The 72,089-nt window shown below is 38.9% G+C and overlaps 2 protein-coding genes across 24 annotated transcripts; one reads left to right on the top strand and one right to left on the bottom strand.

Moving 5' to 3' along the window:
• Positions 1 to 26,116: 26,116 nt before the first annotated feature.
• On the bottom strand, positions 26,117 to 69,669 carry ARMCX3 (armadillo repeat containing X-linked 3). Of its 12 annotated transcripts, none has more exons than XR_012127543.1 (9): positions 69,278 to 69,646; positions 68,665 to 68,772; positions 68,342 to 68,402; positions 68,016 to 68,086; positions 67,677 to 67,736; positions 33,475 to 33,541; positions 28,818 to 28,984; positions 28,548 to 28,612; positions 26,118 to 28,012 (listed from the first exon to the last, which is right to left on the bottom strand). XR_012127543.1 is itself a non-coding variant. In XM_017649503.3 (5 exons), exon 5 carries the CDS (start codon positions 67,589 to 67,591, stop codon positions 66,452 to 66,454), a length of 1,140 nt encoding a protein of 379 aa, XP_017504992.1. In that variant the 5' UTR covers positions 67,592 to 67,736; positions 68,016 to 68,086; positions 68,342 to 68,402; positions 68,665 to 68,772; positions 69,278 to 69,438; the 3' UTR covers positions 55,187 to 66,451. The 12 variants fall into 12 exon arrangements, 5 of the variants coding, with proteins under 5 accessions (XP_017504992.1, XP_017504994.1, XP_017504993.1 ...); XR_012127544.1 differs by having other exon boundaries at positions 26,119 to 28,012; positions 28,931 to 28,984; positions 69,278 to 69,511; XR_012127541.1 differs by having other exon boundaries at positions 26,121 to 28,035; positions 69,278 to 69,519.
• On the top strand, positions 33,138 to 37,584 carry ARMCX2 (armadillo repeat containing X-linked 2). Of its 12 annotated transcripts, none has more exons than XM_073227959.1 (6): positions 33,138 to 33,263; positions 33,520 to 33,590; positions 33,912 to 33,930; positions 34,480 to 34,543; positions 34,857 to 34,935; positions 35,296 to 37,584. In XM_073227959.1, exon 6 carries the CDS (start codon positions 35,411 to 35,413, stop codon positions 37,178 to 37,180), a length of 1,770 nt encoding a protein of 589 aa, XP_073084060.1. In that variant the 5' UTR covers positions 33,138 to 33,263; positions 33,520 to 33,590; positions 33,912 to 33,930; positions 34,480 to 34,543; positions 34,857 to 34,935; positions 35,296 to 35,410; the 3' UTR covers positions 37,181 to 37,584. The 12 variants fall into 12 exon arrangements, with proteins under 12 accessions (XP_073084060.1, XP_073084059.1, XP_073084061.1 ...); XM_073227958.1 differs by having other exon boundaries at positions 33,859 to 33,930; XM_073227960.1 differs by lacking the exon at positions 34,857 to 34,935.
• Positions 69,670 to 72,089: the final 2,420 nt, after the last annotated feature.

The following is a 72,089-nucleotide window of genomic DNA, read 5'->3' as shown; positions in this document are numbered from 1 at the left end:
TTATTACAGGTTTTCTTATTACAGGTCTCTGTTCAGTGCCAAGTCTCTCAGAGCAATAGTCACCGTCATCCTTTGTGCTAGTTTCCCTTGCGCTTCCTTGATAACGCATCTGTTAAGCCAAGGCTGCTTCAAAATGTCAGTATTGAATGTCAAAAGACTGTTTTTGAGTACCAAACTATGTATGCAGCAGCTATCCCTGACCCTCACCCTATACTTGACCCTTTCTTCCAGAAAACAGACCTCTTTTCTCTTAACATTTTTCACTTTCAATGTCTGTGGTCAGTAAGCCTCTGTGGGATCTGGGGCTATTTTTCAGATGCTCTTTATCCAGTCAGTTTTATCAGTGGAAAGTCATGACATTTCCCCCATCATTCACATTTTGATGAGACCATTAGCATTTCTCCTGCATCTGATTTACATAGTATAGGGGATTTACACTTTCCTTTCTCTTCGACACATTACTATTACCTAAAGTTCATACTTAATTCAGATTTCCTTAGATTTTGCCTAATGTTGTTTCTATTTGGGGATTCCACCCAGGATACCACATTACATTCAGTTGATGTTTCCTTAGGCTTCTTTATGCTGTGACAATTTCTCAGACTTTCCCTGTTTTTGCTACCTGAGAGTTTTGAGGATTACTGGGGAGGCATTTTGTAGACTATTCAGAATTGGGTTTTCTTTTTTTTCTTATGATTAAACTGGAGTTAAGGTGTTTTTTGGGAAAAAGGCCACAGAGGTACATCACATCATAGTAAGACTTCATGCTACCAGTGTGACATCATTGTGGATATAAGCTGTGATTGCCTGGCTGAGGTAGTGTTTTTCAGGTTTCTGTGATATAAACTTACTCTTTTTCCTCCTTTTCATAATGTACTCTTTGGAAAGAAATCACTGTGCATAGCTCACACTTAAGAGGTAGAGATTTATGCCCATTACCCCCCACTTTGAGGTGGGAGTATCTATATAAATTATTTGGAATTCTTCTGCAGAGGAAATTTAACTATTCTTCCCTATTAATTAATTAATTCATTTATTTATTACTCACTTAGTCATAGATATTTATTTTATACTTTATTTTATTATCCAATACTATGTTATTAATTTGCTCCTCAAATTGTCCACCTTTGTCCATTGGGAGTTCTTTCAGTTGGGTTCTGAGTTACATGAGTTCTTTAAATGTTTTGGATATTAGCCCCTTATCAGACATACAACTTGCAGATATTTCCTCGCATTCAGTAGGTTACCTTTTTGTTTTGTTGATGGTTTCTTTTGCTGTGCAGAAACATCTTTTTTTAAATATAGTCTCATTTGTTGAATTTTGCTTTTGTTGTCCAATTTAAAAAAAATCATTGCCAAGACCTGACCAATCCTTGACAAGTTCCATTGTCAAGTAGCTTATTCCTTATGTTTTCTTCTGGGAGTTTTAATAGCTTCAGGTCTTATGTTCAAGTCTTTAATACATTTTGAATTAATTTTTGTGTTTGGTGTAAGGGATTTTGTAGACTATCTCTGAATTGGATGGTTCAGTTTCATTCTTTTGTATGTGGCTGTCCAGTATTCCCAGCACCACTTACTGAAGAAACTATTCTTTCCCCATTGTATATTATTGGTTCTTTTGTCATGTTGTAAGTTAGCCACATATTTGTGGGTTCATTTAAGGATTCTCGATTCTGTTTCTTTGATCTGTGTGCCTGTTTTTACGCCAATATCTTACTGTTCTAATTACTATGGCTTTGTAATGTGGTTTGAAATCAGGAAGCATGATGCCCCTAGCTTTGTTCTTCTTAAGACTACTTTTGCCATTTGGAATTTTTTTATGGATTCACACTTTCATATCAACTTTTTTTCTGAAATACATCATTTATTGAAAATAGCTTTTGGTACAATTTATACTGTCACCAAGGTCTGCCTTCACCCTTTCAAAATGTCCCATATAATTTTTCTGAAATGATACCCTCATCTATACTGCACAGAGTCAAAAAAGAATTTATGTAATGTTAAAATTATTGGATATTATAAATCTTGACTTCCACTAATAGACCCCAATAATTTCTGATTAAAATACTGTCTCATTCTTTAATTTTTTATTACATAAATAGTACATTTTCATTGTAGAGAATTGAGAAACACATAAAAGCAAAAAGGGGAAAATAATGCTTTTACATTTCCCAGTTGAAACATTATTAATATTTTATGTACATGTTTCATTAATTTGAGGGTGCATGCATTTACATATATTTTTTACAAAACTATTACAACTTTGTTGCATGATTTTTTGCCACTTAACATATATCTTGGCAATATTATTGTCAGTACAAAGTTTATTTCTTTTTAGATCTGTGAAATATTTTATTTTTTGAAAGTACTATACACCAATACAACTATCCTTTCTCCCATTGATAGAAATTTGGTCACTTCCAGCTTTTCAGTATCTTTTTCTGGTGTTTCACTCTTCTAATTTTTCTGTTATAGCTTTTACAACAATTAATTTTTGTGCATACATATCTATATATTTAAAAGGAGGATTTTTGTAGGTTAAATTCCTAGAAGTGTAATTTCTTAATCAAATAGTATGAATACATTTTATTGCAGTAGATGGTGCCAAATTATTTTCCCCAAAAAGCAGCAATTCATATGTCTTTAACATAGTATGAAAATGCCTGTTTTACCACACCCTGCATAATGCTGGCTATCATTTACATTTTTCATCTTTATCAGACAGATAGACACAAAAAGCAATTTTATTTTCATTTATAATTTCTGAATTATTAGTGCCATTGAGCATCTCTTGAAATTGATTTTTTTCTCTAAATCTTTTGTTCATTCCCTTGACCAGCTTTCAGGTGGGAAATGTGAGATACTTACATATTAAATATATTAACCCTCTGTCTGTTACATGATGCAAGTATTTTGTTACTGTTTTGTATGCATTTCAATGGTGTTTTAGGCAATACAGAAAGCATATTTTTATTTGTTTATTTACTTTCTGATTAAGAAACATATCTCATTGTAAAATATTTAACAATACATTGACACTCATTAAAAAATAGTGTTTTTAATGTATAGATTTTGTAGTGCTTTAACAAACCCCATATGAAAGTGAGACTAGATTCAAAACTGGTGATTACAAAAATGAGGACTAAACTAAACTTCTGACAGTATGTAGGTGAATATCAGCCCATTGGACTGAACCATATTTAATATTAATTTTCTGCTCAGGAACTTCTTAGCTAGGTGACCTAAATCAAGGTACTGAACTTTTTTAAGCCCTAGAATCCTTATTACATAATGGAGATATAATATCTACCTCAAAAACTTGTTGTGAAAAGACATAAAATGTAGGTGCCTCATAAATGTTAGCTTCCTTTCCCCCATGCCATTTTCTCTCCTTCCTAAAACGATTTACACATCTAAAGGCCATGGAGACCATCCAATGCATGTGGCCCAGAGATCTAGATTTCTTAATCCAAGGGGCAGGATTACAAAACCACCACTGATATCAAGAGATGCTTATTCAGTCATTCAACAAATATTGAACACTGCTGTGTGCCTAGCAGCACCTCCTGGGTGCTGGAGGTATAGCAGTAAGCAAAATGGGAGCACATCTGCCATCTTAAAGGTTATAGTCTAACTAGGTAAAACATACAGTAAACGAATACCTATTTAATAAAATGTTGGAGAGTGAGTCACTTCAGTGTAGTAGTTAAGAGAGAAAATTATGGTATGTGGATTCAAACCTTTCAGAGGAATAAGCATAGCCCAAAAAAGCACGATTCAATAAGCAGAGAGTTATGAGGTGTCTGACAGCTGACCTATTAAAGAATATCTTAATACCTCTCTTACTTTTACTCTTGTTCTACAAGTATTCATCCATTCATGCATTCCAAAATATTTATTGAGCACATACCATATAGAGGGCACTGTCTTAAGTTCAGAAGATATACAGAAGGGGACAAGATACGCCTAGTCTTAACCCTTTTGTGTGTTATCTAGCTTCTGGGATAGGGTCATAAAGTAAAACAAAAATTTTTAAATAAAAAGCAGTAAGTACTATGAATATGAAGCAAGGTAAAGGCTAAAAAGTAACTTTGCCTTCTTTAAGTTAGATGGTCAGGAAGACAATCTCTGAAAGGATGACATTTAAACTAATACCTGCATGACAAGGAACCAGCTAAGTAAAGATCTGGAAGAAGAGGGAAAACAAAAGGAACAAACGTGCCAAGGCCTTGAGGCAGGAAAGGAAAGGCTTGTGCGTATAGAATGTAATGGAAGGAAATAGACCAAAATAGTAGTTATTAGTGGGTGGTGGGATGATTGGTTATGTACATTTTCTTCTCTAAACTTGAGCCTAGATGAGATTGAATTACACAGTTGTGTAGGTGAGAGTGAATTACTTTCATAATCATAAAAATCCATAAAAATGTAAACAGTAAGAAGACCTGGAAAATGTAACCTAGAGGAAAACACAAAGGCTTTTTGATATCAGACACAGGTTGGATACTCAACTGTGTCAGTTACTCACTGTTCACCTGAGTCAAGAAACCTAAACTCTCTAAGCCCCAGTTGTCTGATCTAGAGAATAAAGATAATTGTTCCATGTATTGCATGTGCAGGGACATCAGCACAGTGTCTCGACAAGAATGTTATTACTTACTAGTCATGTGATTGTTAATAAGTTTTCTCATCCTTTCCTAGACTTAGTTTCTTCAAATATAAAACTGGATATAATTTAAGGGGTTAATGAATTAATGTATGCAAAATGGCAGCATAATACCACTGTAGACAGACATAAGCGATACATAAAATTGATTATGAATGAGAGATTTGGTGATTTTTATTCTTTTTAAGCCTTGATTTATTACTCAAATTTTTAAATAACCACATTTTTGTACTAACAGAAAAGTGATCTTTTTCTGTCATTAACAAAGTTTATTTCTAGCTCTTCAAATTTGTCCCACAGAAACACACAAGTTACAAAAATGTTTACTGCAGTATTTTCTGTAATTGCAAACATTTGTACACAAATATTCATCAACATAGGAGAGTTTCATAAACTACAGTAAATCCTTGCCATGGAAAAATGATTAATCAATTAAAAAGAATGAGGTAGACTACAATATGGACTAACATGGAGAACAGTCCAAGATATATTAAGTTAAAAAATGAGGTCGCAAAACTACTATGAATATTATGAGCCCTTTTTCATAGTTTTATTATATACAGTATATATAATACTATACATATTATATACAGTATTATTATTGTGTATACAATATATTAGTTTTGGCATAGAAAAAAGTCTGGAAGAATAAACACTAATGTGTTAACAGTCCTGATTGTTGGGGGATGGGATTACAAGTCTCTTCCATTTCTGTATTATATATATTTCTTAATGTCTACATTTTTTTAAAAGGATTATAGAGTTGTATTGTATATAGAAAAAGAAAAGTAACTTAGAAACAAGGAGATGACTAAATGCTAGCACGAGATCACTTAGATCAGAAAACTAAGAGTTATCCATTTGATTATGCAATAATGAAGTCATTAATGATCTTGGTAAAAGCAGTTTCATAGGAGAGGTAGTGATACAAACCAGACTGGAATAAATGGGAGATGAGAAAGTAGAAACAGAGAATGTATATAATTCTTTATAGTAGTTTGGCTGGGAAGGACAGGAGAGAGAGGGCAATAATTTGTGAGGGGTGTAGGGGCAAGGAAGGGCTTTATTTGGTTGATTTTTTTTCTTCTTTCTGTGAACAATTTGAGTATATTTAAAATCGATTTAGAAAGTTTCTGGGAGAGAGGTTGCAACTACAGAAGAAATTGAGAAAAATTGCTGGAGTAAGGTCACAGAGGAAACAGGAAGGAAAGAATCAAAACAAAGATGAAGGTCTTAACACTAGACAAGAAGAAGGATGAGATGGTGGAGAAGGGTCAGAGGTTTAACAGGAGTGGGGAAAGTCTGACGTGGTTACTGTGAAAATTGACAGAGACAACAGCAATGGAACACTTGAATAAACACTGAAATCACCTGGACATTGAGACCAAATCTTGAGGTTGTGTGATTTTTCTTGGCAGAACAGAAACAATATTAGGAACAAAAGGTTGGAAATTGGATTGATTAATCTGTGGATGGAATTTTTCCAGATGGTTTCAAATTAGGACAAAGAAGCAAGGGAGTTGGAGAAACTGGCTTGTCCAAAGAAAGGGCTAGCACATGTATAAGGCTTGTGGCCAGATAGAACATGAACCATTTTAGATCCTATAAGTGTATCATGTGGCTGTTGTGCAGAATCAAAGAAAAGCAATATAAGAGAAGGTTGGAGAGAAAGCACATGAAAGGTCAAGAAAAATAATTTAGAGTTTATTCTACGTATGACAGGAATCCATTGGAGTGTTTAGGAACACAGTGACATGGTACAATTTAACTTTTTAAATTATTTCTCTGGATGGAGAATGAATCAACAACAAGATTAAATTAAGACTCTAAGCTCAAGAGCAAGACAAGGATCTTCACTTTTGCCATTTCTATTCAACATTGTACTAAATGTTCTTACCAGAGAAATCAGGGAAGAAAAAGAAAAAGAAGTCATCCAAATTGGAAAAGAAGTAAAACAGTGTTTATTTAGAGATGACATGATCATGTATATATAAAATCCTAAGGAATCCATGAATAAACTATTAGAATTAATAATCAAGTTCAACAAATTTCCATGCTAGAAGATCAGTATGAAAAAAATCGTTTGTATTTTAATATACCTGCGTGAACAATCCAAAAATGAAATTAAGGAAACAATTCTATTTATAATAGCATCAGAAAGTATACAATGCTCAGCAATAAATTTAACCAAGTAGTTCCTCAAAAAACTAAAAATAGAAATACTATCTGACCCAGTAATTCCACTCCTAGGAATTTACCTGAAGAAAACAAAATCACTGATACAAAAAGATATATGCAGCCGTACGTTTATCTCCACAGTGTTTGCAATAGCCAAGACATGGAATCAACCTGTATCCATCAACAGATGAATGGATAAAGAAGATGTAGTACATATACACAATGGAATATTATTCAGCCATAAAAAGAAAAGAAATCCTGCCATTCCATTTGCAACAACATGGATGGATCTAGAGGGTAGTATGCTCGGTGAAATAAGGCAGGCGGAGAAAGACAAATACCATATGATTTCACTTCATTGTGGAGTATAAAAACAAAGCAAAACAGAAGGAACAAAACAGCATTAGACTCACAGACCCTGAGAAGTGACTAGTGGTTACCAAGGTGGAGGGGAGTGGGCAGGGGAGGGAGGGGGACTTTTGAGCCATTGTGATGTACATTTGATAATAATGTTTTTTTTAATTTAACCAAGGAAATGCAACAATTGAACACTGAGAATGATAAATCATTGTTTTAAAAAGTTTTTTAAAGATGTACAATGTGGATTAACCTCAAAAAATTATACTGAGTGAAAGAAGGAAGGAAGCAAAAAGGAAAGAAAGAAGTATAATAGAGAATTTGGTTAAAATTAGGGGTTAAGAAAAGTGAGAATTTGCTCTCTGCAATTTCTCAGTTAAAAGAAAAATTCCATGTATGTACATTTTTCCATTTACCTTAGACATTTTAGAAGAGGAAATTATTGTTTATTTCTAAAACCAGAAAAAGAAACATTAAATTTGCATTCTGAATTCTAGACTCCTATCTATGTACATGCTATATCAGAATAGCTAAGGTTTACGTGTGATCGCATGTCTAATAATATGTCCAAAGCCCAAAAAATTCTAAATTGTTTTGTGAGATATTTTGGGAACACCCAATTTTTTTTTTCAAAAATGTTAATATTACAATGTTCAGCACTTTTCTCTGTTCACCCTGACAGCTTATTAGTGACATCTTGTTTCAAAAAGTGAAAGTAAGTGTCTGGCATGTTTTAATATGCAAAGAAGTATAACAAGGTTAAATATTAAGAATAAGAATAATACAAAATGGGGATATGTGGTGTTTCTATGTGGATGATGATGTAATTTGCCTTGTGTTTTATGTTCCTGGAAGTTCATGGAATAGATCCCATTTACTCTGGAAAAAATGGGTAAGGAAAGTCAGTTAGGAGGTCTTTATAGTAGTTTGGCTATGAAAAGATATTAGTTTGGACTAGGATGATAGCAGTGGAGTTGGAGAGAAGTGAACAATTTAAAATGTGTTTAAAATATATTTAGGAGATAGAATCGGTAGGCCTCGGGATAAACTGCAAATGAAAGTGACAGACAGATGGGAGTCAGTTTCTAGTTTGTAAAATGAATGAAGTTTCCTGCCATTCACTGAGGTAAGGAAAGGTGAGGGAGGACCATGTTGGAGGATGGGAGAGAGCAGAAATAATGAGTTTAGTTTTGGACATCTTGAGTTTGAGATGTTAAGGTGAAAAGTAGGTAGCTTAATATCAGGCTTGAAAAATCAGAGAGGATTCTACACAAGAGATAAAGTTAGGAGTTACAAGCATATAAATAAAGTCCTTGGCTTTATATGTATCCTTTCATCCAGCAAATCCCATTTCTAGGAGTTCATCCTAAGAAAATACTTAAAGACATCCATAAGGATAGAGCTATAAGAAGGCTCATTTCTGTAAATCCTCAGTTTTGGTATCTGGGCACAGACATTAGAGGAGTGATTACCACATCTAGGCAGTTGCAAACAGCAAAAACACAAACACACTGCAACTTTCAACACCACCACCAACACCAGTAAACATTGGTCAGGTCCTATTCTTTAAATCCTACGATTTACATGTGTGATTTTGATGAGGGGACAAAAACTTTAAAAAATATCTTGACACATGATGTTGCAAGGGGTGTGGAAAAATTGTCATTCTCATAGACCTTCGGTGGGACTATAAATTACTTAAAACTTTTGAAACCAAATTTAAAACATACATGCTCTTTGAGACAGCAATTTCAGTCATAAGACTGAAATAATGGATGCACTTAAGTAGATACAAGTGAAAAATGTCCACTTCAGCATGATTTGTAATAGCAGATGATTTTAAAAGAACCTAAATGGCATTTATAGCTGATTGATTTAATTTTAAAAATATAAGTTCAGACAATTCTCCTACCCGGTTAAAGAAAATTAGGTAGACCTATATGCACTGTCGTGGAAAGATGTCTAATATACATTACTAGTAAAATAAAAGCAAGTTGGTACATAATATGATCCCAGTTTTTGCAAAGCATTGTGAAAGGAAGAGAAAGAAAGAGAGACTGGTGTTTTGTGAAGAAAAAACTAGATAAATGGACACCAATCTCTATCTTGATAGGGAGAGAAGAGATACAGGGAAATTTCACTTATTAATTTATACAATTTTGTATCACTAATTTTTGCAGGAAGCATATATAATCTGTAATCAGAAAAAAATCTAGGTTAAAAATTTCAACTAAAGAGGAAATCTTACAGAATAGTGAGTGATTCATAGAATGATGTAGAAATATATTTATTGACCTGAAATATCTTCACAGTTCATTGCTAAGTGCAAAGAGCAAACTGCAAACATTGTAAGCACGTGACAGAATTAGAAAGATATGTGTAGAACAATGTTTTTAGTATAGTCTCACTTTTGCAATAGGTATGTGTGTGTATCCCTAAAGAAAACTCTCCAGAGAATGTTCTCCAACCTACAGAGAATATTTCCACAGATTTGACAGGTGAAGGAGATGTGAGACAATGTCCTTTTCTATGTTATACATTTCGATTTTATTTGCTTTTTACAAAGATGTTTTGCCTTTGAAATCAGAAAAAAATAGAGGTCAAAGTTTGAAACCTGAAAAGTTTTCGTTTTAAAGTGATTCACAAAACAAGGTACAAACACATTTTTTGACATTGAAAGACATTCACACAACATCATGAATTTTAAATAGTTGTTACAAATTGTAAATACATATATATTTACGCAGAGAAAAATTCTAAACTCTAGAAACATCACAAAGCACAACTGAACATCTGAATTACAGGATTTCATGTAATTTATATTTTCTTTTTACACTTTTCATAATCTTACAGATTTTTCTCAATGGGCAAGTATAGCTTTTATAATCAGACAAAAACAAACAACATTATCTTATTTTTACTTTAAATGGTACACACACACACACGCGCACACACACACACACGCACACACACACACACACACACACACACACAGAGCTTCTCTTTAGCTGAGGGTGGAAGATTCCATAGGACTGAGTGGTTCCCTGCCGGGCTCTGAACAGACCTTGGCATTTGTTCCCACCCTGATTTGTGTATGTTGTAGGAGGAGCAGGCTGCTAAGGAAGGGAGAGGAAGAAAGAGATGGGACAGAAGGGGGAGAAGGAGGGGAAGGAAAAGGAGGGGGAGGAAGAGGAGGAGAGAGAAGAGGAGGAGGTGAGAGCAAGGGGGAAGGAGAGAAGCAGAAATCATAGACTAGAGGCCTAGCTGACCTACCTGGATAAAATCACCACAGAGTCTACCTGTCCCTTATGTGTTTCCTATGCCACACAAACTTCTGGAAAGCTCTGTCTGGATATTAGAGCAGCAGTCCCTCCTTCCTACCTTTCCTACCAGCATTCCCGTGCTGTGATATTCAAGCTGCAGTTCTGATTCCAGACTCCAAGTGGCACTCATTTTTATTTTATAAATACTTCCTAGTTCTCATGTATCATTAGTAGAGGGAAAAAAAGCAGTGAAAGTTATTTTCTGAGCAGGCTATGAACCAATATGTACAGGAATTATTAATTCTTCTTTAAATAAAGATAGAAAAAACTAGAAAGGTAAACATTGCTCAGTTGATTGGTAGAGGTTGAAAAGAATACTAATGAAAAGCACCTAACTTCAGTATTTAGCACATACGTGGCACTTGGTAATAGTACCCTTCACTATTATCCTGAACTCTTCCCAACCAAAACTGGCAATTTGTTAATGAACAAGGCTTACTATGCCATCCAAAACCTTCAAAATATAACAGCAAAATGGAAAACTACCACTCTCATCTATACTAGGTAAGAGAGTCAGTACGATTTCTATAATTCAGACTGTGTTGTCTAACAAGGTGGAGGGAAAATCCTCACCTTTTCCTATTGAGTCAGGGTTACTTCCTGCTCCTCTTAAAATATGCAAATGAACTGGATGTCAACGTTGTCATTGAACCTCAGAATATTAGATACTGTAGGGGCCACAAAACACGATCATGATCTGATGGACAAGACTAGAATGAGAGTCAGATTATATAACTAGGTCCTTGAATTCTCAGGAATGTAACTACTAACTTACTGTTTAAATTATTTCATGTTGAAATTTTTTCCACAATTCATTCTAACTCAAGTCAGATTATGCAGCATCTTTTTATACTTAAAAGGCATATTTTCTTGCTTGAAGAATAAAAATTTTTACCCCACATTACAGAAAATCAATTAAGTCTATAAAACTGCCAACAAGGCAAGGATTTCCAAGACCCAGGCAATGCTCTGCTTCTCAAGAATTACTTGGTAGCCATGTTAATGACTAGGTAACCATGACAACCATCAGGACATCAAACCCACACTCCTGACTAGTAGATTATGCTGCATCTTAATATACATGTCTAGGAAGTCCCTGCTAATAAGCTCTGGCAGACAGAATTGCACAGACAGCCTGGAAGAGGAAAAGTAAAGGAAAAGGAATCTGCCTTCCTCTAACGAGGGAGCCAAGAGCCTTCAAAGGCACAAAGAATACAAGGAGAGCGAAAGGATGACACTCCCCCACCCAGCCTGCCCCACCTCCAGAAACACAAACAGTAAATAAGAGAATGAAGTAGTGAGGAAAGAAATTATACTGACTTTGGGCTGCTACAGAAGTCCTCCTCTTGTACACCACGGGATATACATGAGGCCTGTGCTGTCTGAGCCTCCGTTTTTCTCCGTTTCCCATTTCTCTTCTCCATTTTCATGGCCTGGCTTCCTCCAGCCAGCTGATCCACCCTTGGGGTCTGTAAATTGACCATACCCACAGCTGTGTCTCCTGGCACAGACCTCGTGCTTGGACTCCATACCTGTGTGATCCACTGGTCACTGAAGAGCTCCATTTGGACAGCTCACCGGCTCGTAAAACTCAGCTTTTCTCAACCTGAGCTCCTTCCTCCTCCAACTGTTCTTCCTCCTCCTCCTCCTCCTCCAAGGGGTCTCACTCTCAGTGAAGGGCATCAACAATTCACCCCATTGCCCAAGCCAGAAGCCCCTCCTCTGCCTTGCCCCGTGTCCCACCACTTCCCTCTGAGATATTGATCAACAGTCTGCACCTCCCAGTTGCCACTCGTGTCCACCTTGCCTGGCCATGTCTCTCCTGGATGACCTCAGCAGCCTCCCCACTGGACTACCCGACTCTGCTGCGTGATGAGGGTGGGAATGGCTCCAGTGTGCTCTTCAGCCAAAGAGATCTCCCTCAAATCTGAGGTTCCTTCACGTCTGGCTTAAAACACCCCAATGGCTGGCTTCGCACTGTGTCCACGAGGTCCAAACCAGCTTATGGGCAGGCAAGGCCTTCTGCTCCCCGCCCCTGCCTACTCCTCCTTCTTCACTGTGTTGGCCATACCAAACTTTCCTTTGAATGCATTACACTCTCACTTGCCAGTTTTGGCACACGTTGTGCCTTCTGTCTCGGAACATGCTCTTTCTTCCCCTTCGGTTGGCTGGTCCCCACTCAACCTCGACTGGCACTTGAGGTGTGTGTAGGTTCTGCTATGATACCTGGGCAGGCTGTCCTTTGGTTGTGTCCTACTCTTCACTTCCATTGTGGCTGGCTTTTACCTGTTTAGCTTTCAGAGGGAAACCTGTTTTCAAACTCTTGAATGTGCTTGTGTGTATGTATGTCTAATTTCCTTCCTTAAAAAAATGTTGGATATATAGATTGATTTAGAAATTTATTGCAGACTGTGCTTGGTGTTTTGTCTCTAGGCATGCACCCCTTTACCCATCTAGTGTGCTTTCTCATTACTGGTCTTTATTGATACTGAAGAATATTGGTCTTATATTTCTTGTAAGAGTTGCATAATAGTTATGAATTTGGGCTGTCCAGTTAGAACACATAGGTACAAACCCTGATTTTATTGCTATGGGTATGACTTTGAGCATGTCACTTTATCCTCTTTGTGCATTTTTCGTATGTGAAAAATTAGGATAACAAACATCCTTTTTCATAGGGTGTTTGTGAAGTTCATATGGTACCATGAGTATAGAATGTTTGCAACAGTGCCTGGCACATAGTAAGTTTTTCCTAAATTTTAAGTAACATTGTCATCCTGGATGTTGCTTTTCATTGCATATCCCTTTTCTTTCAGAGAACAGAACAGCTACTCTCTCTGTATTTTAGGGTCTGTAACCATTGGAGCTCTTTCAATTATGTATTTTTAAACATATCTTACTCTCTCAACTTCCTGCCCATTTGTAGGTTGAGAGTTAAATATATCCAAAGATTACTGCAGCTTCAAAGTCCACAAAGGAATTAAAAAGAACTGGTCAGTACTTAACTGACAAAACACTAACTTGGGAATTGATTTTGCCTATGACTTTGGACATTATGAATTTAATGTCTGGTTAAGGTGAGAGCAATAGAAATTCAGTCTCCAAAGAAAATGGCTATGTAATATGATATTGGTTTATTTTGTTGAAGTGTAAGGTTAATTATCACAGTGAAGTCTGACAATAAGGTCTAAGTAGTCAAGCAAAATCTCTCCCTCTCACCATCTCTTAATTAGCTGACATTTTAAGGTAGGATGATTGTGAATGACCAGCGAACTGCAAAATAGGTTTCCTTTGTTCCTTTCATTCCCTGCTAATTGTGTTAGAATAATCCCATCATTCAGTAGCTTTTCTGGGCAGCCAGCTTGTAAATGGGGGTAGATGAAGGTGGACCACAAGAAGAGATGTTGGAAGCATGGGTATTTAAATTACTCCCCTTATCACGTGACTCAATGTATCAAGACGTCAGGATTTTCTGGAAACCAGAAAGCCCTGGTTTCAGAATGTGCCTTAGTTTATCACTCATACTGCTTTTTTTCTGGTTTATGGATGGCTGAAGGCCATATTTATCAAGAAGAAACTCTTGACATTGACATTAAGAAAGTGAAACGAAGAGTGGAAGGGAGAAAGAATGAGAGAGAGAGAGAATAATTAGGTTTAGGCTGTATACTTTATTTATCCTGAAATTTGGGCCTGTGCTTTATCAATACCTAGTAAAATACCCTGATTACCTTAAAAATTGTAAGTGGAAATATTTTAAAGACTTTCTAGGGAAGTGGCCGGCAGCAGTAGAATGTGGAGTGAATTTTGAGGGTACAGTAGGTGGGCCTTGAAGTGGAATGCTTCAATCAGGAAAGACTAGTATGAAGGCTTGTGTTCTGGGGCTGATTGAATACTTGGATACTCATTGGGTGCCCAATCTCCACCTTCATATATGTTGTCTGTAGAGTGGGGATGGCTGAAACCAGCTGGGACCCTGGGGCAGCCACTGCCTCTTCCACTCTGTGCTACCTATCCTATATCTTCTGAATACCTCTGCGATCTTTACTGCCTACCCTTTGCTTGTTTGTCTGACCAGGAAATGAGGACCAAAGTCTGGCCTCCCACTCTTATGTCCCACTGCCTGACTACTTGCTATTCTTAACCAATCTACTTCTGAACACCCCCTGGTTGTGACTCTATTGGGTGGGTTTTTCTGGACAGTGGAGGGTTGTTAGGGAGCCATGACAAGAATAAACTTCAAAGTAGGACCAGTTTAACACACACTGCCATGAAAAAGAACTGCAAGTATTTGTTCTTCCCCAAATGTTTAATACTCAATATTTGTCTAGTTGTTTTCTGGGCAAGGGACCTCCTCAGCCTCTTCCATTCCTTCTTTTTCTATTCCCTTATACCATTACAGTTTCTGATCATATGTTGATCTGTGGAGAGAGAGAAAATATAGATAGGAATAGATGCCATGGAACTCCATAAGAGCAAGACCACAAAGTAGGAAACAGAGGAGAACCAGAGCCCTGCATTAAGAATGACAGGTATTGGCACCAGTGGCTTGGGGAAGGTCAGTCCACAAAGCAATCTCCAGTGTCTCTTACTTTCTATACATCTATAGATGAAGAATAATCTGGACATCTCTGCTTAGTTTCAACAAGTGTTTGGAACAGAGTTACCCTGCACATATGAAAATAGAACCATGACTCCAGCTAAGTGCAAGTTTCACCATGGCCCTAAATTAGGATTGAATTCCAATCCAGGGTACAGGACTGAGGAGGAGACAGATGAGGATAGAGATTCAAGGGGTAGGGAGTACAGGAGTTTTGGGTTGTGTCTGGGTTCCAGATCATCTGCTAGGTCCTGTTCTATCAGGACAGTAAAATCTCCATAACCTTCAAGAAGATTCCTGGTTCACAGCCCCAGAATATAGTCCAGCTATGTCCTCAACAACTTTCTCTCTACCCAAGAGTGCTAGGTTTGTTTCTCCATCTGAGGCTCCCCCACTCTGCCATCCTGCTTCAAGGAACATCTTACTGATATGCTCCTAGAATTGTTTTTGTTTTTCTTTTTACTTACAGCTTTGAACTTGAGTATTTAGATCTATTCCATTTTCCATTTGCTTAGAGACCAGCCTCAGTAAATCAAATCAGTGACAAGGCAAAGGGATATCAAGGCACTTTACCAAGTGTAACTAAGTATAAAGAAGAAATTAATTCCACGTTAGTCTGCTACACTCTAGGGATTTTTTATGTAGTTAAAAACATTCTGTATAAATAGTCTCAGTTGCTCTTTAACTGGAAACTTCCTGGACTTCTGGTTGGGAAGAGTGCAGATCAGACATAGTCCCTCCAGCCATTCATAACCTTATTAGTATGTGCGTGTGTTTGAGTGGGAGAATATAGGAAGGCAAGTTACAAGAAGGGTAATGGTGAGGTGACAAACATTTGAAGACCACTAACCAGAATCAGGAACTATGAGTGTTAAGATCTGTGTTCTGTCTGGTCTGATCATTTTACTGCTTCTGGTCTGGGTGTGGAGACAGCCACTCTTCTTTTAGAGACTGCTGTCAGTGAGCTACTAAGGAGATGCGCTATAAAGAGTCCCAGTCCCAGCCATACCCTTAGTTCAGTTATCCACAGGCACCAAGGAAAGCTCCTGTTCCATAAGAGACCTACAGCAGACCTACAAGGCCTTAGCTCAGGGCTGAGTTCCAGTTCAGAACAATGGAGGGTGAACTCAGAACTTCGAGAAGGAAGGAAATAACTTTTTTTAATTGAGGTATCATTGATATACAATCATGTTGGTTTCAGAAGTACAACACAGTGGTTCAATGTCGTTCAACAGTTACCCATGTTATCAAATCCTCACCCCTTCTAGTACAGTTACTATCTATCAAGGAAATAATAACTTGTATCGAGCCTCAGCTGGATGTCAGTTCATCACATCAGGATATATTGCTTCTTAATCCCCAAGAAAGTTACTGATTTTCAAACATTCAGGCAACAGAGCTTTGTGGGCTTCTCAAGAAATGTAGTACTTAAGCAAAATATCTTTGCCTTTGTTTTCTAGCTGGTTTTTATTTAGTCACAGGAAAGCCATTAATTTTTATATATTAACCTTGTAACTGGTCACTTAACTGAACTGAATTATTGCTTCTAATGATTTTCTAGTTTCTTTCCATGTTTTTTTCCAGGTATTAAATCATATCATCTACAAATAAAGATAAAAGTTGCTTCCTCCTTTCCAATATTTATACCTCCGTTTTCTTTCTCATATCTAATTATACTGGGCGGATACTTCCAGTACCATGTTAAAATATAATGAGGATAGCAGTGCTACCTTGTTCCTGCTTTTGCTAAAAATGCTTCTGTAGTGTTTCGCCACTGATGACTCTGGCTTTGATTTAAGGTATATTTATCCATTTTATAAAGTCTTTTTAAAAGTCAAGATTAGGTGATAAATATTAGCACATTCCTCTCCTACATCTATAAGGACAATTATATGGTATCCTCCTTTAAGTATTATTTTGATTATTTATAGCAATAGATTTCTTAATATCCCCATAGGTTTGCATTACTGAAATGAAACCTAACAAAGAATACCATTTATTAATGTAATGTTGGGTACTATTTGCTAATATTTTATTTGAGATTTTTGTATTACTGTTCTTAAGGAGGCCAAGTGTCCTATTTTGACATAACAATGCAAAAATCAAAATTTACTGGGAAAACGTATTTGTAACTTTTGTGATTATTGCTGGGTTTATAAAAAGAAATTTGGATAAAAAAATCTTTTTAAAATTTCTTTATTCTCTAGACTAGCTAGAATAACATGGGAATTACCTGCTTCTTAAAGAACAATTTAAAATTTTAATCTGGAAAGTGGCATGATAAAAAAATCTATTTTTGCAGCAGTGTACAGAGGAGAGAGATAGGAAGACAGTCTGAAATTTACTGTAATGGCACAAGCATGAGACAAATAAGGCCTCATATAAAGAGGAGGTGAGAATGCTAGGAACTGGAGGGGTGGTTATGAAAGTGAAAGGTACTTCAATAAAAGGAGGGAGAGAATTTGGTAATGGTAGAGTTGACAAATAAAATACAAGATGCAGAATATTAAGTGAGCGACAGAGTGTGAAGATCATATGACCCAAAACACATTTTGAAAAATAAATGCCCCCTTTCTCAGGCAACTCCAGTGATTGTGTAACTGAAAAAATTACCACTTTGAATAATGAAAAAAAAGCAGTGGTGGAAAGAATAACCTTTACTGTTCATGCATGATTTGTTTTATGAGGTTCGAAGTTTATGTCTGTTTTCTTTTAGAACAGGGACAATGGTAAGACCTTTGAGAACACCACTGAGTTTATTTAAGGGAAAAAATGCACCTTCCTTTATTCCTTTTCTGCTCCACTGAAGTAATGAATGGTTAGTAAGAGAGTAGAACATGTAAAATAAACATTATGCAAAGAGGTTGAAATAATTTTTATAAGTGATTTGGGTTACACAAAGGAAGGATTTCTTTATAGAGGTAGATATTTAATACTAAAATGTTTGTCATTTGACTTTGTGACTTTTTGAAGAATGACGAAATGTTGAAGAGGGACACACTCTATGTTCTTGACTGGAACCAAAGAATCTTTCTCAAAGATTGGAGATGTGTTTTGAGTCACAAATTATTTTTACAATATTGACTAACTATAAAAAGATAATTTTACATTAAAAAGAAAAACACAAAATGCTCCATAAGCATGACTATAAATTTCTGAAAAAGAAATTATGCATGTTTATAAAAAATAGCTTAATACTTATTAGTAGCTACATCTCACTGCAGAGTTGGAAATATTTACTGACAAATTCTAATAGATCTTTCATTTATTTGTAATTTCTTTGTTATTCCTATCCAAGATAGAAATGTAGGTTTACAGAGACTGCAGTAGGTTTCCAATATTCAGTCTAAGTACGTTGAATATTTAGCCCTCTTGAGATTTTATATTTAATTGAGTCACTGAAACCAATGAGCTCAAATGATTTCCACGTACTTTTTATTATCGTCTCAAGTTTCATCCAGAGAAGAGTAAAATGAGTGCTTCTCTTCATTCAATTTGGAAATCAATTATATTTCAAAACCATTTGGCAAATAAAATCCCACATGACAAATAGATATTTAAAGACCCTAACTTGCCTAGGAAAGAGAGAGAGCAATAGCGACCAGAGATAGCACTGGATATATTTGTCAAAGTTTTTCAAGCTATACATTTACAAGTGGTTACTTTCATTATATATGAATTATACCTCAATAAAGCTTATTATTTTTAAAAAAAGGATTCAAAATTAACCAACATTGATTAATAGACAAGAATCTGTAGTTTTGTATGACAACTCTTGACTATGTACATTACAAACCACCTTCAGAAAATAAACTGAATTTGGCTGTGAAATTTTTTCACATTTGCTATACCTACTGGAACTTTTTCCAAAGGATCACCACCTTTTTTGTCATTTAGCACTCTTTCTAAGAAATAAAACATGTCTCATTCAAAAAGCAGTAATTAAAGGATTTGAACTATTTATATTCTCCTAATGGGAAAAACTATAAATACCATTGATGCATATTTTGATAGAATAAAACCTATATTTTCATAAAAATGGTGTTATCATTTCAACTTACAACTTTTATAAGTGGTTTATATGGTTCAATCCAATAGTTTTTGAGTGTCAATGTAATTGGAAATGTACAATTTAAATTACAATTTAGAAAAATTGGAACTTAAATTTAGATAAATATGGTCTTGGAATTTAAATAACTACCAATGGTACTAGTAGTGGCTATATTTGTTTGAAGGGCAAATAAATAAAAACCTATTCACCTGATAACAAATCCCTTATTACAGCTGGAGGCTGATAGGATAAGACCTTCTATTTGAGTATGTCTGATAATCATCAGCTTAAGTACACCTATCTTCTGCTGTTTTATATTCAAAATAAACTCATTATTTAGAACTTTGTAATATGCCCAGGGTCTTATTATCTTGTAAATTAGAATAATTATTTGTTGCAGACAATGAAAATTTTTAATTGAAAGTTTTAAAATTATGCCCATAGAGTTAATGAAAGTTTTATTATGAATTTAATTAATAATGTATGGCTGTGATACTAATCATGTGCTGCTGAATAAATTATGCATGCAGTTCATTACGCAAGCTTTGGTATGATGTGCTTTGGGCTATGACAATTACAAAATATACAAAGGGTGGACTAGAACATTTGGTGAATACATTGTACATTTTTGCTCAGAGATACTTGAATGTCTTCTGGACATTAGTGTCAGAGAACACTCCAAACTTCTATAACTTGGTATATGCAAGTCGGCTGGTTAATATTCTAAGTCAGTAGTTTTTAAAAGATATTTATTATGGACATCTATTAGTAAAAATATTAGCATGTACATCAATATATGTTTACTTATCTGTCCATAAATAATAAATATAATATTATACTAATATGTTCTGTACATTAGAAAGGCGAAAGATTTATACAATTTGAAGAGAAACCAGAGTATGTTCTGTACATTAGAAAACAGAAAACTGAAAATGTAATCATTTGAATAGGCAAGACAATAAAATAAAAAGCATCCTATACATCTATTAGGGCCTATGCACCCTTGTTGGAAGATCAGTGGTTCTAAATAAGAGAAGTACATAGACTAATCCTTGCTTGTGAAGAAGATATAGGCATTAGCTCATGTGGAAAGGGCAACAGAGAAATTAATGTAAAATTTAGAAAACAGGGAAAATAAAAATTAAAGATTTGAAGTAATCAATCACTAAAGAAATACACTTTGATCAGAAATAAGAGTCCTTCTATTAATGAGAAGATTGTTTTACTAGCTTGTGAAACCAAAATATTCCATTTAGCACAACTTAAAAGAGATGAGGATATAATTTCAGTGCAAGAATGAATTGATTAGGAATGGACCAGAAAAGAATTTATACAAGGAAAAATTTAACAGGTATAGCCCAGGTAAGAAAGTGTCAAACTTACCTTATGAATGTTAAAAACTAAGAGTAAAAGAATGAAATAAAAAGATTAGTTTGTGCCTAATGATATTCCCAGTACAAAGAAAATCAGATTCATAAACAATATGACCTGCTTAGCAAGGTATTTAAGACAGGAGACACTCCTGCTTAAATATCTGTTAGAAAACAAAAAAGAAGGGGGTTCCGACATAAAAATAAAACAAAAAAACTACTCAAAGATGTGATGACCAAATAATCTAAAGGTAAAACTTTCAACAAGAACAGCTATGGAATTTCACGGAAAAGTCACATCAGTTGGAGAAAGTGGCATCTAATCTGACAATGTTGATACAATACGGGCATGAGTTGGTAGATCATAACATATTCTTAGGTATCAGTAATGACCAGTAATGAGGAAGCACACTAGATAATTAAAAGAATGCTTGGACTGAGAAAATGAGCTAAAATCTGCTTCTGGTAATAAATTATGAAATCATTTTATCACTCAGTTTGATGAGATAGATCATGTACATACAGCCATTTTTTTTGTAAGAACTGAAAGGAAGGGTATTATTTTGGTAGATAAGAGCTTCAATGAGAAAAACATACACATAATGGACTTGAAAATAAGGTCAAAGCTAAACAGGTAAAAGTCAGCCATAGTGGATGTGAAGAGTAGGACACAACCAAAGGACAGCCTGCTCAGGTATCATAGCAAAACCTACACACACCCCAAGCGCCAGTCGAGGTTGAGTGGGGACCAGCCAACCGAAGGGGAAGAAAGAGCATGTTCCGAGACAGAAGGCACAACGTGTGCCAAAACTGGCAAGTGAGAGTGTAATGCATTCAAAGGAAAGTTTGGTATGGCCAACACAGTGAAGAAGGAGGAGTAGGCAGGGGCGGGGAGCAGAAGGCCTTGCCTGCCCATAAGCTGGTTTGGACCTCGTGGACACAGTGCGAAGCCAGCCATTGGGGTGTTTTAAGCCAGACGTGAAGGAACCTCAGATTTGAGGGAGATCTCTTTGGCTGAAGAGCACACTGGAGCCATTCCCACCCTCATCACGCAGCAGAGTCGGGTAGTCCAGTGGGGAGGCTGCTGAGGTCATCCAGGAGAGACATGGCCAGGCAAGGTGGACACGAGTGGCAACTGGGAGGTGCAGACTGTTGATCAATATCTCAGAGGGAAGTGGTGGGACACGGGGCAAGGCAGAGGAGGGGCTTCTGGCTTGGGCAATGGGGTGAATTGTTGATGCCCTTCACTGAGAGTGAGACCCCTTGGAGGAGGAGGAGGAGGAGGAAGAACAGTTGGAGGAGGAAGGAGCTCAGGTTGAGAAAAGCTGAGTTTTACGAGCCGGTGAGCTGTCCAAATGGAGCTCTTCAGTGACCAGTGGATCACACAGGTATGGAGTCCAAGCACGAGGTCTGTGCCAGGAGACACAGCTGTGGGTATGGTCAATTTACAGACCCCAAGGGTGGATCAGCTGGCTGGAGGAAGCCAGGCCATGAAAATGGAGAAGAGAAATGGGAAACGGAGAAAAACGGAGGCTCAGACAGCACAGGCCTCATGTATATCCCGTGGTGTACAAGAGGAGGACTTCTGTAGCAGCCCAAAGTCAGTATAATTTCTTTCCTCACTACTTCATTCTCTTATTTACTGTTTGTGTTTCTGGAGGTGGGGCAGGCTGGGTGGGGGAGTGTCATCCTTTCGCTCTCCTTGTATTCTTTGTGCCTTTGAAGGCTCTTGGCTCCCTCGTTAGAGGAAGGCAGATTCCTTTTCCTTTACTTTTCCTCTTCCAGGCTGTCTGTGCAATTCTGTCTGCCAGAGCTTATTAGCAGGGACTTCCTAAACATGTATATTAAGATGCAGCATAATTTACTGATAGAGGACACATGTTTTGAAGATAGTTCAGATGCCAGCTCCACTAATTTCTAGCTCTGTGAACATTAGCAAAGTTGCTTAACTTTTGTGAATCTCTATTTCCTTATCTCTAAAGTAATACCTATCTCTAATGACATTTTGTAAAAACAAATAGATAATACATAGAAATCTTTCATGACATTCATTGTTATTATTATTATTTCTATTTTTATAATTATTACCATTTCTATTTTCATCATTCTTGCTCGAGGACAGTCTGGAGCCTACTATCCTAGGCCTTTTATGCCAGACATCAGAAGGAAGAAGTGCCTGAGAAGCACACTGCCTTCATGGTCTATAGTAAACTTTGTATTTTGTGGATGAGAAGGAAGCCATGGGGCTACTTTGAGCCTAATGGGGCAGTTCTGGTTATGGGCTCTGATAGCCCAAAGTAAGAGTTCCCTTTCCTAAGATACTGTCAGATCCACTACATCATAAGAGATGAAAAGTTCTTACAATCCAGCAAATTGGTTTGGAGTCCCAGAATCCATATTAATGAGATTTTGACTATATGGTCAACCAGTAAATGTGTTATAGATTCATCCTTTGAAATAAGACACATTTTTCTGGATTCAGATACCGGCGGTGGGTGGGGGTAGCAGGGGGACCTAGATCCAGTTAAGATAAAGGTACTTCCCCACATCATAGTCAAGATTGTCATGGTTACCTAATGGTTCACATGACTCACAAGTGCACCCTGCTCTCCTAATGCAGGAGAGAATTCTTTGCATTTCAAAGAAACCCATAATTTTCAAAATTTCCTTCTAAAAACATTTGTTTCGATGGGGATAATGGAACTGAGGTCTAGAAAAGTTGAGACTCTGATGGCAATGTTATATTTGCTGCAGGAATTTCAATAATAAAGGTAGAGCTGTAAGTATACAGCTATAAAACATAGACTTCAGTGAAAAAATTCAGGGTTTGATTACATGGAGCATTCACTTAGGAATAATGGCTTTTCTTTTCCTTATCACTAAAAACTCTATCTTAAGCACAATGTTTCTTTATATATTTTTCTCAATTTTTATCACATTTATCACCCACTGTCAGAATAAACAAAGCTTAAAGGCATCCCAGCCAAGTTGGTGGGTTCTTAAGCTTTTTAAAAACAAAAATACAGGTGATGATAGCTCCCAGTTTTCATGGCATTAATACCAACCACTCCTCACACAATGCAAATTAAGGTTCCTAATTGATCAATCACCTTACATCAAATTTGAATTATGAAAATATGGTTGTGAGAGAAATGCTTGCATTGAATAAAAATGGACCATTAGATGGAACTTGGGAATCCTTGTTAGGTATACATTTTTAAAAGACTCTTACATAATATCCTATGATGTGCTGTAATATTTAATTATCTCCCTAAATTATAAGTTATAATTATAAATGAAACTGGTTGGGGAGAGGTGACGGGAGTAGACCAAATTATAGTACGCTTCTCAGTATTTAATTATTTTAACTGGATATACATTTTCAAAGTGAGAAAGGATTTATCCAATGAGCCAGCACTATATGTAAGGTCTTGGTTAACTTACCCTCTCCTGATCTCATCCGTCAAGTTGAGCAAGATAGCTGTGGTTTAAAGACACAGGAATTTCTTCCCAGTCAAAACAAAAGTTCCTCTGTTCTGGAAAACGTTAATGAGGATGAAGAAATGAGGGGCTCGTGAAAAAAGGAGATACCTGTGCCCTACTCCAACAGCAGCTCAAAGATGTGGCAAGCCTCAGATAGGGCAGCCATGAGATGCTCAGCAACTCCAGCTTTGACAAAGATTTCTACTACCCTAGCACAAAGCAGAAGCATCAAAGCCTTCAAGCCTGAAATCTGGAAGAGCATATGTCTCAGCAGGCCATATGAATGGGCCTGCCTTTCTGATACTCTGGCCCCCTGATTTTGACAACATTAGAGGATTAAGGAAGCCACAGAAATAAATGAGGCTGATTTTTCTTCCATTTTAGCAAGATAAGGGTTCAAAGTTTAAAGCCCTCCAATGCACCTTCTGTCCCCAAGAGCCCAGGGCCACCACAGGGATGTTAGATTAAGGAAAAGCCTATTTGTCAGAGTAGCAAGGTCCCTTTGCCTTGACACCCTCCCATCTCTGCTTGGGTCATCTTTGATTGTCTAAGTGAATAATGCCTGCCCTTCCTTTAGCAACTTCTCCACTAGTTTCAAGAAATTCAGAAGACAGTTTTATGGTAGTCAGTTTAACAGCTGCCGAAACCTGTTCTAAATGGGCCTGAGCCACACATGCTGTATCTAAACTTCTCTCAATCTTTGTACTAGCCTCTAATCTCATTACAGGCAAACCACATTTTCATGAGGCACTAAACTGTGTGCCATGCAGTCCCCCTCCAAAATTTGTACGTTGAAAGAGATTTCATTCTTAGATTAGAGAGAGAAAATTACTCTCTGATAGAGAGAGTTTCTGAGACACCATTAGATTAGAGAAGCATGAGCACTCTCTTCTCTTTGTTTTGTTTATGGAGAAGCTGGGAATTTACTGATAGATTCAACCACAGCTACTAAAGCTGAAGTCAAGATTTCCTGGTGGGAGAAACACATGGATAGGGAGCACGTTTTCATTGCAAAAATGCAGACCAGCTATAGTAGAGGTAGTAGACACTAATGATTCCCTGTCCAGATTCCATTTATTGGGCTAGTACATCCATCCTTAGCTGCTCTGAATGTTGGCTGCTAGAGATTCATAGTTGCACCCTTGTCAGAGGACACCTGGGAGCTAAAACCCCCCTCCCCTCATGCCATCTCACCCACACACCCTGGTTTGCAGTCAGTGGACATAAGAGCATGGCTCCTTTGTCTCCAGGTGGATCAATTCTGTGATGCCCTTCATCTACCAGAACTGCCCTGGGTTCAGGCTGAGGCTACGCTTCTGCTGAACTAAATCTATGTGTAGTTTTTTCCCTTGTCCTATGCTGCTCCCCTCACCTCCATACAGATTTCTTCTGAGAACACTCCCTCAAAAACCACTTTCCCAAGAATCCTCATTTCTGGCTCTGCTTCTAGGAACCCTACTTAAGATACAAGGGTATTAATTTATGTTTCATCTGTACATCTGTCTGTGTGTTCCACTCTACTTTTCTCATTCAAGCCAACTCTGTACTTCCTTGCCTCAGAAAAAGATTATGACAGGCCTTTCCAGGTTTCCCCAAAACTCCAAATCCACTGTGAATAAACAGAGTTTGGGGAGTGAGGGATTTTCCTCACGCTGAGAAGAAATCTGTCCTCCCAGTGGAGGGGAAAGCAAAAGAGGTCTCTCTTGAACAGATGGAACTTTACTATAGCCTGCTCCCCAACAGCCCAGAAAAAGGAGTAGGAACTCAAGGCTAATGGACATAAGATGCATCTGGGATGCTGGATCCTACCCAGGGACTCCAGCCTCACCAAATCCCCCTGCCCTGTATGTCAGGCGTGGCACAGAAGCTGCCTAACTGGCCTATCTGAAAACTTGGATTATGAATAGCGCAACTATAACTAGTGTGGAAAACATCACCGCAGAAATCTGTATAGACTTTAGTTTACATGGAGGGGTTTTAGTTTAGTTTAGTTTTGTTTTTTGTAAGCATATTAATTATAATTTTATAATAAAAATATAACACTGTCAGTTCCCCTGATTTATTATTCTCCATGCACTTACCATCATTTACCATATCATATACATGCACTGATTTATTTTTTATTTATTTATTTTTTTTGAGAGGGCATCTCTCATATTTATTGATCAAATGGTTGTTAACAACAATAAAATTCTGTATAGGGGGGTCAATGCTCAATGCACAATCATTAATCCATCTCAAGCCTAGTTCTTGTCAGTCTCCAATCTTCTGAAGCATAACGAACAAGTTCTTACATGGTGAACGAATTCTTACATAGTGAATAAATTCTTACATGGTGAACAGTACAAGGGCATTCATCACAGAAACTTTCGGTTTTGATCATGCATTATGAACTATAAACAATCAGGTCAAATATGAATATTTGTTTGATTTTTATACTTGATTTATATGTGGATCCCACATTTCTCCCTTTATTATTATTATTATTTTTATTTTTAATAAACTGCTGAAGTGGTAGGTAGATGCAAGATAAAGGTAGAAAACATAGTTTAGTGTTGTAAGAGAGCAATTGTAGATGATCAGGTGTGTGCCTGTAGACTATGTGCTAATCCGAGCTAGACAAGGGCAATAAAACATCCATGGATGCAGAAGCTTTCTCTCAAAACGGGGGGGGGGGTGAGGTTCGAAGTTTCACCACTGTTGTTCCCCGATTTCTCACCTGATGGCCCCCCTGCGACTGTGCCTGTCTTAGGTTGTTCCTCCCTTGAGGAATCTTACCCGTCTCTGGCTAACCAGTCATCTTCCGGGGCCATACAGGGAAATGTAAGGTTGGTAAGTGAGAGAGAAGCCATATTGTTTGAAAAGGTTAGCTTTTTACTTCTTTGCAGATTTACGCCCTGTGGCTTCTATGCCCAGCACTTGTCTCGAGGTATCTTTACCACCTGGAGGAATTATGATGCTCGGTAAATTCGATATGAGGCACGAATTCTATTTAAGGGTTGTAATTAGGAAGGAAGAAGAAAAGCTATAGAGGTAGCATATGGAAGAAAACATGGGAGGATTGATTATTTCTTTGACATATCTTCTTGTAGAGTACCTTAAGCATGTATAGGTTTTAAACTACTAACTTGCGCACACATATTAACATAATAGGAATACGGTGACATACACTAAGCAAATCTATAATTACCAGCCATCTCCAGTGAAGCCAAGAAAACCAGTTAGGCACCCTAAGCATTTGTGAGAATTTGTCTATGATATGATGGATATTGTCCAACTGTACTTGAACAGTCTGAGAGAAATCAGACAAATTAAAGCAACCCATTTCTGGGATCTGTTCACATCCCATATGTTCTTTTAACCGTAGATAGTCAATAGTCATAAGATTTTGGAGCGCTACAACTTGCACCCCCATGGAGGGGTTTTTTTTAGAAAGTAAAAACATCTAATATTTCTTTTCATACCTGAATCTAAGAACTAATTTTCATACTTGGTACATGAAAGGCGAGCAAAAGTGGAAGATTGTAATTACTACATTTTGTTACTGTGAAACAATCCTTTAAAAGAATGCTTAGGAAGCATTTTCATTAACTAATAAAAGGCATACCCTGCAAGGTAACCTGAAAAAAAATAATGCTGGGAGGGTGTAAAAGGGTAATTGCAATAATGTTAAACACACACATCCACATTTCTTACACAGGGAGAAAGACAAGGAATGGAAGTTATTAGTGGCTTATTTTTATTTTCTTCCTTATAGTTTTCTATATTTTCTAAACTTTTTGTAGGCAGGATTAACATCTTTCGAATCAGCTGGTTTCTTCTTGTTCTGCTCTCCACCACAGGTTAGTTGGTATATGCAGTACCAGCTGCCAGCCCCGATCGCCAGTCCAGTTGCCATCAAGCCCAAACTCTGAGCACGGCCCATGTCACAACTGTACGAGTGTCTCAGGGGTCTCTCTCAGGCTAGTGAAAGCGCCTTGGGGTTGGAGTCTGAAATGGCAGTCAAGCTGGATCTAAGGGATGGGGAGGTTGGCGGGCGGGGCAGTGGGGGGAGAGGGAAGATGGAAATGAGGTGCTGGGCTTCTCCTACTGCATCGACAACCCACTACTGATAGATGGACTGGCAGACATGCACTGACCGAAGCCAGAACCAGACAGGAACAAACAGGGGACAATGGGGACTCAGTGCTCGGGTGAACACACCAACACGCAAATGTGAGTCCAAACCCCAACCTTTCCCTGTTCCCCAATCCAGGTTGTCAGGCTGGTCTCTCACTTCACAGTCCCCCATGGTTCTGCCCCGCTCCGATAATCCACCGCTTCCTCCCCTCCGTTTCTCAAGTCATCAACACCAACCATTTCTGCTGCGGGCAATGCCCTGCCTTTTACAAAGCATGGAATGAAAAGGATGTTGGGTTTGGGTGTCCCCATGGGGAAACAGGGAAGCTCTTCCAAACTTGAAAATCGTGCTGCTACCCTCCACCGCCACTCCAGGGGTCTCCAGCACACACACCCTCACACTGACCTACAGGAATCAGGAAAGGCTTCCTCCTGGTCCTTCTCCTCCTTTGTTGCCCACAGTCACGCCACCTCCGAGAAAACAGGGAGCTGGTTACCTGAGCAGGAAGCGCTAGCTGGACCAAGATTCAGCGCAAAGGTTCCTGGTCACGTGAGGCTACATCCCTGGTGAGTTTGGATCCTAAATTCCCCTCCTATTATTAGCAAAGCACAGGGCGACCCGCCCCCTCCCTCCTAACCCCACAGGAGACTGTCACGCTTTTTGGTCCTTGCATACCCAACAAACGTGTTGTCCTTCTCTGATACTGGAAGGGGCATCACCTTCTCCTGGACTACTGGCCAATTCTACTGCTTCTCTGGGGGAATGGTCCCACCCTTTTCTCTTCTTACCCCAGCTTTTTTCTTTGGGATCACAAATCTTCACCCCTGCAGCCCAGAAAATACCTGGAAATGCAGAAGCGGAAAGGGTATTAGGAAAGGAAGAAGAGAGTAGGAATGGATTTTGTCATTTTTTGTTAGCATTATTCTGTTCCTTCTCTTTTTTTTACACAAATATGCATTATTTTTAATGTCAGAAAATATGATCAAACTATTTTTATCTAAAAAGAAAAAGATTCACTTTTTTTTAAAAAGCATATATCATAAACAATCATTCTCACTGCAAAATGAGTTTTACCCTTGCCACTCAAAGAAATCTTTTTTTTAAGTGGCTAAGACGATAAATTTTATGTTACGTGTATTTTATGACAAAGTACTGCTCTGGTTTCTTGCCTTTTGATTTTGGTCTAGTTATTATTCATTTTTTGTTAGTTCATCAATATTTTCTATATTTCATCCAGCTTTTTAAATTGTCCCGAAGAAGAGGTTGATCTGAATAACCTAGCACGTCAAAGCAATCTTAATTTTTTAAGACCCTGATTTAGCCAGTTATCTGAGAGTGTGAAAATCTGCTAATTTGGCATAACCAACTAGGCTTTATTTCTGGAATGCAAGAGTAGTTCAATGTTGGAAAGCCATTCATTCATTTATTCAACACGTTCCCTGAGTTCTACTACATGTTATGCAGTGTTCTACATACTGTGGTTATGGCAGTGAGTAAAACAGACCTAAATCTCTAATCTCATGGCCCTTACATTTTACTGGGAGAGATGAACAACAAACAAAGTAAACAAACAAAATATACAGGACATCATTAGTGATATGTACTAAAAAGAAAAAAATTAAAGGCAGGAAAAGAATGCATGAAAAGTTGAGATGGTGGCCAGGAAAGGAATCACTAGAAAGGTGACCTTTGAGTAAAGGCCTGAAGTCAGTGAGGGATCTAAGTATGGTGACATCTGGGGAAGGACTATCCCAGGCAGGATGACAAGGAAATGCAAAGGTCCTGTGAAGGCAACAAGCCTAGTGTGTTCTAGGAGGCCAGGATGGCTGAGCTAGAGGGAGAGCAGTAGAAGATGAGGCAGAAAGTAGGGACTTGCCAGATACTTCATTAGAGTCAGTGGGGAGTTTGAACTTGGAGATATGTTGAGAGCAAGCTATAGGGAGACTGCAGTGACAGGGAGTCTGGTCTATCTGCATAATTCATCACAACAGCAAACTGAAGAAGAAAAGAAGCCTTACTTACAATCCAAGCATTTGATAAATTTAATCAACCATTCCTAAATTTAAAAAAATCTATTAGCAAAATAGGAATAGGAGGAAACTTCATCTGTGCAGTAAAGAATTATGCATGATTTAAAGAATCATTCTTGGTTAAATTAAATCAGATATAAAAGGAAATATCCTCTGCCTGATGAAAAATATGTCAGACATTCTTCTGACCTGGGGGATTTCCTCACTCCTGGTGAGCTACCAATACCACAGAAATTATGATTTGCTTCCACTCACTGACATGATTTCTTTGTACTGCTTTTTTTGCACTAGTGGTAAACATAAGTGACAGTAACCTAGAAAAAAGGGGAGATTATGACAGAAACAGCAAAAGTTACATCAAATGGTAAAACAAAACACGCATTCCCATTTACTTCAATAAAAAGATTAGAAGGCTGTCAAGCATCACCATTACTCAACATAGTTCTGGAGATTCTAGTCAATGCAACACATGCAGAAAAGGGGAAAAAGGTATAAAGGTTGGAAAGAAAGAAATGAAAAATCATCATTTGTAGGTGATGATGTATACATACCTGAAAAAAAAGGTTTCACCTGAAAACTATTAGAATTAATAAAACAGATGACAAAAATTGACAGATATAAAATAAACACATAATAGTAAAACATTTTCCTTAAGCAGAAAATTACCTATCAGAAATTCTAACTGGAAAAGGTATAGCATTTCAGCAACAATTACTAAATACCTAGGGAAAACCTAACAAGTTATAGAATTACTTAGCTGAAGAAACTTAAAAAATCTGATTAACAAACATAAAATAGATCTGAGCAAAATGGAGACATACCAAATACCTGAAGGGAACCCTCGATTTTAAGATGTTAATGTTTCTCAAATTAATCTGCAAATTTACTGCAATTACAATACAAATTCCAAATGCTGATTATTTATTTATTGTTCCTCAGTTTGGAGCTGATTTACAAGCACAAATGCATTTACTAACATGTGCATAAGAAGAAAGTTGGAAATCATCAGCAGTGGCTGTGAGTGGAAAAAATCCCAGAGCTCTTTCCCTGGATACTTTATATATTTCCTTATTGTTCTGAATATTTTTTAACCACTAATACATATTACTTTTATTACCAGAAAAAAAAACCCTAATCTGGGCTCTTATCTATAACACAGACTCTCTAGGCCATTGTATTGATTCTTAATGTCTGGAGGAGAGGTCACAGACCCCTTGAGAAACTGATGAGGTCAATGACCTCTAGTCCTAAAAAAAAACTAAAAAGCACTAGACCACACATACAATCACAAACAAAACCCTTTGTACAGTTTCAGGTAGACCACAGAGGTGGCCAGCTGAGAATGCCTGCTCTAGGTTAATCAGTATGGTCTGAGGGGAGAGTACCTTGTGCGTGCATACATCCGGCTAAGGAAGCACCAAGGTGGGTCTGGGCTGCACGTAGGGACCTGCGGTAAGGTTAGGCTCTCCCTAACTGCCTTGCAGGAAGGAGGCCAGAGGAGAGAAGCCCAGCAGGTTGCATCTCTCAGGCCAGGTGGTAGCAGCAATGTTAGGAGCACCATTAACTTGGAGGAGGGCAGAGCAGGCAGACCTGGGTGCTCCCCCCAGCAGTCACTCCTCCAGGCTTCATGGAAGCCCACAGCTGCAGGGGAAAGTGGGGGCACCAATCCCTTCTGTCCTCCCCAGTTACCTCTGAAGGAGGGAAGAAGCCAAAGGCATTGACACTGGTTGGTCACCTGACTAAAAATGTCATTTACCACCTTGGTCACCTGTTCATGTATACTTCTGGAGTGAGCGACAGAGTTAGGTGCCTGATTGCAGGGGATGAGAGGCTCTGGAATATGGGAGGGGGAAGAGGGGCAGCACCTTCCCCCTTCTCTTGATAGGACAAGGAGGATTTGTCCATCTCTGCATCCCTCACATCCATCATTTCTTTGGCTCTTTCAAAAGCTCTTCCTTTTGCCCAGAGCTGAATCACAAAGCTGGAACCTAATCCAGGGACAGGTGTTCAAAACTGTCATAGTTAAAGCCACCAAATTACAGGAGGTTCACACAGCAGTCAGCAAAGGTTTGTGAACATTAAATAAATGTGTTTCTCTAACAGAACAAGACAGGATCATTTATTAATCCAACTTAAAAGCTGTCCCAGAAGAGGAAAAGTAGGATATTATTTGTCCAAAATGAATAAGATCAGACAACTGAACAGCTCTCCATGGATCAATATGGAGATCATATGGAAGCATGCTTATCTTGTTGAGAAAAATTCCAGTTTTAGATGTTCAAATACTTTAACATGTTTTGGAAATGATTTCCTATGTGGCCAATAGAATTCATTTCCTATGCATTAAAAAATAATGAAAATTAATGATGTCTTCCAATGTTAGTGGGAAATCTTTTTTATAAAACATGCCTTCTTTTTTTGTTGTTGCTTCTCACACCAAACTCTTGTTTCCTTGTATTTTCTTACTATAATAATAATGGGTGGTGAGAACTTTAAAAACAAAACAGGGGAGTGTTACCGAAGTACAGACCCCAGTCCCACACTTTGTCTCCTTTCTGACACTCTGCATCTTACCTATGCTGGAGCAGGAGCCCAAAAGCAAGGAAAATGATGGGCCCTCTTGAATGGGGGATTGGAGATGGAGCGAGGGGAGCATGTCTAGTTGCCCAGGAAGAGATGAGACAAGTCCCCAACAAAAAAAAGTTAAATTGTCAATAGTCCTCCAGAAGTGTCCATCTTCTCCTCGGTAACCAGAGAAAGGCAAATACTAACCTAGGGAGAAGGGGCTTCTATTGGCCCTCGAGACTACAAAGGCAAAAACTGAGTGGCAGGACCTTATGTGATGGGCTGTGGTGGGAGTGGGAGTAAAGGAGAGGTCTCGTCCTGCTCTTGGTGGGAGTGGAAATTGGGGACCCAAGCTTACTGGCGATGCGGCCCTCACGTGACCAGGAGCTGACGTGAGCAAAGGTACTTAAAGCCCGGACCGCCGTCCCCCGGCCTCCTCTGGGTACCAACTCTATTTCGCTGCGCACTGCCGTGCGTTTAACCCAGGCGAGGAGGAGGAGGACAAAATTCCCCCAGATCCGGGCAGGTGGGTGTGAGGGTGGGCATGGCCTGGCACCCCTGAAAGGGGGTAACCCAGAGATGCAGGAGTCTGAGGCCGCGGGCGCCTCCGCCTCGCCCGCTCCTGGCCGACTTTCCAGAACCCCGCGCGGAGTCGCAGCTCATTTTGGTGGGCGGCGGGGAGAGGGGAAGAGGGGAAACGTAAAGACTCAAGACATCCTTGCGGAGATTCCGCTTACCTCCTCTACCAGGCAGTGTTTTCTGGTTTTGTTTTTGGCACTCAGGCCCCGCACCCAACATCCCGTCCTGTTTTGAGAGGAGGAGGGAAGAGAAATAACGTGGCAGCGCATATAAGGCCAGTGGGGAGGTTGGGAAAGGGTGACAGGAGGGGAACGCAATTTGGAAACAATCCAGCCAGTTCACTCCCACCCTCACTCTCCGGATACCTTCCCCGACCACTGCCCCTCCCTTCCCCTTCCCCCGGCCGGCCCCTCGCCTTTGGGGTGCTGGGAAATGGGAGTGCCACCCTCTGGAGGGGAGATGGCGGGTTTGGCGCTGTTGGGGCTTCACAGGAGGGGGCACTCTGAGAGAATGCGGGATTAAACCGCCGTGCTAACTCCCAGGCTGCTCTCCAGACAACTCCGGCCCACACAGCCCTTCACTCCCGTTTTTTCAGCCCGGCACCAGGAGTTCGGGTACGCAGGCGGGAGAAATGGCGGTTACGGGGTGGGAGGGGGATTTGGGTGGGGGGTGGGAGGCGGAGCCCAGAGCAGAGAAACAGTGGCAAGTCACGACCCTCAAACCGGAAGGGCAGACTTTTCAGGCTCCTGTTCTGCAGGCTCATGCTAAGCCTGGGGACTAGGGACTGAAGGAGCGGTGGTCTTAGGCGGGGGACACTAGACTGTTGGGCGGTAATCCCCTGCTCCGCGTCCCATCCCGCTTTCGCAGCACCCTTGCCCCGCCCCCTCCCGCTTCGGTGCAGGAGAAGGGGTGTGGCTGTGTGCCCGAGAAATGGCGGATGGGCGGGGCGGAGCAAAGGGGAGGAGGGGTTGAGTGCTTGGGGAGTCAGTGCAGGAGGGGTGATGTGAGATGGGGGGAAGAGAGTTGAGGGAATTGAGAGGTAGAACCGTTTTCGTCCTGGTATGTGAATTGCATGTGAATGCAATTATGGGGACTCTTGTCCTGGGTATCTACCATTCACCAGGACCTAGGTCTCCAATGCCTACTGTCTATCTGCCCTTCAGTCTGTCCTTAGGATGAAGCTCTAACTAAACTGAAGGAAGGAGAAGCAGACCTGAATCCTTGGAGGTCAGTGTGGGGGGGTGTAGTCTGTCTGGGAACACCTGATGTGGGACTGGCAGAAACCAGAGCAGAATCTGGAACCAGAGACTCTTCTTCCCCCATATTCTCCCTGTTTACAAGACACATTTGCCCAGGGCCTGTCCTTTTTGGTGCAGGGAAAGGGGTGTGGCATTGTGGTCCAGGAAGAGAAGATAAGGAAGGAACAAGGAGCCCTGAGAGGGAGAAAATTGGCCCACAGATGTTCAAATTAGGAAAGGAAGTGGAATCTACCAAGGCCCAAGGGACCCAAAAAAAAGCCCTTTCTGGGATCTCTCTGCAGGTCTGTCTGCTTTTTGGGCCCTGTACAAGTACATGCCTGGTGGAAGAGACTAAAGTGCTCCTGTTCCCAGCAGGTTTTGGTATGTGCATGAGCACCATCTGGAGACCCTTGGGGTGGAAGTTGGGGGATCAGAGAAGAATCTTGGATCTCTACTGTCTTTCCCACTCTCCACCAGCCTTCCTGATGTCCCTATTACCTCTCATCCCCCATTAAGGTGCTTGGAAATTGTGTTTGTTGGCATTGGGCAAGGCAGGCTAAGGATGAAGATGTAGGAAATGTTGGACAACCAGGGCCCTGAATCCGCACACACAGGCCATGAATCCTGTTCTGGGTACTAGCCCAACCACCAAGCATTATGTGCCAAACTCTCCTGCAAGCAGGCCTGGTTAAACACGAAGTGAACCAGAGCCCTAAGCCTCATTTCTATCCTCTACCCCAGGTCCTGCTAAGCTTGCAGCCCCAGCCTGAGCTGAAGTGCCTGGTCCAGACGTGACGCATCCCACTTGGGCAAGTCAGCTGCACACTCTCGGTCAGAGAATTATTCCAGCTGCACCATGAGCCGCGTTCGGGATGCTGGCTGTGTAGCCGCGGGGATAGTGATCGGGGCTAGTGCCTGGTACTGTGTCTACAAATACGCCAGGGGAAGAAACCAGATGAAGAAGAGACTGCCCAAGGCCAGGGCTGTGGCAGGGACTGGAGCCAGGGCTAGGGCTGGGATAAGGGCCGGATTCACAATTGACCTTGGGCCTGGATTCGGTCCTCCAATCCCAGTTCGCCCAGGGGCAGAGGACAGGGCCCAGGATGATGCCTCTGTTCTGGACATGACTGGAGCTGAGGCAGTCGCCCCAGCTGCACACAGTGCTGAACCTCAGAGTGGGGCAGGAAGTCAGGGCCAGGAAGCAGAACAAGCCGGGGCTGCGCCTAAGGCGGAGCCAGTAGTTGGGGCCTCAGCACCTTCTGTAATGGCTCCAACACCCGGGGAAGCAGAGGTTCCCACAATGGCAGGGGCTCCCAAATTGGCAGAAGCCTCTAGCCTAGCAGAGGCGCCTGGGGTGCCTCCCGGGGCGCCAGCACCTCCCGAGGCTGCTGCGGAGGCTCTGGTACCCGCAGCGCCTACTGCGTTGGCGGCAGCATCCCCCGGGGCTGCAGAGGCCCCTGGGACTTCAGGGTCTCCTAGAACAGCAGCCTCTGCCAAGAAAGCGACCCCTGGGGCTCATACTGGAGCTATACCTAAGACCGGGTCGGCGACGGGAGCTGTACCCAAAGGTGGAGCCAAGAGCGGAACCAGGTCCCGGACTGGAGGCAAGGGCAAGGGCAAGAAAAACAAGGTTGAAGTAGATGAATTGGGGCTGGGCTTCCGCCCTGGGGATGGGGCTGCGGCAGCTGCGGCAGCCTCCGCTAATGGGGGACAGGCTTTTCTGGCAGAGGTTCCTGATTCTGAGGAAGGGGAGTCTGGGTGGACTGACACAGAGTCGGAGTCAGACTCTGAGCCTGATACTCAGCAGAGAGGGAGAGGAAGGAGACCCCCTCCCATGCAGAAGCGCCCCTTTCCTTATGAAATTGATGAGATTCTGGGTGTCCGAGATCTCAGGAAAGTACTTGCTTTGCTACAAAAATCGGATGATCCTTTCATCCAACAAGTAGCTTTGCTTACTTTGAGCAACAATGCCAATTATTCATGCAACCAAGACACAATTCGAAAATTGGGAGGCCTCCCAATTATTGCAAATATGATCAACAAAACCGATCCCCACATTAAGGAAAAAGCCTTAATGGCCATGAATAACCTGAGTGAGAATTATGAAAATCAAGGCCGTCTTCAGGTATACATGAATAAAGTGATGGATGATATCATGGCCTCTAACCTGAACTCCGCAGTACAGGTAGTTGGACTAAAATTTTTAACAAATATGACTATTACTAATGACTACCAGCACCTGCTTGTCAATTCCATTGCAAACTTTTTCCGTTTGCTATCTCAGGGAGGTGGAAAAATCAAGGTTGAGATTTTGAAAATACTTTCGAATTTTGCTGAAAATCCAGATATGTTAAAAAAACTGCTCAGTACCCAAGTGCCAGCATCGTTTAGTTCCCTCTATAACTCTTATGTGGAATCAGAAATTCTTATTAATGCCCTAACCCTATTTGAGATAATCTATGATAATCTCAGAGCAGAAGTATTCAACTACAGAGAATTCAATAAAGGTTCCCTTTTTTACTTATGCACTACATCTGGAGTGTGTGTTAAGAAAATTCGAGCCTTAGCAGATCACCATGATCTCTTGGTGAAAGTGAAAGTCATAAAACTAGTGGACAAATTCTGATTGGCTAGGTGCCCTCAAAAGACTTGAAACGTATTGCAGTCTGGGAGCAAAAAAAATTGAAAGTTACTGCTTTTCCACTTGCTCATATAGTAAAGGGATCCTTTCAGCTGCCAGTTTTAAATAATGCATCATCCAGAGTGATGTTATCTGTGACAGTCTCCAGCTTTAAGCTGAACCATTTTATGAATACCAAATAAATAGTCCTCTTGTACTAAAAACACATTTGTGACTTTAATTGTGCTGCTTGAATGGAAATATTTTTACTTGTTCCTCTATGTGAATTGACAGTGAACCTGTCCATGATAAATAGCCTACACTTCTATCATTTGTTTTGACTTGAATTTATTCACCAAAGACTTCATTTGTGTATCATCAATAAAGTTGTATGTTTCAAATGATAAAAATTTGTTCTCATGCTTGAATTTTAAATCTAGCCGGAGAGATAAGTACATAAATAAAAAATGATTACTAACAGTACCTTGGCATACTGTCAAATAGACATCATCTGGTTAAATGAAACAAGTTGCTAGAAACCTTCAAGGAGGAAAAGCACATAAGCTGGGCCCTGAAGGACTGCATGAGAAAACATGGCACTCCAGAAGGGGAAAATGGCTTGAATAGAAAGGTAACTGGTTTGCCTGGAATGAAAGCTGTGGGAAGAGGAATGATGAGAGATAAAAGGTGAAAATATGGATGAGGAAAGTTGGGAAAAGAGCTTGAATGCCAAGCTGAGATACTGAAATCGTGTCATATTCTGGGAGTTTCTAGGCGTTTTTGACAAAAGGAAAAGTAACCTGGTGGCAATGTGCAAAATAGCTTGGAGATAGGATGGGATCAGGCATGGAGACTGGAAATTAGACATTTTTTTAAGTAAGCTATGATAAACCAAGCATGAGACGAAGAGCGAAATAGGGTGATGACTATAATAACTGTTAGGGAATAGTGGTGATAAGAGATGCTTACCCCCCAAAAAGCACCAAGATCTGCTGCCTGACTTAGCTGTAGGTCAACAGACAGGGAGGATTGTACAACCGGTGCAGGCCCTGACAGAGAAAACCCTCTTGGGCAATTCTAGAGACCAAGTAATGCCAAAGTGAATTACCCTTTCTAATGATGAGAAAAAAGCAGTGTGAGGCAATGACTCCTGGAGCAAAGAGTGGTGGTGTTTTTTTTTCCCCCTAGGGTTAGAGGCCCAGGTCTGCTTCCTTTAGAAGAGGGGTAGTGGTGAGGCCTTTATGGGAATCCCACCCCCATCCCTGAGTTCCCTTAATTGCAGATGCATCTTCCCACCTCTCCTCCCTGGCCCACTGAAGCAATGAAAGAAGGAAATGAAAAGGGTCCCAGAGATTTTCCAGACCCAGCCTACTCCCCTGACACCATTCACAAAACCCTTATTTTTATGCAAATATGTGGTAGACTGTGGCAAGGATGGAGATAGAGACTCATAGGAGGGGGCCACATAGGAAAGGGACAGATTGGTATTATATATTGATACAATTTATATGGAAGACAGTTTGATAATCTGCATAAGAAGCTTTCAAGTTATACCTGCCTTTCAGCCAAACATTCCATTCATAGGGTTTTTTTTCACCTAAGGAAAGAATCAAATAATTTTACACAGAGGAATATCCAAGAATGGTCATTTGAGCACTGTTTCTAAGAGAAAAATTAGAAGCAACTTAACTCTCTAAACAGTATGGAATTGGCTAAACAGTAAGTGGTATGTCCACACAGTAAAATGCACAACTGTTAAAACGTGTAATATAATTCCATATTACTGGCATGAAAAGATATTCACCATATGTAAGAACCTGCGGCATCAGTCAAGAAAGGCTCCTGCAATTGAAAATTGGGAAAAATTTTTCTGATGTTTATTATGTCATCTCTGTATTTTTACACAGAAGTGGGGTTATATTGTACATCAGTGGCTCTCAATGTGTAGTCTATAGACCACTACAGGTCCTGAAATTGTAAAGTCAAAAATATCCTCAAAACAATACTAACATATTATCTGCTATTTTCAGTGTGTTGACATTTGTACTAATGGTACAAAAGTAACGGTGGGTAAAACTTCTGATGCCTTACCATAGATCAAGTGTCCCCAGACTGTACCAGTGGTGATTGATTTCTTTACAGCCACACACTCAAAACTTTTTTAAAAATCGTTTGATTTTAAGATGTCCTTAATGGAGTCTTTTATAATAAAATTATAAATTTTATTAAATCTTGTTGCTTGAGTGCATGTCTTTTTAATGTTTGGTGTGGTAAAATAGGAAGTGTACACAAAACACTTCTGCTCCAGAGGTTGCCTTGAAGAAAAGTCTTTGCACAATCATTTGAGTTTCTTCCTCAATTAGCTGCTCTTTTCTGTGAACACCATTTTTACTTGAAAAACTGGTACAAAACCATGGTTTTTCAGACTTGGTTATTGAGCAGACATTTTCTTGGAAATGAATGAGGTGGGCCTACAAGGAAAACAACTGACAGTGTTCGTCACCAACAATTAAATGTGAGCTTTCAAGTGAAGTGAGAATTTTGGAAAACTTGCATCCACAGCTGCAGGCTTGACAGCTTATAATACTTGAGAAGTTTTTTGAGAAGATCAGTGGTGGATCTTTCAAAGGAAAGTTAAGGCCTTTTTCCTTTTTCTCCTTTTAGGAGAGAACGGACCGAAGACTCTCAAGCCTAATGTTGATCTTACTCAGTTTTTGACATTGAACCCACGGCCATGTAATAAAGAATATCATTGCTGTGGTAATAAGATGATCCTGGGTGAGGCTAGACCCAAGATGGTTTGAACCCTTAATAAGGAGAAGCTAAAAAGATATCAATCCTGGAATAGAAATATCTTCTTCTAGGTAAGGTAGGGGTGGTATCTGAGCTCCTGTACTGAAGATGGATGCATTAGCATCTCTTAGCTTGATCCTAGCTATTAAGGTAATCCAACCAGCTTCCTTTGCTCTAATTAGCAGTGGAAACTTCCATCCCCTTCAGATCAAACCTATTCCCATGCATAGAGATATGTCATCTGGCTTTATGAATGAGCTAAGAATCACACAATAGGCAAATATTTCTTTTCCTAAAGTCTGAGTTTTTGTGTCTTCAATAACATCACATGTGAAAGATCAACAGCATACTCAAGGGTGGCTGAGATTTCTTTGAGAAGATTTGACTTAGTAAAATAACAACAGGCACCAGGAATTGAGCACCAGCTGTATAGTGTTCTATTATTGCTGAAATGTGACTGTGGAAACATTTCCTTAAACATTCTGTACTATAGTTTTTACCTTTTAAATTGTATGTCCAGGACATGGGTGACATGCGACAGTTCTCACAACCATGTTTACACTGAACAGTACTGCCTTCCTTGCTTTAATTTATTGGTGGTCTGGATAAACAATTGGATCAGGAAGCGATCTTGTTCTTTTTCTTTTAAGCATATGAACTGATAAATGGGAGGACTGAGAATACAGGGCTGTAATTTTAGTGGTCGAGCACAAGGATGAAGTGACACAAACTCCTGCTCTTGGAGTCTCTGGAGCTGCACTTGTTTCCACTCTTTATCAGCAAGGTTATTCAATTTTCTGTTACTTGTAAGATTTATCGCAATATCTTGCCTTAAATTCCATTTTTGTGCCTAAGCAAAAGGCTACAGACTAAGATAAAAAATGGGGTAGCAAGCAATGGAGTAACAAGAAAACATGGGCTTTTGGGGTTGAGATGGGCAAAGTACAAATGAGACTTCCTTCCACAATCTGGGGTTGAAAACTAACAACCTACTATTCACTGAGAGTGCTTTCCCTCTTATGATAGGTTGGTTCTAGGTGACAAGGTAGTTTCGCTTATAGGATGATTTCATGGAGAAAAGGAATTAGTGGTATCAGATGTTTGTTTCTAAGGACACTGAGCAACTTCCAGTGGAAACAATGAGTAAACTAAATTATGGAATACCTGATTCAAAGTAAAAGATAAAATAGAGCCATTAAAGAATCCTACTGTAACAATGTCCTTCCATTTAAAGCTGTCAGACCAAGACAATCTGAAGAATGAGTTGAGAAATTGGCCTTTTCTATTACTTAGTCCTGATATCAGTTAAATTCACCACTTTACCAGAATACCTTTTCTTGGCCTTTTGAAAATAGTTCTCACTGTGCCCTGCTTATAAGGAAAATAAATAGCAATTTGCCTTATGTACCCTTATGCTTTGAAATATGAAAACACCTTAAGTCTAGGGTGAAATGGCAATATCAGAACAAAAAAGTAGATTATAGATTTTGAGTGGGCCTGACTAAAAACATAAGTTTATATCATTCCAAATTAATCACAATTGGGGCTCTCACTTATTATTTATATATTGATTACCTCTAGACTTCAGTTAGTCATGAATGATAAAATTTCAAGAGTGACCACTAAAATAATAGAGTGTATAATGTCTAAGGCATTAAAGGAAAAAAATACACTAAAAAATTTAACATAAAAGATAATAAGAAATGGGAAAAGTGAAGCCTCAAACAAGCCAGACAAATAGAAATCACATAGTTCATATGTGTTAGTAATCACAATTAGTAGTCACAGTAACTGAAAATGGGCTACACTTATTAGTTAGAAGTTATTGTCAGATTTTTAAAATCTAGCTACATGCTAAGGAATAAGCATGCAGAAAGTTTGAAAGTAAAAGGGCAGAAAATTATACCATGCAAGCACTAACCAAAAGGAAGTTGGTACTGCCAAATTAATATGAGACAAAATAGATTTTAAGACAGAAAGCATTATTAAAGATTAACAAAATAAGTCAATGGTTAAACAAATTGTACATCCACATCATGTAATACTATTTGGTAATAAAAAGGAATGAACTCTTGATATACACATCAACTTGAGAGGATCTCAAGGGAATTTTACTGAATGAAAAAAAGGGACAATATCACAAGGTCACATACTTTGTGGTCCCATTTATATAACATTCTTGAAATAAAAATAATTACAGAGATGGAGAACAGGTAAGTGGTCACCAGGAGTTTAGTATGTGGAATGGAGTGTGTGTGACTAGAAAGAGACAGCACAAAAGAGAACTTTGTGGTGATGGAATAGTTCTGTATCTTGATTGCAATGGTGTGATAAAATGGCATAGAACCATACACATACATTGTACCAATGCCAGTTTCCTAATTTTGATATCACACTATAGTTATGTATGATGTAACCATTGGGGGAAACTGTGTGGAAGGTACAGAAGACCTCTCTGTACTATTCTTGCAGCTCCCTGTAAATCTATATTATTTCAAAATATGACTTTTCAAATGACAAAAGGTTCCATTCACACACACACAAATAATTCTAATGTATGGACAGTTAACACTGTTATCACTTCACACCAGTCAGAATGTCCACTATCCAAAAGACAAGAAAAACAAGTGTCGGTGAGGATGTGGAGAAAAGAGAACCCTCCTACACTGTTGGTGGGAATGTCAACTAGTGCAGCCACTATGGAAAGCAGTATGGAAGTTCCTCAAAACTTAGTAAAAATAGAAATGCCATATGACCTAGTAACTCCACTTCCAGAATTTACCCAAAGAAAACAGAATCTCTGATTTGAAAAGATATATGCACCCCTACATGTATCACCACATTACTTACAATAGCCAAGATATGGAAGCAACCAAAGTGCCCATCAATAGATGAATGGATAAAGAAGATGTGGTGTATATATATGTATATACATATATATATATACACACACACACACACACACACACACAAAGGAATATTATTAAGCCATATAAAAGAAAGAAATCCTGCCATTTGTGACAACATGGATGGACCTAGAGAGTATTACACTAAGTGAAATAAACCAGGCAAAGAAAGAAAAATATCATATGATTTCACTTATATGTGGAATCTAAAAGCAAAGCAAAACCAAATGAACAAAACAGCAGTAGACTCAGAGACACTGAGAAGTGACCAGTGGTTACCTATGGGGGGGTTGGGGATTGGGGGTGATGGATGAAAGAAGTGAAGGGGATAAAGAGGCACAAAATCTTAAACATAACATAAAATAGGGATGAAAGTACAGCATAGAGAATATAGTCAATAGCTCTAACATCTTTCTGTGTTGACAGATAATAACTACACTAGTTGGGGTGATGATTTAATAATGTATGTAACTGTTGAAACACTGTGTTGTATACTTGAAACCAGTATAATATTGTATATCAACTATGCTTCAATTTTTAAAATATGCAAAAATAAGTAAATAAATGTATGGGCATTAAGAGTAACCTCAAAATATATAAGAAAAAATGTTATGGAACTATAAAAAGAAATGAACAAATCAACAATAACATGGGAGAATACTTCTCTAAAGTATTAAAAACAAGGAAAAAAATAAAGATATAGAAGAGTGAACAATATCATCAACAAGCTGATTTAGTGGATATATCGTGCACCCAGTAATAGGAAAATACACCTTTTTCTCAAGTACACGTAGGACATTTATAATAACTGATGATCATGTGCTTGGCTATAAAACAAGTCTCAAGAAATTTCTAAGATTCAGTATCATAAAGAACACTTTATCAGACCAAAGTGCAATTAGTATAGAAATCATTAACAAGATAACATTTTAAAACCCCATGTGTTTTGAAATTTTAAAACATACTTCCAAATAATTCATGGATTTAAAAAGAAGCATAATGGAAATTTAAAAATACTAAGAGCTAAATAATAATGAAATTACTAAAGATCAAAATTTGCAGGATTCAGAAAAAACACTATTTCAAAAGAAATTTATGACCTTAATTTTTTAAGGTAATAACTTTTATTTATTTATTTTTCATTAAGGTATTATTGATATACACTATTATGAAGGCTTCACATGAAAAAATGTGGTCATTACATTCACCCATATTATTGCGACCCCCCATATATTGCAGTCACTGTCCATCAGTGTAGTAAGATGCCACAGAGTCACTATTTGTCTTCTCTGTGCTACACTGTCTTCCCCATCATCCTCCCCACACCATGTGTGCCAATCATAATACCTCTCAATCCCCTTCTTCCTCCTTCCTAACCCGTCCTCCCCAACCCCTCACCTTTGGTAACAACTAGTCCCTTCTTGGAGTCTGTTGCTGTTTTGTTCCTTCAGTTTTGCTTCGTTGTTATATTCCACAAATGAGGGAAATCATTAGGTACTTATACTTCTGCACCTGGCTTACTTCACTGAGCATAATATCCTCCAGCTCCAACCATGTTGTTGCAAATGGTAGGGTTTGTTTCTTTCTTATGGCTGAATAGTATTACACTGTGTATATGTACCACATCTTCTTTATCCATTCATCTAATGATGGACACTTAGCTTGCTTCCATATCTTGGCTATTGTAAATAGTGCTGCAATAAACATAGGGGTACATATGTCTTTTTGAATATGAGAAATTAAATTCTTTGGGTAAATTCCTAGGAGTAGAATTCCCAGGTCAAATGGTATTTCTATTTTTAGTTTTTTGAGGAACCTCCTTACTGCTTTCCACAATGGTTGAAATAGCTTACATTCCCACCAGCAGTGTAGGAAGGTTTTCCTTTCTCCACGTCCTTGCCAACATTTGTTGTTCTTAGTCTTATGGCTTTAAATTTTTATGTCCTATGACATGTCCAGAATAGACAAATCTATAGAGACAGAAAATAGAATAATGGTTGATAAGGGCTGGAAGGGCAGTGAAGGAGAGGTGGAGAATGACAGTTAATGGGTACAGGGCATCCTTTTGGGGTGATAAAAATGTTTTAAAATTGATCATGGCCATGGTTGCACAACCTTTGTGAAAATACGAAAAAATATTGAATTGTCCACTTTAAAGAGCTGAATTGTTTGTATGTCAATTATGTTCAATAAAGCTTTTTTTTAAATCTTCAGTTAGACTAGAAAAAGGGCTAAACATTAATATGGTGAGCATCCAAATTAGGAAGTTCAAAAAAGATGAACAGAAACCCAAAGACAGAAGAATGGAAAAGACAAGAGTAAAAAGAGATGAAATACAAAGCAAAAATACATTAGATAGTATCAACAAAGCCAAAAATTTGCCCTTTGGTGTAATAAAAAAAGACAAACCTTTGGTGAGACCAATCAAGAAAAAAAAAGGTGTCAATAAACATTATCAGCAATGGGCAAAAGGACATAATAATAAATAAGCAGAGATTTTAAAAGATAAGACAATACTATGACTAACATTATGACAATGAATTTAAGAACATGGATGAAATGCATGAATTCCTTGAAAAATGGAATGTATCAAAACTGACTCAAAAAGAAAAGGAAAACCCAGAGGACTTTATAACCCCTGAGAAAATTAAATGAGGAATTTAAAAGCCCCTCTGCTCCACAAAACAGACCCAGATGGAATAGATAATCACAATCTTACACAAACTGTTCCAGAAAACAGAAAGAAGTATTACTATACAATGAATTTTATGACACAAGTACTAACCTTTATATCAAAATCTGACAGTATAAAAAAAGAAAATTATGGATGTCTCACTATAAGCATAGATGTGAAAATTTTAAATAAAACACCAGCAAGCAGAGTTCAGCAGTGTATAAAAAAATATGTTATGATCAATGTTTGAACACAAAAATGGCTTGACTTTTTAAAAAATCTATTAAAACTTGATTGACACCTTCCAACATTTATATGGTAGTATTAAAATTTTAAAGGAGCTATGTCAATTTTGAAAAATAAGGAAAAAGAAAGGAGACTTTTTTTTGATATCGTTAATCTACAACTACATGAGCAACATTATGGTTACTAGACTCCCCCCATCATCAAGTCCCACCACACACCCCATTACAGACACTGTCCATCAGCATAGTAAGATGCTATAGAATCACTTCTAGTCTTCTCTGTGTTGAGGTGTGAGAGGTGAAAAAGAGACCTCCTCCTAAAACCACATATGATACAAAAATATAATTAATACAACTAATCCTGAAGAGCAACAGGAAAGAAGGCTGTGCCAGACTGCATAAACCTGGAAGAAAGAACAGACCCCATGGAACAGGGTTGGGAACTTTCCAATCTTCAGGCGCTCCATCCCCCTAGCTGGCTATGCAGCTCCAAGGCCCCCCACCATGATATGCAGCCTGCTGTGCTTTCCTCCTGGCCAGCCCACACCTGGCTTGAAAACTGGAAAACCCTGCCCTGGTGTCAGGCCATCCAGAGGGAAGCCTACAGCAGCTACAAATGCAAAACATAGAGGTGTACACCTGTGTGTTCAGCCTACTGGTTCTGGCAATGGAGACAGGCATAGCAGTCAGGAAGCAAGAAACAGCTCCTCCTGCCAAGCACCAGCACCACTTGCCTGCAAGCCCTGACATCACTACTGGGGTAAGCAGCTCGAGAGAGTAGAGCTTCTGGGCACGAGAGGGCACCACATACAAATATGAACGGTCAAAGGAACCTGGTTCAAAGCAAAATCTCAACACCTGAAAAATGATCAAGTGAGACTGAACTAACAAATCTTCCTGAAAGAGATTTCAAAATAAAAATCATAAACATGCTCCTGGAGGGACAGAAAAATATTCAAGAACTCAGGAATGAATTTAGGACGGAGATCCAATTGTTGAGGAACACAATGGAGGGTATTAAAAGCAGATTGCATATGGTAAAGGAGACGATAATAAAATAGAAATTAGAGAAGAGGAATAGAAAGAAGCTGAAGCACAGAGAAAAAAGGGAATGAAAGAATACTGAGAGAACTGTGTGACCAATCCAAATGGAACAATATTCATATTATAGTGGTACCAGAAGAAGAACAGAAAGAAAAAGGGATAGAAAGGGTATTTGAGGAAGTAATTGTTGAAAACCTCCCCAATATGGGGAAGGAGATAGTCTCTCAGACCAAGGATGTGCACAGATCTCCCAACACAAGGGACCCAGGGAGGACAACACCAAGACATATAATGATTAATATGGCAAAGATCAAGGATAAGGACAGACTATTAAAAGCAGCCAGAGAGACAGAGATAAGATCACATACAAAGGAAAGCCCATCAGGCTAACATCAGACTTCTCAGCATAAACTTTACAGGCCAGAAGGGAGTGGCATGATATATTTGATGTAATGAAGCAGAAGTGTCTTGAACCAGCAATACTCTATCCAGCAATATTATCATTTAAATTTGAAGAAAGGATTAAACAATTTCCAGATAAGCAAAAGCTGAGAGAATTTACCTCCCACAAACCATCTCTACAGTGTATTTAGGAGGGACTGCTATAAATGGAAGTGTTCCTAAGATTAAACAGCTGTCACCAGAGGTAATAAAAAGGTACAGACAAAGAGTATAGAATATGATACCTAATATATAAAGAATGGAGGAGGAAGAAAAGGAGAGGAGAAAAAAAGAACCTTTAGATTGTGTTTGTAATAGCATACTAAGTGAGTTAAGTTAGACTCTTAGATAGTAAGGAAGTTAACCTTGAACCTTTGGTAACCATGAATCTAAAGCCTGCAATGGCAATAAGTACACACCTGTTGATAATCAACCTAAATGTAAATGGTCTGAATGCACCAATCAAAAGATACAGAGTAATAGAATGGATAAAAAAGCAAGACCCAACTATATGCTGCCTACAAGAGACTCACTTCAAACCCAAAGATATACACAGACTAAAAGTGAAGAGATGGAAAAAGATTTCATGCAAACAACAGGGAGAAAAAAAGCAGGTGTTGTAGTACTTGTATCAGATAAAATAGACTCTCAAGCAAAGAAAGTCACAAGAGACAAAGAAGGACAATACATAATGATAAAGGGGTCAATCCAACAAGAGGATATAACCATTATAAACATCTATGCACCCAACACAGGAGCACCTGCATATGTGAAACAAATACTAACAGAATTAAAAGGGGAAATGGAATGCAATGCATTCATTCTAGGATACTTCAACACTCCACTCACTTCAAAGGACAGATCAACCAGACAGAAAATAAGTAAGAAGACAGAGGCATTGAACAACACATTAGAACAGATGGACCTAACAGACATTTACAGAACACACTCCACCCAAAGCAGCAGGATACACATTCTTCTCAAATGCATAGGGAACATTTTCAAGAATAGATCATACAGAAGGCCACAAAATAAGCCTCAATAAATTCAAAAAGATTGAAATTGTACCAACCAGCTTCTCAGACCACAAAGGTATGAAACTAGAAATAAATTACGCAAAGAAAATGAAAAAGCCCATAAACACAGGGAGGCTTCACAACATGCTCCTAAATAACCAATGGATAAATGACCGAATAAAAACAGAGATCAAGCAATATATGGAGACAAATGACAACAATAATTCAACACCGCAAAAATCTGTGGGATGCAGCAAAGGCCATGGTAAGAGGGAAGTATATTGCAACACAGGCCTACCTCAGGAAATAAGAACAATCCCAATGAACAGTCTAAACTCACAATTAACACAACTAGAAAAAGAACAAATGAGGCACAAACTCAGTAGAAGGAGGGACATAATAAAGATCAGAGCAGAAATAAATAAAATCGAGAACAATAAAACAACAGAAAGAGTCACTGAAAGCAGGAGCTGGTTCTTTGAGAAAATAAACAAAATAGGTAAACCCCTAGCCACACTTATCAAGAAAAAAGAGATTCTACACACATAAACAGAATCAAAAATGAGAAAGGAAATATCACTACAGACATACAAAGAATTATTAGAGAATACTATGAAAAATTATATGCTAACAAACTGGATGACCTAGAAGAAATGGAAAACTTTCTAGAAAAATACAACCTTCCAAGGCTGACCCAGGAAGAAACAGAAAATCTGAACAGACCAATTAGTAGCAACCAAATTGAACTGATAATCAAAAAACTACCTAAGAACAAAACTCCTGGACCAGATTGCTTCACTGCTGAATTTTATCAAACATTTAGTGAAGACCTAGTACCCTTGTCCTTAAAATTTTCCAAAAAGTAGAATAGGAGGGAATACTACCAAACTCATTCTATGAGGCTGCATCACCCTAATACCAAAACCATAGAAAGACACCACAAAAAAAGAAAATTACAGACCAACATCCCTGATGGACATAGATGCAAAAATACTCAACAAAGTATTAGCAAACTGAATTCAAAAATACATCAAAAAGATCATCCATCATGATCAAGTAAGATTTATTCCAGGCATGCAAGGATGGTACGATATTTGAAAATCCATCAGCATCATCCACCCCACAAGAAAAAGAACAGAAACCACATGATCATCTCCATAGATGCTGAAAAAACATTCGACAAAATTCAACATCCATTCATGATAAAAACTCTCAACAAAATGGGTATAGAGGGTAAAAATGGGTATTAACATAATAAAGGCCATATATGACAAACCCACAGCCAACATCATACTTAACAGTGAGAAGCTGAAAGCTTTTCCTTTAAGATTGGGAACAAGACAAGGATGCCCACTCTCCCCACTTTTATTCAACATAGTTCTGGAGGTCCTCGCCACAGCAATCAGACAACACAAAGAAATAAGAGGCATCCGGACTGGTAAAGAAGGACTTAAACTGTCACCGTTTTCAGATGACATGATATTGTACATGAAAAACTCTAAAGAATCCCCTCAAAAACTACTAGATCTAATATCTGAATTCAGCAAAGTTGCAGGATACAAAATTAATACACACAAATCTGTGGCATTCCTATACACTAATGATGAACTAGCAGAAAGAGAAATAAGGAAAACAATTCCATTCACAATTGCATCAAAAAGAATGAAATACCTAGGGATAAACCTAACCAAGGAAGTGAAAGACCTATACTCTGAAAACTACAAGACACTCATGAGAGAAATTAAAGAAGATACCAATAAATGGAAATACATCCCGTGCTCCTGGATAGGAAGAATTAATATTGTCAGAATGGCCATGCTGCCTAAAGCAATCTACAGATTCAATGCAATCCCTATCAAAATACCAACAGCGTTCTTCAGTGAACTAGAGAAAATAGTCCTAAAATTCATATGGAAGCACAAAAGATCCCAAATAGCCAAAGCAATCCTTAGAAGGAAGAATAAAGCTGGGGGATCATGCTCCCTGACTTCAAACTCTATTTCAAAGCCACAGTAATCAAGACAATTTGGTGCTGGCACAAGAACAAACCCATAGAGCAATGGAATGGACTAGAGAGCCCAGATACAAACCCAAGCATATATGGTCAATTAATATACAATAAAGGAACCAGGGACATGCAACTGGGAAAGAACATCCTCTTCAACAACTGATGTTGGCAAAACCGGTCAGCTACATGCAAGAGAATGAAACTGGATTATTGTCTATCCCCATACACAAAAGTAAACTCGAAATGGATCAAAGGCCTGAATGTAAGTCATGAAACCATAAAACTCTTAGAAGACAACATAGGCAAAAATCTCCTGAATATAAACATGAGCAACTTTTTTCTGAATGCATCTCCTCAAGTAAGGGAAACAAAAGCAAAAATGAACACATGGGACTACACCAAACTAAAAATCTTCTGTACAGCAAAGGACACCATCAGAAGAACAAAAAGGCACCCTACAGTATGGGAGAATATATTCACAAATGACATATCTGATAAGGGGTTGACATCCAAAATATACAAAGAGCTCATGCACCTCAACAAACAAAAAGCAAATTATCCAATAAAAAAATGGGCAGAGGAGCTGAACAGAGACTTCTCAAAAGAAGAAATTCAGATGGCCAACAGGCACATGAAAAGATGCTCTACATTGCTAATCATCAGAGAAATGCAAATTAAAACCGCAATGAAATATCACCTCACACCAGTTAGGATGGCCAGTATTGAAAAGACTAAGAACAGCAAATTCTGGCGAGGATGTGGAGAAAGGGGAATCCTCCTACACTGCTGGTGGGAATGTAAGCTAGTTCAACCATTGTGGAAAGCAATATGGAGCTTCCTCAAAAAACTAAAAACAGAAATATCATTTGACCCAGGAATTCCACTCCTAGGAATTTACCCAAAGAATGTAATTGCTCAGATTCAAAAAAGACATATGCACCCCTATGTTTATTGCAGTACTATTTACAATAGCTGGGAAATGGAAGCAACCTAAGTGTCTATCAGTAGATGTAGGGATAAAGAAGAGGTGGTACATATACACAATGGAATACCATTCAGCCATAAGAAAGAAACAAACCTAGCATTTGCAACAACATGGATGGAGCTGGAGGATATTATGCTCAGTGAAATAAGCCAGGTGGAGAAATACAAGTATCAAATAATTTCCCTCATTTGTGGAGTATAACAACGAAGCAAAACTGAAAGAACAAAACAGCAATAGACTCACAGACTCCAAGAAGGGACTAGTGGTTGTCAAGGGGGATGGGTGGGGAAGGGTGGTTTGGGAGGGAGGGAGAAATGGACTGAGGGGTATTATGACTGGCACACTTGGTGTGGGGGGGATCATGGGGAAGACAGTGTAGCACAGAAAAGGCAAATAGTGATTCTGTGGCATCTTACTATACTGTTGGGCAGTGACTGCAATGGGATATGGGGGAAGAGATGATAATATGTGTGAATGTAGTAACCACATTGTTTTTTCATGTGAAACCTTCATAAGAGTGTATATCAATAATACCTTAATAAAAAAATAAAAATAAAAATAAGCATAAAAAAATAAAGAAAGGAAAGAGGGAAACTTACTCTACCAAATAGTAAGATATGCTACAAAGCCACATGTTAGTCAGGGTAACAATAGACTATGCTGCAGTAACATATGAACCCCCAAATCTCAGTAAAATAAACAAAGGTGTATTTCTTGTTTACATAACATTAAACAAAACCTCGGAAGTACAAGCCATAGGGCAAAAGAGTTTAATAGATTTGATTACATGAAAAAATAAGATTTTCTATTCAATAAAGGACACCATGAACAAAATTAATAGATGAAAGAACCAAAGATTTATATTAAGGTATCTTGCAGTATCTTGTAGCAAACTAACATGGTATGAATATCTAGCATATGTAAACTATTCCTGCAAATCCTCCCAAAAAAGGAGAGAATAATATATTACCTTAAATTGACAAAATATATGAAAAATGTACTAAGAGAACAGGAAAACCAAGCACTAAGACAGAAAGAGATGTTCAAACTCACTATTAATCATATAATGGCTAATTAATATACATTTATACCTGTTTGGCTGGCAATTAGAAAGCTGGGTCAGGCCAATCATTTGTGAGGGTACAGGGTTATAGGAACTCCAACACACACACAGCTGATTAGATTTAGACCAGGACTGTTATTCCCAAAAGCAATCTGACAGTACTTGATCAAATTAATTATACATGTGTCCTATGGCCCATCAACTTCATTTATTTTATATATATTCCAGAACACTTCTACAGGGTCCATAAGAGGAACTATATGAGGACATTCATCACAGTGTTAGAGGTAGTAAGGAGTTGGAAGCAGTCTAGACTCTATTTCTAGGAAAGCAAAGAAGTAAATCAGAGTGGATGAACATTGTGATATGTCATAACAATAGTTAGAAACTACAGCCTAGATGTGCACAGAGTAATATGTAACATTTTTTTAATGGTGAGTGGGAAAAAAGAAAAAGAATGAGAATCACAGCACTAAAGCATTATCTAAATTAAAAATTCGTGGATACACAATAACGTAAGTTTTAAAAGAACCCAGACAAACTAAAATATGCTTATCAAATATATTATAATTGTTGCCTGTTGGGAGGAGGATGTAAGAAGTGAGGAAAAGAGATGAAGAGAAACAAAGTAGTGAATGAATAAAGGAAAGAGGCAAAGGATTGATTAGAAGAATGTAGGAATGCAGGTATGAGAGGGAGGAAGAAATACCGTTACGATAATCCTCTATCTGAGGTCCATAAAAAAGGAAGGGAAGAAATCCATTAACGTTGCAGTATCATATGAACCCCCAAATCTCAGTGAAATAAACAAAGGTTTATTTCTTGTTTACATAAGAGTCTCAAGTTACTGTTCCAGGTCATCAGAGAGATTCTGCTATATGTGGCCATTCAGGGTCCCAGATTCATTCCATCTTGTACTCCGCTCTTCTCTATGTACTCAGAGTTCTCTCCATTTAGCCAGTGGATGGGAAGAGAGCAAGATCAGTCATGGAGATATTTTATGAGGGAAAATCTAGAAGTGGTATACATTACTCCTGACACGATTCATTGGCCAGATCTCAGTCTTATGACAACACTCATTCATAAGGGACATTGACCACTTGTCTAGCTGGGTGCCCAGGAGGAAGAAAACAACATGGATATTGGGGATCACTATCAGCCTCTGCCACAATGGGCAAGAGATTTGTGGATGGAATTATTAAATGTTATTAGAAGACATTAATCATCTGGAACACTGATCTCAGTGCTTGCTTTTCCTGACTCTCATCAACAGTTTTCAAACGTTTTCAGCCTCACTGATTCTCGGGCTCCTCCCTCCACCTTCAATCCCCTAGGCGGTAAAATCTTCCACTTCCTTTACAACTGTGTCCATCCACCAAAACAGTTGGGGGGGAGGGGGACACGGGTTGAGGTTAGAGAGTGGGCAGGTCAGTAATAGAGACAGTAAGTGAAAATGAGATCTGTACTACTTCCTCATATTTTCTGGCACTATTGCTGCCTTAAAAAATAAGCATCAGCATCTTACTACACTGATGGACAGTGACTACAATGGGGTATGGGGGGGCTCGATAGTAAGGGTGAATGTAGCGACATTGTTTTTCTTGTGAAACCTTCAAAAGAGTGTATATCAATGATACCTAAATTTAAAAAAAATATGCATCAGTGTGCAATCATTTTTACCATCAGAAAAAAGGCAATGAAATTATTGGCACTGAAAAATTAACAAGGACTCAATCTGAGGAAAAAATCTATGATTAAAAAATATTTCCAACTTGAGAGGGAGCCCTCATTTTATGCAAATGCCTTAGTCCAATGATGTTTTATAACTGTGTTGTTTTTTGTACATAAGAAGCAGTTATAAAAATGCTAAAGTATTTCATAGATTTTTAGACGGAATCCTTCTAAATAATGAGATTCAACTCTGGACAAAGGAAAGAGATGGGAGGCCAAGGCAGCTGAGAGTGTAATGGATGGAGACATGACCTGATCTTCCCTGTCCTGCCAAGAGTGTGGGACAGTGCTGTCTCCCAATCCCTTCCAGTATTCCAGAGTCTCCCATTCTTTGCATTCAGGCACCTAACTCTGCTGCTCACTCCAAAAATATACAGACATGTGAGCAAAGCTGTGACCTGAGTGAAAAATGCCTGTGGTGCCTCCCATCACTCTCCCAAATTCCCAAGAAGATAATTCAGCCTCAGCATAGATGGGAGCACTCTTCCCATCAATGGAAACCAGAATGGGATCCCTCCTAGACCCCTGTGGCTGAGGGTTTCCATGAAGCCTGGAGAAGTGATCACTTGAGGGAAACTCTCCACGACTTGTTTTCTGCCCTTATTCACGGTGCTTGAGTAGAAGCTTCCCTGGACTGTTTCTGCTGCCTCCCACCTAGCCTGAGGAGTGTAGTCTGGGGGCCTCTCATCCCCAAACTCCAGGGAACTGAGGAAGAGCCTAATTTTGCTGCAGGGTTGCTGCCTGCCAGTCCACCTCCTCCCTGCTGGTCCCTCAACCAGGTTTAGGTCAGTAAACAAGGAACACTCACCCACTGACCATACTGATTAACTTAGACCAGGTGTTCTCTGGCCAAGTCTCTATACACCTGGGAAGTATATATAAGATTGTATGTTGGGAGTGAAGGGACAGGGCATGTGGATTTCTCAGGAGAGAGGCTATAATTACTGACACATTCTTACTGGGAAGTGTGATCCTCAAAGATACCAGGGATTGCTGACCCAGAAGGCCTATGTTTATATATGTTTTAAATGGGATGATTTTTATTTTCTTTTAATAATGAAATTAATACAGTCATTGTAAAAATATTCAAACAATGCAAAAATGTATTCATTTAATAAGTCTTTATTGAGTGCTTATGCATGGTACTGAGAATACAATGGTAAAAAAAACAGACAAGGTCTTTGTATTCATGAAGCTCACAGACACTAGTAAGGGATATACATTAATCAAATATTCACACAAGTGTATGTATAATTACAATTCTGTGAACATACAAAGAAGAAATAGAACACATGTTTGCACAAGTATATAGCAGAAGATCAAGACACACTCTGAAGGGGTAGAGAGTGGACGGAAATAAATTCCCTAAGAAAGTAAAATTTGAGCTGAAAATAGGAAAAAGTATAGTTAACTAAGCACAAAATACAATATAAATGTCTTATAATCTCACTGCTACAGAATGCCATAGCTAATACTTTGTGCTATAACCTTCCAGCTGTTTTACTATCCATATACAGATATGTATGAGCATATGTGTGTGTTTATATGTAACGAGTAAATCTCAGCCCACAAACTCAAGTATGTAAGACACCCAAGTTTTATTTTCTATGGCAATAGTCATATAATTTTCATTTTGTCTTCTCATTCCATGGGGGTGACTGAAATGGTATCAGTTCAAGACCTGTTTTCTCCAAGGCTGTGTCTAAATTCAAGAATGCTTACTGTTTCACATAATTCACCACTCTCATTGCTTCTTTGTAGCCCCTTTAGATATAGTGGCTGTCTATCTGCTTCTGTGTCATCTTTGAATGATTAGACTTTCCCTCTTGTTCCTCTGACATTACTATGCTGGGTTACAGAAAGATTGGTAAGACCCTATACTATTTTGCTGGAAGTACTAAAAAGGCCATCCCCCCAGGTATCTATTAAAAGGCATAACACAAATCACCTACACAATCCAATCCAACAAACCTACCAGGAACTTCTAGGCAAAACAAGACTGAAATGACTTGGAAAGTTTCCTCCTTCATATTTGAAGCTCACAGAAGTGATAGAATATGAATCCCCTCTTTCAAAAGCTCATCATCATCAAGTGGAGATTCCCAAAAACAAAGAAGGGACTAACATTGAGCAGGAGATAAAAACAGATGGATATTGGCTTTAAGGGCTGAGGATCAGGGTTTCATCCCACATGGCAACTGGAAACAATGCCTCTAGACAGTGGAAGATGGGAAGCTGGCACTGAGCTCCTGTCTAAGTCCAAACCCCACAGAAGCACAGACAATACATGAAGTAATAACTAGAAAATCTTTTCTTACAGCAAAAATATATGACAAGGAAGCTTGTCTTATATGTGAGGTGGTGGGTATATAAAGAGTCCCTTGGAAGCAATCAGAACCCAGGCCAGCTGCACCCATAGGTGTGGGGTTGAATTCATAGTTCCTACGTGTTGGAGAACCCAAAGGACATAAAGTAACAAAAATAATCTGGAACTGGTAAAACTTGTATGGCCCTAGCAGAGGTTAACTCAAAAGCAAGAGATTATTAAGACATTCAAAGATAAATCTCAAGAAATCACACAGAATGCAGCATAAAAAGAGGAAGTGGTGCAAAATATAAATGAGAAGTTATAAGACAGAAGGAAATGAGAAGTTACATGGCAGAAGGAATGGTAAGTATCAAAATATGCCTGAAAGACGTTCCATAGAGACTAGATAGAATGAGGACAAAGCAATGTTTGAAGAGACTGTGGCATAATTTTCAACAAAAAAGTAAGACATGAGTCTTCATATTGAACACAGTGAGTCTTGGGCAGACTGAATACAAACAAAACCAGAATTAGACATCTTAATGTAGAGCATTAACTTTAACTATACCTAGCATGATGTTTTCATGTATTAGGGCTTTGGGAAATCACAAAGCCCTTACCTAAACCTTTCCTGAAGAAAGGAATGGGTAAAATAGAAAAGTTAGAAATATTGTGGGAGAGAAAAACAAGAATGTAACTTTATATCTAAAACATAATATTCTATCATACATGTATATATTTATTAACCCCAGTGCAATATTAAATCTCCATTTTTTAAGAATAAACAAGAAACCATCTTCAAGGAAAGGAGGAAATAGAACCCTCTTTCCAGGATTCCAGTGAAAGAGTACATGGAAATGTTCAATAGTTTTCAGTGTCTGTCATCCCATCCCTTGTAAATCATTGCATATTTTCTTCTTTCTGACTATTGAGAGGTTTCTCTTGAAGACATAAGCAAGATGACCTCATTGGGATATGGTATCACTTGTTGGTCAAGCCACAGTTCCTACACACAGCTTATTTGCTTGCACCCTGCTTTCTCCTAGGCAATAAATTCTGAACACCGCTTTTTTAAGCTACAACTAAAGTGATCAATGTACAGCACTATAAAATAATGGCAGCACTGTGCTAATGTCTGGAAGGGGTAGGGGAAGCAGATGAATTATGAGTAACAGTCAAATACTCTCTGAAGAATCTTTAATCTACCACTTAGTAAGCATCACTAGGTATGTCTAAGAAACAATGTTAGAAGGAAATGTAGATATAATGAGAAATAAATGCAGAATCATGAAATCAACTTCAGTAAAATTTCAATCAAATCCCGGTCTGGCCTCCAAGGGAGGTCTCACAGGAGACCTTCCTTGGAGTTTCCCATTTTCTAAACTTCTCCAGTCTCTTGTGTTACTTCTATAGGCGACTATTCATATCCATTGTATGTACTTCAAACTTTATATTATCTCCCACTGAAATAGAACTATTAAAGGAGTCAGATATAATCTTTAGCAAAATAAACAGAAACAGTGCTGAAAGGAATATAATTAAAGCAGGAAAAATAATTTCTGGGATTGTAAAAGATGATTTTCAAATTAAAAAATACAGTCAGATGAAATAAAAAAAAGAATACATTCTAAAAATGAGAGAACTTACAGGCATATCCTCGTAACAAAATAAAATTCGAAATAAATAACAAAATATCACCATAAAATGTAGCTGCCTAATAATATAGCCCTGTTCTCCAAAATAATCCCTGGGTCAAAGAGGAAATTAAAAATAAAATCACAAGCTATAAGAAAAGGAAAATACATCATATTAAAGCCAATGGGGCATGGTTAAAACTGTACTCAGAGAAAAATAGTCTTAATTACCATTATTATTCAATAAGACCATAAACAAAAGAAATAAGCACTGTTATTGGAGAATAAGAAAAGCACAACAAAAAAAACAAAATAGAAAAAATTAGTAAAGTCCAAAATAATGACCAAGAAAAACAATTGTAGAAGCAATAAATAAAAACCTAGTTCTTTGAAAAGACCAATAAAATGAACAGATTCTTCATGAGTACAGCTAAGTAAAAACAGAGCGAAAACAAACTTATATAAATATGAATGATAAAGGGTTTAACTACATAAACAGATGCAATTAAAAGAATTATAACTTAATGTACAAATCTATGACATAAAATTTTAAAGTCTAAAAGTAATGGATGATTTCCTAACCATTGGCCCAAAAAATAGAAGTTACGAACATTAGCCCAAGAAACAGGGAATTTGAGCAGAAAAATTATTAGAAATAAGATTGAAAATGTGATTATAGATCTACCACTGAAAAGGAACCAGGATCAAATGTTTTTGCTGCTTAGTTTTATTTAACCTTTAAGGAAGAGATAATACCAACGTTATTTAAACTCTACCAGAAAAGAGGAAAGAAATTGAAAGTTCACTAATGAATTTTATAAAGCTACCAAACCTGAGACCACAACCTGTTAAAGATAGTACATAAAAGATAACTGAAAGCAAGTATTAATAATAAATGTAAAAATCAAAATAAAATATTAGCAAATTATAAGACACATAAACAAACAGAACCCAGAAGTTTGGCAAGAAAAAAGCTATACTATAACCTAGTAGAGATTGATCCACAAAAGCAAATATGGTCAAAATCAGGAATTCTATCAATATATTTCATAAAAAATTAAAGGAGAAAAAGTATGTTTCTATCAATAGATACTGAAAAGCCATTGGGGAAAAAAAATTAGCTACTACCAATGGATACTAACATGAATAGGAGGGAATAATTTAAATATTGAAAGGCTTCTTACCAACAATCAACAACAATCCTCATTCTAACCATGAAATGCCAAAGTCATTTCTACTTCAACCAGGAGCAAGTCAAGATCATCTATAATTTCTATTTTTACTCAGTGTACTTTTGGAGATTAAAGCTATTGCAGTAAGGTAGGAAAATAGTGTAAAACTGAAAAAAGTTAAAACTAATTTTTATTTACAACTGATATGATTGTGTTTGTGTAAAACACAAAGGACTTAAGATGACAGTCAATAAGCAAATTAGAAGAGGTGGCAAAACATAAGATAAATATAAAAAAATGGCTTTCTTCTATTTTAGCAGGTTTTTGGGGATTGTTGCACTATAGAGACCATGTACTAACATTATTTTCTTATTTCTTTTGCTTAAAAGGACATATATTACTGGTGAAAGGAATATCATCTATAAAACTCATCCACAGAATGTTTTTATCAATTGCTATTTCCAACAGTTGTCTCAGTGTCAATGTCCCATCAATATTTATTTCATTTTATTATATTATCTTGTTTTTGTACCCAAATGTGTTTTATAAATTTTAATCTGTAGCTCTTTCAGTGTTTTGATAAGCAGATTACTTTAACTTCTAAGTGTCCACCAAAATATCTTAATTCATAGTGCTCAAGCCTTCTAGATCTGACAGTTCATTCCATGTTTCAAATAGACAAGTTTCTTATCTTTAGTTCTAAGGCATACACAACAATATATAATAACTCTCCTGCTTGGAAGACTGAACCAGCTGGCAGATTTTCAAACTTGCAAATACACTGATTAGCTCATTCATTGTCGTCCCATGACAACATTAAGATTGTTTTGAGTGAAGTGTTGCCACACTCATGTAAGTTACCTGCTAGACTACCTTTCACAAATTGTGACATTTTCACAGCCCAAAGTGCATTGTATTTATCCTTTTGGTGTTTTAAGTGTCTTCAAAATAGACCCATAACCAAATAAATTACTAGTATCACAATGCAAGACCATTAATTCCATCTTTAACAAAACTGGTTCTGTGATACAGAGCTTCACCAGCAGTCCTCAGTGAATCCTACCTCAAAGATAGCAAAAAAGAGCAATAATGTTTCCATTTATAGAGAAAACTAACATTTTGTAAATAACCTATGACTAACTGATGTATGAAAAGTGCTGCCAAGAAGTGGAGGAAAAGATGGCATATTCAATGTCTGGGACCAGGAAAAAGAAGTAAAGTTACATTGCTACTTCATACCATACACAAAAGTATATACCAAAAGGGTTAAACATACACACACACCACACAAACATACACAGAGAGAACTATTTTTAAAAACATGAAGGAAATATTTAAAATTCTTTTTAAGCTTGTGGTAGAAAAAGCCCATCTCAGCATGACCCAAAACCTCAAAGCCCTGAAGGGAAAGGCTGAGTGATATGACCACCTAAAAATGAAGATCATCTACAGAGAAAGACACAATGAAAAAAGGTAAATGAGGCAGGATATACACGGAAAGATGCACATGATTTATTTAAGTTAAAAAAAAAGTTGCAAAACAGAACAATATATGTACTGTGAGTTCATTTTCTGATATAAATGTGAATATGTATATCATTTATATTTGTATATGCATAGAGAACATTAGGCTGGTAAATAAGTAACTGTAAAGATGGGTGAAAAGAGGGCAGGTTTGTTTTAATTTATACATTTATCTGTCTCAATTTTTAATATGCATGAATTACTTCTATGGTTCAAGAAAACACAATAAAGCAAATTAAAATGGAGTTCACTGTGAAAAATACCCTCTCAGAGTGGTAGTCAAACATCCAGTTTGGATGCATTATTCTGTCGACCAATGCAGAGGCTATACTATGGCCTTCTTCCCCAGACATTAATTTTTCCCCATTCTAAGCTGAAAGAAATATCTGGGACTTCTATCAGTAGTTAATAAATAGCCGAAAACAATTCCAAGATGCTGCTAACATCTTAATATTTCCCCAATTTTAACCATACACCTTAACAAATGTGATTACATATGCATGAAACATATGTATAGAGAGACACAAGTTACAATATTCCTAACATAAAGGCTTAACCTTTATATTGGAAGAAAATCAACTCAAATTTATTGAATTTTCATAAGTGACACAGTGAAATGTAATACTTCCAATTTTTCGCTATAGATTACATGGACCCACTTAACAAGAGTTGGTGACTGATAATGTTAAATAATAACTGATTATAAAAAAATCATTTTCCAAGTTTGTATGGATTTAAGATTTATAAAATATTTTAAATATTGTCTGTTTTATTTGGTCTTGCGTAGATTCCATCTTTTCTAATATCAAAAGGAAAATCCATTTAACTCATTTTAAATAATACAAGAAAGTAAAAATTAAAAGTTTTGTTTTCTGGATCCATTTCATTATGTCTGTATTTTCATTACAGTTTATTGAAAGAAAGCCACAAAAATTAACATTAACGCAGACAAATCACATTTTAGCGAGATAAAACTGAAAATGGAAATGGAAAAATAACTAAAGAGGTGACAATTCACTTTGCTTGGGTTTCAAAAAAACTTAGTAACAAGTTATCATTACTCATCAAACAAACAAAAAAAAAACAGAAAAGGGAGTCACTAATCAACATGTAGGCGAAAAACCACTGCAAATACTACCATTTTCTCTTGCTGTAAAAGTATATATCTCTCAAACTCTGAAATGTAATTGATAATACATCTTAATGGTTATACTACCATCTACTGATGCTCTGCCCCTGGCAAAGGGGCATCTGGGCAGACAAAATTCATAATTGTGTCCAGGGAGAAATGTGCTCTAGCTCTTGAATTCAAGTATTTGATTTCAGCAACAAGTCAATCCCCATAACAGACAATGCACCAGGTTCTCATAGTCGGTGGGCACCCACATCCAGCTAAGTCAGCTTTCCCTGATTCCCTGAGCACTATATAAACAACCTTCTGATGATAACTTGGTTACTAATGTAGACTTATCTTAACGAAAGAATGTTCTGAGCAATAATCACAAAGAATCCAGTCTACTTGATAATTATATTTCTTACAGTACCATAAATTATCATGGTTTTCATTTTCAAAAAGAAATTCCACCCCATTTAATAACATGTGACAGCCTCTGTAAACTTAGAAATTCTCAGTTAACAAGCAGCTCTATATCCAAACAAAGATGCTTGTATTACACCTACTATTTCACTTCTTAAAATGTGAATGGTCAACAGGGCTAGAGAGTTACACTGAGCCAGCTCTCAATGCTGGATTAAATTACATGGGCATGAACCTGTAAGGATATGGTTACCCCTCCAATAAGGCTCCCATTCCTGCCCCCGGCCTTCTCCCTCCCCCGAGACCTATCCCCAAACACACACATTGTCCAAGCCCTTAACACAAGGCCTGAGAGAAACCCAGTGACGAGGGTTAAGTGTGGAGACATACTATTATGAAAAGTAAATATCTGTTATCCTGCTTAATACTACAGGGCAGGACAGAGCAGGGGCCATTACCCTAGTGTTCTGTACCCCAAGAAAGCAGTAAGATAGTTCCGATTTAAAGGCAAGGAAGAGCCACAGTTTAAACAGAGAAAGCAGAAAAGGCCTTCAGTTGGGATATGATGTAAAATGAATGTACAAAGATAGCTTTGAAAATAGCATCATCATTCTTTAAAAAGCCATTTTCAAGGGAATTTAGCAGAGAAATTAACCAGAGGCATAAATACAGAAGATGCCTGAACCACATCAATTTGCTAAATCTCTTTTGAACCAAGGCAAGTAAAATATGAATTTAAAAAAAGAAAACTAGTTTCCTGAGCCTTGAAATATTATGCTTCAGGTGACAATTTATATGAAAACTGTACTTCATCATTGTAAAGTTGCCTTTGAACACATTTGACAGGGATAGACCACTTAAATTCCTGAAACTGTTAGATGAGCACAGAACCCAAACAGCAAGTTATCCTCTGAGTTTCTAATTCCCTTGGTTTCCCAGGAGCTTCCATTCTCTCTGTCCCCCGGAGCAGCCGCAGTCCTAGCACTGTGCCCTTCCCAAAGTGACTGAGAGGCATCCCTCAAGATATGACAGCATTGGGACGTCAGCGTGTGGCTGGGCCAGCCATGTGGCCTGCCTGGACCAGGCAGCCACACCTTTGCCTCACAAGCACTCCCCAAAGCCCAGGTGATTCGGTTCTAAAAGCTACCGAGTGTGGGATGACATCAGTACATGCAGAGCACACAGCACTGTGCCACACTGCTAAGACTCATTCCTTCTCAGTCTCTGTTCAACAAGCGTTCCAAAAAATCTTGACATCCAGTCACACCCAGGGCACCATATTGCCACAGCCAGGATAACTATTACTCTGTATTAAAGGTCCACTGGTGCATGACTTGGTGTCATGGGAATTAAACAATCACCCCAAAAGACACAGAAGCACAGAGAGAGCACTTCCGATGATGTGCCAGGAGGAGGAAATAAAGGGAGAAGTGTGAGGGAGGGAGAGGGAAGGAAGGAGAGGAGAAGAGAGACTGGAGAACAGATGGACACTGGGCTGGCCTGTGCCCCTGACTCAAGGTGGCTTTATGTTACTCAGGTTAACCTCATTTATACCCCAGGCACCCACGTTACTCAATACCCCGTGTTCAACTTTACTTGATACAATTTTTTTTTTAGATGTTCAAACTACATAACTGGGTCAGGGGACAAGTTTGTTCTCATTGCCTCTATTTTCTCAACTATCTCCAATGAATTTTTTAGGAAAGAAATAGAAAATTTTTGAATCAGACTCTGAAAGCTTATCTAGTGTTGTGTAGTTTTATGTCTGTAATATATAGGTATATGGATAATAAAAGTGTCTGGAAGGGTATACAGTCAGTTTCAATTCTGCTCCTCTCTCCCCAGCTGACAATCCTTTACACAGTTCTTTCTCCATCCCTTCACTCCTACATTCTGCACCCTCTCTCTGGGGATCACACCCACTCCTATATCCTAAATTATCATTCATCCTCTTTTGGCTCCCAAATCTTTATTTGCAGCCTAGTCTTCTCTTCTGAGCACCAGGTCAACACATTCAAATGACAATAGGGTGTCTCCATCTGAATGTCACACAGGTACCTCAAACTCAATTTATTTTGAGGGGATTAGCTGTCCCCTCCCAAATCTTTTCCTCCTAATAATAGAGCAAGAAAAATTTTAGTTCCCTTTTCCCCCACCCCACTCTGGTGTTAAATGAGTCCCCACATGTGCATGATTCAGTAGGGTCACCATATGGAAGCCTAGGGCTAAAACCAGATCATAAGTGAATAGAAGATTTTACCTTTTCCTGGCCTCATTTAAAGAAGGATAACATCCCTAAACCAACCAGGAATATGTTGTGGGGGCTGGTGAGATCATATCTGAGGATACACTTTGACTCCTTAGAAATAAGAAAACCCTATTCCTTTGAGATATTATTTTAGCAGTTGCATTGCAGGAATGACATAACTCTACACAGTAGTGTCTTAATAAATGCTAACCTTTATTGTTGTTATTATGTATTAAATGACACTGACACATGGCAGAATGCCCCCAGCAAAACAAAGGTCAACCAAAATCACTATCCACCCTGCATTCTAGGGAATTAAGGGTGCTCATTTTTCTTAACTAACTGCTATGTGCCAGAACAGTCTAAGTATTTGGCATGTATTACTTCATTTAATTCTCACAATGAGTCCCATCTTCACTACTCAGCTATCATTTCAGAGGAAACTCCAATCCCTCTCATGTTTTATCTAAACATTTTTTCCCCTCAGTACATGCTCCAATCACTTGCTTCATTCCCAACACTTTCCTTTTTCAAAAATTTCTGAAAAATCAATATTCATTTTAGATAAATAAGAGTACATACATGAATAAAAAGCAAAAAGTTAAAGATCACTCATTATCCTTCCACCCAAAGATAAATAGTGTTACTATTTGGGTGTCTGTAATTCCAGAGTTTTTTTATGTCTACTTGAACATATGTTTTATTATTATAAAAAAATGGAATCACACTATGAGTATGGCTATCTAACCTACCCTTCTCACTTACCAATGAATTATGACTATCTTTTCCTGGCAAAAGTGGATTTGAATCGACATATTTATCATATACTGTATGAGCTTTCCTTAATTTATTTAACCAATCCAGTGTACCAGACACTTGAATTATTTCCAATTTTCACTATTTTAGTCACAATGCTGGGATGAACAGCCTTATACATATTGTCTTTGGCCAATTATTTGATCATTTCCTTAGGAAAAAGGGGTTTACATATTTTAAGGCTTATGTATTACCAAAAGGCCCTCCACAAACCTTGTGCCAGTGTAAACTCATTCTTACCACCAGGGTTTGAAAGGGTCCATTTGGCCATATCCTCATGGACACTGCACAATAGATGAGAGAGGGACTTTTATATGAATTCCAATTATTCTTTCTAGCCGAAAATATTTAATGGCCCTTGGTGTTCAGTGGGATAATATTCAAATAGCTCTCCACAAACTGTCATCACCCGGCTTTCCAAATTCATTTGCTTCCATTCCCCACTCTCCACTCTAAGCAGACTAGTCTCCTCATTGTCAGAGAAGAGAGTTCCTACATCTATGCCTTTCTCACACCAGTCCCTCCTCATTCCAATCTCATGGAATGTCCTAACTACCCACCCTATTCAGGACTCATGAATCTTCCTCCATGAATCTGTGGCTGACTACTATATCCCTCAGAAGCCTATGCTTCCCCTGTGCTCTGAGAGCACACATTTGACAACGAGTATATGCTCCAGATATTCTCAGTTATTTTTTGTTTGTGTTTTTCCTATCTCTCCAACTAGATTATAACCCAAAGGACAAGGATGGTTTCTTCCTTTCTTATTTCTTTCTTTCCAGCATTAACACATAACTTTGTTGATGATACAGAAATGAAGTCAATGCAAATGACAGGAGGGAGTTTACTTATGACAAATTGGTTCACTGTCACTTATGCAGAAGAAATAGTAAAAATAGTTCAATCTAGGCAGCGAGATAAAAAGCAACAAACATGTTTTCAGTACAGGCAGTGATAGCCACTCATCCAGCTTAGACCTGAAGACCAACTCAGATAAATATCAGTGTTGATGATACAATATGATATTCATTATTCAAAATTGGCAGCTGAAAGGATTCCTTTACCATATAAACAAGGTGGAGAAAAGGAATAGTTTACAACTTGTGTTGTTCTAAACTACAAGATCAAAAGCTTATTCCTGGCTCTTTGGAAACATATGCTCAGCCAGTTTGGCCATGAATTTTCCAACTTTTACTTTCACCAAGAAGTCATGGTGACTTTCTAGCCCCAGAATCTTATCAGCACACACTTGAAATTCTTTTAAAAAGAAAAAAAGTGAACCTTCACTGAATTCATTCTGAGTAGGTTCATTTTCTTCCCATTTAAAATTGTCATTTATGTTCTCAAACATGACCAGAAGTTTAAGAATAACCTCTTTGTTCTCCTTCTTATTAAAGAGGGAGCCCAGTGAAGATGGTACTTGGGCCCTAAGCAGTTCCCTAGTCATGGCTGGATTCTCAGCCAAATTCAAAAGGAGTTTCAAAACCTGAAATTTGGTTTCTTCATTTCCCGCTGAAAATAAACGAAAAAAGTCAGAAATGGAATTAGCAAGCATATGCTGATACTCATTAGTAACAGTCATATTCGTAAGCAATCTTAGTCCAGCCAGCTGCACAGACGAGTTCAAGCGAGAAGTGACTGTGTCATCACACACTTGATTCATGTATATCTTAAGCCTGCGCTGATTTTCAGCATTCACACTCAAGTTATTCAGGACAATTAAAGCCTTTTCCTTAACTATGGGATCCCGAGTATTGAGAATCTTTGCAACAATTGGGAGACCGCCCAGATCCCGAATAATATCTCTGTTAAATGCATAAGCAGCATTGTTACCCAGAGCAATTAAAGCCGCTTCAAGAATATAAGGCTTTTCAGACATCTCGACCAAGCAAAGAACTTTTTGCAGCTCTTGAGGGGACAAAATAGTATCATCCGAATTGGGCGAAGCCCGTTTCTGGACAGCCCGACGAGCCCGGGTGGCCCTGGCCCTTGCCCTGGCCCTAGCTCTGGTCCCAGCCTCAGTCCCAATCCGGGCCCAAGGAGGGTACCACACTATACCCTTGTTGTCACTGCTGTCGTCATCATCATCAGACCAGTCATTGTACCTGGCTCCAGGACAGTCCCCAGCATCATCCACATCCCCAGGCCCACCCTCAGCCATTTTCTCCTTGTTCTGTTTTCTTCCCCGAGTCAGTCTATAAATGCAATAGCAGGCACCAGCCCCAATCACCAGTCCCGCAGTCACCCAGCCTACTTTCCTGGCGGAGCCCATGCACCCGTCCCTGACAACAGCAGGGACCAAGGAAGAGAGCAGTCACTCAGGCTGGGACAGGAGGGCTATGGGCCTGGGTACAGGCCTGTGGACGGTGGTGTCTTCAGCCACTTCAAGGCCACAGTAGCTAATACTGGAGATGGACCTAGGGGTGGAAGAAGGAAATGGGGTTTGATTTTCTCTTCTCTTTATGTTGCCCCATGCAGGGAGTTGCACAGAGGGACAGGAGAGTAATAAGTGAGTACTTGTAGGAAGTGCACATTGTTAACAAACTCTTTATATCCCCCTCATTTCACCCTCCCCCTACTTCCCCCAGCCTACCCCTTCCCAAGCCTAGACAAAAGTAACCGAACCCATAGTCTCTGCTGGGGCCTCAGCCACCCCAAACTCAGGTGTCCCCAAGGTATGGCACCCTTGCACTAACCTGCTCCAAAGAGGCAGTCCACCCCTTCTTCCCTCCCCTGGAGGTGTGCCACGCCCAACAACCCTTGCAATCTGCAGAGAGACCAGAGCCAGTGAGCACTGAGGGCTTGATGGACTGACTGTTCTTGGGTGCTGTCCTGATTCTCCATCCAGACTTGTCATTTTTCTAAACCTCTCTATACCACCAAAACATGCACATGCCTGCCCTTTCCCTAGCCTGAAATCGGAGGGATGTTAGAGAATAAGGTAGGATTGGGTGAGCTTGTCCAACCGCGGCTGATTTCCCGCCCCTCCCCCATCCCAGCCAGCCCCCACGCCTACACCGACCTCTACTGATCCGAGGAAACTTCCTCCCTCGCTTCAAGTGGTGCCACCTGCTACAGCCGACCTGGAGGATGACAGATCGAAAACATGGGGACTAAGTGCTGTTGAGAGAGGAGGATTATGAACAAACTATCTGATAGGTTTCCCCTTCTATCATTCTTCCCCACTCCTCCACCCCCGCGACACACACACCCCGCACGCCATTTCGCCACAGTCCTGGGAGTGCAAGAAACACACTCAGACTCAGATCTAACCTAGATTATTGCCATCTCTGCTTTCTTCCCACCCCCACCACCGCCCCTCTTAGGGTCCCCAGACAGCCTTACCCTCGAATCGACCTTCACCGATCGGGGTTAATTTCCTTCCTCTTTTCTTGCCTAGTGTAGCGCCGCAACCTACGGAAAGACTGGCAACCCGGGAGAGCCTCGGACGCACTATACACAGAGCCATGGTGCAGAAGGCACAGCCACAGTCAGAAAGACGGGAAGCAGCCACTAGTGAGTGCTTGGTGGACGGACCAGTCCCCAGAACGTAAAACTCTTTCCTAATCCGGAGACCTGGTTGTCAAAGGTTCCCCACACCATCACCCCTCTCGGAGTTCTGCTGACACATCACTGCACACACATTCCCACCCCCTCCAAGTCCAACCTTTCCCCGCTGGCACTGTCCTGGAGGACCGGGGGCCAACACCCAGGCCACAGCTCCCTTTCCGGATTACGGCCTCAGCTTCCAGCAGATTCCCACCTCCTGATCTCTGTGCTCCTCCCCAAACAGTCCCCGGTCACCATTTCGCAGCACCGAAATGGGCTGCGGGCGGGACAGATGTCTGGAAAAGCCGGCGGCGAGTGGGAGAAACGACGAAGGCGCCTCGGGACCCGCGACGGTCTCCGCCCTACGCCCTCGGCCACCCCCATCTTATGGAATCTCCCAAGCACTGACCTGCTGGGATCCGGGACGACTTCCTTCTTCTCCTCCTTTTTCCCTCTGCAGCAGGCCCTCTCGCCCTCAGGGCAATGGGGAGCTGGTACTCAGACGGGAACAACGACCAGAACAAGAAGGACTTCTGCACACGTCAGCTCTTGGTCACGTGAGAGCTACGTCATCCACCAACTCGGGTCCCCAATTTCCCCTCCCACCAGCAGTGCGGCAGAAGAGGACCCGCCCCCCTCCATTCCCTCCCCCATACCAGGCCCTATTACTCTTCTTTGCTAATCTCTTCTCCCTGTAGTTGCGTTTGCCCTCCTCCGGTTACCAGAAAGGGACAGCATCCTCCCCTGGGGCTCCTGGCCACTTGCACTTTTTGAAAAATTGCTTCTTCCTTCCATAAGCTCCTGGGACAGCAACCTCTCCTCCCACCTCTGCTCCTTCCAGCTATTAATGTCTACCATTTCCTATGAAATCTAGTCCCAGATCTGAAATGAAAAAAAGGAGAAAAGGAGACCTGGAGCAAGAGTGTGGTTTTTTTTCTTAATACTTTCCGGTTCTGCCCTCTCCCACCCCTGGCCTGCATTCTTTCTATGAGAAAAAAAAATGCTATGCAGCTATTTTCACTTGAGAAAAAGAAAGAGTGGAAGTTGGACAATGATGTTGGGTGATGGCCTCCAGAAGTCCCACATTTTCTCACTTGTGGGAAGTGTTACACACTTCACTCAAAGCAGTTTTAGTGTCTTCTGGGGCCTAGCACAAACACAACCCTGAATGAACCAATCAGTGTGTCTGAGAATGCACAAATCTTCTGAGTAGGCCGGTCTTCTAAACAGGAAAACTACAGACTCTCACTTGCATCCATTAGCAAGGAAGAGGCAGGGAGCCCTCAAAAGTCAGTAACACAAGAAAAGGTTGAGTAGAAATCTCAACTGCATGCATAGTAGTTACCTGTCAGATAAAGAGGTGTGCACACTGACAGTGAGTGGCATACAAAGAGCAAAATATAGTTGCATAGAAGTAGACAATATCACCTCTAAATGAAATATGTGTTAGAGGAACACTGAGACCAAAACCTGGCATTTAGCAATTAATGTGAAACCATTTCACCTACTGGTCTGATGAACTCAATGATTCACCTGTCAGCAAAGATAGACCTTTTTACAGTGGGAAAATTAATAGTGTCAGAACATGGGGTCTACAGTGGGATATTCCCTGATAGTTCATATATAAGGTTATTATCTTTTATGTATCTTCTTTTAAAAGTATAACTTTAAATCCACAAGCAATATGGGAGTAAATTGAGAGACTAGGAAGTCTGGGAACAGGTAGAACTCCAGGGAAATTAATATCGATGGTACTTCTGGGAGACATAACTGGGGTATGACTGAAATTTAGTAAGCAGAAACCAAATCAACTATATGAGTCTGTGTTTAGAGAAAGATCACATGCAGCAGTGAAGGGGCTTTTTCAAGCATAGAGATATGTGAGAAGGAGAATCAGAGGAAAGTGTTGATAGTTCCCACCCAAGCACTGTCTGGAGGAGAGTCTTGGCTAGGATGAATGAACATTTAGCTTTCCTTGGCAGAACCATTCCTGTGGTGTGTAAGAGTATCTCAGGCTTCCTAAGCCCTGAAAGCCCCTTCTTAAGGTGAACCAATGCCCTTGCTCTGATTGCAGGCTCACCAAGCAACCTTCTAAAGTGGTGGCTTGCCTACGGAGAGAGAATGGGCTGGTCAAAGAGATAGAAACTTTCAGTCCCCTGACAGTTGTATTTCTTAGGGTAAATTATTCAGTTGTCACGCCTGTTGAGACTTAGCTTCCCTTGTGGCCTACTTACTTACAGAGAGGCATGGGTTTGGGCCTTCAGATTTGGATTTATAGATAACTCTCTATGAATGCAGGTCTCTCCTTGACAGGCATCTGCTCTCAGTATACAGACAAATTCACCGGCAAGACACTGAACTAAAGATGCAAGCTTGTGGAATGCTGTCAGGGAAACCAGGTTGTTTGGGCTTAGAAGACAACTTTGTGCATTACCATTTCAGAACAGTACCTCTCTAATGGAATTTCCCCAGCGAAAGAGTGGGCATTGTACCCAAAACAATACTCCCTTGCTAAAATTTAAATCTTGAACAGAGATTTTTTCAAAAACCTGAAAATCAGTGGAATTATGGCTTCATGAAAAGAATATCTATCAATTCCTCCTACCTAGATCCTCAGAACTACCTTATCTTCATTCTCTCATTGTTTAAGTTAACCAGGTTTGGTTTCTGTTCCTTACAACCAAACAAAATTAACTAATACACCATACAAAGAATGATATACTTTAAGAGAACAATCTCCTATAATTTATTTTTCTTACCTTCTACAGTGCTGTTAGTGTTACCATCTGCTGATCCTATTTTGTTTTCTGATACTTTGTAAGTCACACATTACATGTGACCACTTACTGATCTAAGCCAAAAGGTTCCTTTTGGCAGTGGATTCACCTAGTCTTTTACACCCTCAGGAAATTTTAACAGCTTGTCTGAAGAATTGCATGAGGATTTATTTTCCTTTTTTGATTTTGAAATAGTTTGTCAGGCAAATAACATGCTCTAAAGTAAATATTTGTTGGTAGATGTGTAAAGGGGAGTGGGGAATATTTTAGATGTTAGTCCCAGGTTCCTTGGTAGGAATTGTGGATCAATATGACAAAGAAGTAAGAGAACTGAAAGGGGTATCATTTTCATAAGGTTTAAGAAGTTTTACAGAGAGAGTGGATTCAAACAGAAAAAGTCTGGCAGGGTGGGAAACTGCTGGTAGGGATTACAAATTGGAATAA

The sequence above is a fragment of the Manis javanica genome, chromosome X, assembly GCF_040802235.1.
Source record: "Manis javanica isolate MJ-LG chromosome X, MJ_LKY, whole genome shotgun sequence".
Taxonomy (NCBI): domain Eukaryota; kingdom Metazoa; phylum Chordata; class Mammalia; order Pholidota; family Manidae; genus Manis; species Manis javanica.
Note: the sequence above shows the minus strand (reverse complement) of the source record. Positions and strands in the feature narration are given on the sequence as shown.

Bases quoted from the DNA above. Each gene is read 5' to 3' on its own strand.
- ARMCX3 (XM_017649503.3), bottom strand. From the start codon at position 67,591: ATGGGCTCCGCCAGGAAAGTAGGCTGGGTGACTGCGGGACTGGTGATT.
- ARMCX2 (XM_073227960.1), top strand. From the start codon at position 35,411: ATGAGCCGCGTTCGGGATGCTGGCTGTGTAGCCGCGGGGATAGTGATC.